At 44.6% G+C, this 60948-nt stretch overlaps 1 protein-coding gene across 1 annotated transcript; it reads left to right on the forward strand.

Moving 5' to 3' along the window:
* The first annotated feature begins 27708 nt into the window (after nt 1–27708).
* On the forward strand, nt 27709–57063 carry nkx1.2lb (NK1 transcription factor related 2-like,b). The gene is made up of 3 exons (XM_061285776.1): nt 27709–28032; nt 29086–29305; nt 56045–57063. Exons 1-3 carry the CDS (start codon nt 27709–27711, stop codon nt 56785–56787), a joined length of 1287 nt encoding a protein of 428 aa, XP_061141760.1. The 3' UTR covers nt 56788–57063.
* The last annotated feature ends 3885 nt before the right edge of the window (nt 57064–60948 follow it).

The following is a 60948-nucleotide window of genomic DNA, read 5'->3' on the forward strand; positions in this document are numbered from 1 at the left end:
GGTGCATTGCAAGCTGGGCGGCGGCCAAAGGCAGGGACCTTGGCGGTCTGATCCCCGGCTGCAGAAGCTGGCTCTTGGGACATGGAATGTCACCTCTCTGGCTGGAAAGGAACCCGAGCTGGTGTGCGAGGCAGAAAAGTTCCGACTAGATATAGTCGGACTTGCCTCCACGCACAGTTTGGGTTCCGGTACAAGCCCTCTCGAGAGGAGCTGGACTCTCTTCCACTCTGGAGTTGCCCACGGTGAGAGGCGTCGAGCAGGTGTGGGTATACTTATTGCCCCCCGCTTGGGCGCCTGCACATTGGGGTTCACCCCGGTGAACGAGAGGGTAGCCTCCCTCCGCCTTTGGGTGGGGGGACGGGTCCTGACTTTTGTTTGTGTCTATGCACCAAACGGCAGTTCAGAGTACCCACCCTTTTTGGAGTCCCTGGAGGAAGTGCTGGAGAGCACTCCTTCTGGGGACTCCATCGTTCTACTGGGTGACTTCAATGCTCACGTGGGGGATGACAGTGAGACCGTGCTCGACACGGATTTTCTATAATGAACACCATGTTTGTTAGGGTTTGCAGAATATCTTCATCGTATGATTATGTTGGAATGTAACCTGTAATAATTTAATTAGTTTGTCCTGTCTAGACAAAATTAGTTTACCACTGATTGACTAGACGCAGAGGAAGCAATCACAGTTGCTTTGTTTACAGAAAGTCGTAAAAGGCCCCCTGCTATGCTTTGATCAGCAGGGGACCGGCTGCTTCACCCCAGCCTGTGTGTTCCCAAACCCCCACGTCCAACCCCACTCTGTTTCTCTCAATAAATAAGCACCTGACGAGGCCTGAGTCAGACTTCATTCGACCATCGCTGTAAGCACAGCGACGAGTGAACTCTCCGCCTGCAGGTGTCTAAAACGACTAACTTGTCTCCAGTGTGGTCCTTGCAAAATAAGTTAGAGTGAGCACCACCCTAACAATGTTCAAACATAAGGGTGTCCATGTGTGCACTTGGCACCAGGACACCCTAGGCCCCAGTTCGATGATCGACTTTGTAGTCGTGTCATCGGATTTGCGGCCGCATGTTTTGGACACTCGGGCGAAGAGAGGGGCGGAGCTGTCAACTGATCACCACCTGGTGGTGGGTTGGCTCCGATGGTGGGGGAAGATGCCGGTCCGACCTGGCAGACCCAAACGTTCTGTGAGGGACAGAGAGACAGAGACAGAGAGAGACAGACAGAGAGAGAGAGAGGGAGAGAGAGACACACACAGACAGACAGACAGACAGACAGACAGACAGACAGACAGACAGACAGACAGAGATGCACACTATAGCTAAAATCTGCAGACGTCCTCTTTTTCCCAGAGATGTCCTACTTTTGAGACCTAAAAAAATGTCCGAGGGGAATTCCAAAATCGTCCGGGATTTTGTTCGACTGCATCAAAGATAATACATGTACAGTACTTAGTCAATAAAATTGCCACTCCATTCCATTTGACTCAATTCGAGGTTTCTCTGTATTGTTCGCAAATAAGTCACGCCCTTCTCCTCAAATCTAGTCACTTTGCAAGCAATGCCGAAACGAAAATGCACGTTCATGGAGAAGTTGAATAAAACATTTCCGTGCTTTTGCCAGGGTCGTGAACCTTATGAAGCGGAGACATCTTGACATGTAAGGCAGGCACTTACAGAAATCCAATCTGTATTGAATTTCGAACACCCTCCATGTATGATTTGTGATCTGTCTTTCTAAAATCAGATTTCATGTGATCTTTGCAGTTCAGACTTGATAAAACAAGGAGGATGCAGCCTAGGTATGACAAAAATCTGATTTTAGGCAGGTAAAAATTATTCAGGTCGTGTACGTGTCTGTGGCAAATAAAGGTGCCAACGCACCCCGCAAGAGGACTGAAGAGGAGAACACTTTTTTTTCCAATGCTGCACCGATGGCCGTATTTCATATGTTCTTGTTAGTGTAAATATGTTTTTATTATTGTACATATGTTGTTTTGGGTTATTCGGTCCAATAAATGAAATCGCTATACAGACACCATGTCATTTGTGTCATAACATATACCAATGAAAACCTACCCCCCTCTTCCCCCCCAAAAAAGGTGTCCTCTTTTTCAGAAACGCAAATCTGGTCACCGTAGTAATTATAAAATAATAAAGCACTTTTGATAATGTGAAAGGTATGGCTAATAATGTGATAATATTCATAGGAAGATAGTAGTGATGATAACTGATAGTTAAAGTACCGTATTTTGCGCACCATAAGGCGCACTGGATTATAAGGCGCACCCTAATTGAATTTCTTATTTTAGAAATTATTTCATATATAGGGCGCACCGGATTAAAAGGCGCATAAAATAGAAGCTATACTGCAACAAACTGAGGTTGACTAGGGTTGCGGTATGCATCCACTAGCCAATAACCAATGAGGCCTCCGTAAACAATCGCGTTTCTCAAATTATCTCCTATGAAATGATTGGAACTGACTAAAGTTCGATCTAACCCGTTGGTACTGCTTTCTTATGTTTCCCTTCCATATGGAGCCGTAAATTTACTCGAAACTTTAAGGAGCAGCCTATTTTGAAATAAAATAGCCTCGTGCGTATAGCAGCTATTATTATAGCATTAGACACCCGCAAACTCCCATGAGCCTCAGCTCCCAGACTCCCATGAGCCTCAGTAAAGTGTCGTGGCAGCCCCCTGTAAACAATCACGTTTCTCACACTCTCTCCCATAAAAGTGATCGGAACCGACTAAAGACTGATTTAACACATTGGTGCTGCTTATTTATGATTCCGTTGGATATTGATCCGTAAACGTACTCAAACATTAACGGAACAGCCTATTTTGAAATGAAATAGCCTCGCGGGTACAACAGCTATTCAGTGACGCCCCCTGACCACGGTTGCCAAAATGCTAGGAAGCGATGCGACCTTGTAATTTACTAGTCGTACTAAAACATGCTGAAACATTTTGGCGGAGCGCTGTATACAACCAGTATGGATCAACAAATTCATCAATTGATCCATATATAAGGCGCTCTGCATTATAAGGCGCACTGTGTTTTTTTGAGTAAATTTTAAGTTTTTAAGTGCGCCTAATAGTGCGGAAAATACGGTATATATAAAAAAAGTGTTTTTGTGCTCTTCGAAAAGTTGACCATAGGCCACGTCTACATGCAAATAGAGGAGATACATTCACTAATGCAGTGAAATAGTATCGACAGAATACTAAAATAGATGGTGATAGTATTGTTTGTTCGCACTGTTTGTGACTTGTGTTTATTTGTGGGCACGTGTGCTGTCTGTTTGTCTTCGTGTAAAATTGTTAGACTGGGATGAAATTGACTAAAATGGTGCACAATTCCACCTCCGGCCCTCCCTGTGTGGAGTTTGCATGTTCTCCCCGGGCCGGCGTGGGTTTTCTCCGGGCACTCCGGTTTCCTCCCACATCCCAAAAACATGCTTGGTAGGCCGATTGAGCACTCCAAATTGTGAGTGCGAGTGCGTATGGTTGTTTGTCTCTGTGTGCCCTGCGATTGGCTGGCAACCGGTTCAGGGTGTCCCCCGCCTACTGCCCGATGACGGCTGGGATAGGCTCCAGCGCGCCCGCGACCCCCGTGGGGACTAAGCGGTACAGAAAATGGATGGATGGATGGTGCACAAAGAAGTTTGTAAGACTAAGGTCAATCAGTTATGCACCATGGGATTGGATAAAGCTAAATTGTGAATTAGGAGATTGCAAATGCTAAATTTAGGAGGTCAACTACCACTGGAGTGAGTGCAACACCAACATGGTGGCCCAGAAGGACAACTACGCGGGTCTGATGTGAGAGCTGGCGCTGCGGGAGAAAAAAATGGTCACCGTGCAGGTGACGAGAGACAAGCTTTTGAGAGACGAACACCCTGGTAGGAAGGCCATCAAGGCCTTCACTGCCGCTCTGCAGACTCAGTGGAGCTGAATTCTCCAGCTGTGATGCTGCATCAAAAGCCACTTGAAGGAGAACACCGAAGGTGCCATAGAATGTGAAGAGGAAGTACACGTGCGATGAGGATTGAGGAGTAGATACGCATCATTCGACTCCAGCTGGAGACCCCATCAACCAGAAGAGAACGACCGATGTGGAACTTCAGCAGCTGCCGATGCCGAGAAGCTGCATAAAGCTGCTCAGGAGGAGGCCGAGCAGATGTACAAAGCCGAGGCAGAGAAGAATGCCTCCAAGCAGAAGGCCCTGGATGACCTGCACAAGTTCAAGATGCAAGCAGAGGAGGGAGAGCACCACATGAAGCAGGCAGTGGACGAAAAGCTCCGGCAGGTCAAGGTGGAAGAGGAGGTCCAAGGGGAGGAGGCCGAGCGACGCATGAAGCAGGCAGAGGACGAGAAGCTCCGGCAGGTCAGGCTCCGCAGCTGATTCGCACAGCACCGCTCTCCTTGTCCAAATGAGCGTAAGCCCTGTGTGACAATTAGATGATGGCATCCTTCATGCCCACCTTCTCCTGGTATCCAAACTGCAGTACATGCAATGTCTAGTGGACCTGGGATTTGAGGATATGAAGCAGCAGCCGTTTAAAGGTCTTCATGTTGTGGGATGTTAGTGCCAAGGGTCGGAAGTCACACAGATCCCTGGGGTGTTTTGTTTTGGGAGTTTGGATGAGACATGATGCCTTCCAGAGCAGGATGACCCTCCCCAGTTGCAGGCTCTGGTTGGACTTTCATTGAAGTGGCTACCCCAGTTCAGCAGAGGAGGCCTTGTCCTGGCCCGCTGTTTTCCTTGGGCGCAGCCTCTTCAGCTCGCTGCTCCCTTGAGTGAGTTGGGAGTAGAAGGTTGAAGTGTCCATGGTGATGATTGAAAGGGAGGTTGGGATGTCCACTCTGGCAGGTATGGGGTTTAAACTGTCCATGGGTGTGATGGGTCTGGGGGCTCTGCAGTCAAAGGTGATGGGGGTGTAAAGGGTGGGAAGTCGGTTGTGTGTTGGAGTATTGAACCTATTAAAAAGCAGATTTAGCTGGTTGGTTCTCTCAGCATCAGCATCTCCCACTTCTGTCACCCTGCAGCGGATCAATACTCTGTTATGTCTATGTCTTGTCTCCACCGTGGGATAGTAGGAAACGCAATTTCGATCTCTTTGTATGTCTTGACATGTGAAGGAATTGACAATAAAGCAGACTTTGACTGTGACTTTCTTCCTGTAGCCTGTGATGTTTTGCACGCTATCCCAGACCTTCCGAATGTTGGTCCCCTGGAGATTTTCTTCCACTTCGTTTCTCTCAGCTGGACCTTGAGTCACCCCTGTACATCAGTTTTTCTCTGTCTCCATTTTTAAATGTCCTCTTCTTTCTGTTAAGCAAGTCCTTGACATCACTGGTGACCCAGAGCTTTTTGTTAGAGAAGTAGTATACAATTTTAATGGGGATCACAACATCTCTTCAGAAGTTTAGGTAGTCAGTAGTGCCCTGTATGACACCCTCAAAGTCTTCACCATGTGGTTCCTGCAGGACGTCCCTTTCAGTGGATTCAAAGCAGTCCCTCAGAGCCTCTATGTAACAGAACAGAGACAGGGCGACCAAGTGCAAGACGATCCTTTATTGAAAAAGTGGGAAAGGGGAAGTGGAACCCTGGGCTTGCGGTCTGGCGTGGCTGAGCAGCAGAGCACAGCGCGTAGTCGTAGTTGAGACAGGCGGTGATCAGAAGTGTGTTCAAAGGACGAGCAAGTAGTCGGGGCAGGTGGCGATCAAGGCGTGGTCGGTCAGTTTACAGAAGCAGTTGGCAACAGAGATCGTTCAGGGGACAAAAAGGCAGTGGTGTCACGGGCAGGGAAAGTAGACGAACTGACAACCACTGGCAGAATACACAGAGGTTTAGTAGGGGACCTAACGAGCTGTAGCAGGTGCTGGCAATTCCTTGATTGGGGCTTGGCTGGAAGTCAGGTGACGCAGGAACGTGACAGAACCCCCGCCCCAAGGGACGGCTCCCAACGTCCCAAAAACAGAACCCCGAGCCAGAGCAGGAGGACGGGCGGAGGGGGGCAACCCAAGACAGGCTTTAACAACAATCCGACAAGTCCGAGTCAGACGAACACGTCGACCAAGCACCGTCAGCAGGTGGCAGCACGGCCCAGTCCTCCTCCTCAGCAGTGGCATCGGGAGATGCCGACCTGGGGGCCGGCACGGGAACCAAATGGGTCTCTCCGGACGACTTCGAGCAGGATGCCGGTGAGATTGCAACGCCTCGCCCGCTGGAGTAGAACCAGGTTGCGGACGTTGCAACGGCAGCCGAGGAAGAGCCTGAGCCACAGGCTGCGGCTGACGACGAGACCGGGCCCGCGGCCGCTGCCTACGGGTTGAAGGAGCGGAGGGCCGAGAGGAAAGGGCACGGACTGGAGTTGAAGAGCAGGTCTGGAGCAGGGACTTGCGACATGTGGTAGAGGGCAAGCAAATCGTACCCAAACGGATCCCTGCTAGGCGGGTGCCCTTAGTACTCTTCTGGCAAGAGGCCACCCAGTGGCCCTCACCGCTGCAGTACAGGCAAAGCCTATCTCTGAGGTGTCTACTATGCTCCTTTGCCGAGAGAGAGGTGTGTCCTATCTCCATCAGCCGGGCTGGGTGGGAGTAGTAGTAAAGGTCCGCTGGATTACGTGGACGGGGTCCCTGGCGGACGACAGATCAGGCGGGAAAACAGGTGCCCTCCCTGACACCCGAGGTGTCGGGCTGGTGTCACGGGGAGCGGAGTCGCATTCCTCTTGTCGCGTCGCCTTGACTAGATCCACCATCCATCCGTGCAGCCATGTCCATGGCCTTTTCAAGGGTCTGAGGGCGCTCTTAGGACACCATCTTGTCCTTGATATACTCCGCGAGTCCGTGGAGGAAGGTGCCGACAAGAGCCGGGGTGTTCCAGTCGCTCCGACGCGCCACCGTCTGGAACTTGATGGCGTATTGGGCGACGGATCTGCTGCCTTGGTGCAGCGTGATGAGTTCCTTGGAGGCGTCTTCCCAGGTGGAGCACAAGTCAAACACGCGCAGGATCTCAGGTGCGAAGGCATCGAACGACAAACAGGCGGGTCCCTTCCGCTCATATTCTGCCATTCCCCACAGCCATGCCTCGCCCGTAAGGTGGGTGAGTACAAAACCCACCTTGGCTGGTTCCGTGGCGAACGTGACGGGCTGGAGGTTAAACAAGACGCGGCAGTTTGTCTTAAAGGCCTGGACGTACTTGGGATCACCGTCGAACCTCTCGAGGTTGCTGAGTCTGGGCTCGACGTCCACGAGCTGCCTGGGCGCTGGAGCAAGACGGGGCGTGGACGTAACGGTGGGCTGATCGGTGGGGCTGAGTGGAACGGTCGTGGACAGGGCTCGTGCAGATTGGCGGAGCCAAGTCTTTAAGGGCCTTAAGAGCTTCTACCAGTTCTTGGTGGAGCTGATGGTGCTGCAGGAGCCGCTGTTGTTGCTGCCTGACGACCTTCGTTAATGTCCTCTGTGATCTTGCTAAGGTCCCACTCCGTGTGGTTCAGGCGATCCAGGGCTGAGGGACCGTGCGCTGGTCGCATATTTGGTCAATTCGTTCTGTCACGGAACAGAGACAGGGCGACCAAGTGCAACACGATCCTTTATTGAAAAAGGGGGAAAGGGGAAGTGGAACGCTGGGCTTGCGGTCTGGCGTGGCTGAGCAGCAGAGCACAGCGCGTAGTCGTAGTCGGAGGCAGGCAGGTTGTCGAGACAGGCGGTGATCAGAAGTGTGGTCAAAGGACGAGCAAGTAGTCGGGGCAGGCGGCGATCAAGATCTAGATCTTTGGCTTGTAATGAGGTGTGAGCAGAACCAGGTTATTTCCAATGGGAGCAGATGAGTGGCAGTGTAGGTGTGCAGGAGGTCTTAAGTTTTGTTCTTCCTGGTGGGGCATTTTCCAAACTGGTTAAAGTTTGGTAATGTTGAGTCAACATTGACATGGTTAAAGTCCCCAGAGAAGGCGATGAAGGCGACCGGGTGTTGTGTTAGCAGCTTCAATTTGGTGGAGTGGATAATGTCACATGCGGTTTCAGCATATGCATGCAGAGGGATGTAAACACAAACAGAAATGGCGTGGGAAAACTCTCTGGTCATGTAGTACGGTCAGAGTCCTACCGTCATCAACTCGATGTCGCTGTTACACACAATCTCCTTCACAGTAGCATGCTCCGGGTTGCACTATCTTATGTTGATAAACAGTGGACGTGCCCCACCTTTGCCGCTGCGCCTGCAGTCTCTTCAGCATAGCTTTGACTTTAAAAGCTGTTGTAACATTACCCACACGTTCCTATCTTAAAAGTTGGCATATTTGATGACAGTCTAGGCCTGAATACATCTCCAAACTTGTTTTTCATTGTAGTGGCAGTGCCACCTACTGGTTACAGGAACTAAATGTATTATTCTTTGATGTTTTTCTCCTAGTGGGTCACCCAGATCTACTTAATATTTGCTAGAAAGAGATTTTAGGCCTTCATGTTGCTAAAACAGAGTCCTGGAGTTTTTTCAAAAAGCTGTTGCTGTGACAATGCAGAGTTTTCCGAGAAAATAACCGCTATGTTGAGGGTCTAGAAATGCACAAAAACGTTCCACACCCATCAAGGCTGACAAAATCATCAATTATTTATTAATTCAGCTCAGTAGCACCTTCTACAACATTTTAACAAAGCAGCCCTGGTTGAATGTTCCACAGATATGACATTCTGGTGGTATGGTGTAGTAGCCCTATAAACAGACTTATTGGCTAAACCTAACAGAAAGTCCAACATTATTATTGTTTTCTCAAATTGGCTCCATTTTCTGCTTTTGAAAGAAGTCCCCATAGAGGTTTTATCACTTAGTCTTGAAACTCATTCTTTGATGTTTTTCTTCAAGCGGGTTTACCAGATCTGCTTATATTTGCTTGGAAGATAGTTTAGGCCTTCATGATAATAAAACACAAAGTTGGTGAGTTTTTGCAAAACACTGTTGCCATGACAACACACACTTTGCCAAGAAAACAATGCTAACTTTGAAGGTCTAAACATCCATCCATCCATTTTCTGAACCGCTTAGTCCCCACGGGGGTCGCGAGTGTGCTGGAGCCTATCCCAGCCGTCATCGGGCAGTAGGCGGGGGACACCCTGAACCGGTTGCCAGCCAATCGCAGGGCACACAGACAACCATTTACACTCACACTCACACCTAAGGACAATTTGGAGTCTTCTATCGGCCTACCAAGCATGTTTTTGGGATGCGGGAAAAAAACTGAGTGCCCAGAGAAAACCCACGCGGGCCCAGGGAGAACATGCAAACTCCACACAGGGAGGGCTGGAGGTGGAATCGAACCCGCACCCTCCGCAACTGCGAGGTGGACGTGCTACCCAGTGCGCCACCGAGCCGCAATGTCTAAACAACCTGGGAAAATCAACAATATTTTATTAGTCTATATTGTGGTTGAGCCGAGTTATTTTGTGGCTCAGCAACATCCCCCAAAAAAATCATAGAAAAAGCCCTGGTTGTACATTTCGCCAAAATCTATGAAAAAAAAATTGAGGCATATATAACAGCCACAGACAGACAGACCAGCAAAAAAAGTCTCTCAAAGCCCCATGCCAAACCAAAGAGGAGGTCAGCCATTTTGCATTTTCTTTTGTTGCTTTTTTGGCCTTTTTCCAGAGGTCATAGTTTCTCTTCCGAGAGGTTTTTCTTTATTCTGATTGTTGGTATTTTATTTTAAGATGTTTTAAGATGCTCATTGACACTAGTTTTGTAAACTCATTTTGACCCTTTTGACAACTTCATTAATAAGTGTATAACCCAGGGGTGGGCAAACTACGGCCCGCGGGCCACATCCGGCCCACGGGACCGTTTAATCCGGCCCGCCAACCCTTTTGGCGTCCTGAACTCTCTTCCCCGTTGTTTACTTGTATGTTACTCGTGTACTGTGTCTCGTCACCGTGGGATGGAGGAAACGTAATTTCGATTTCTTTGTGTGTCTTGGCATGAAGGAATTGACAATAAAGCTGACTCTGACTCTGAATAAATTGTATTATTAAACTTTTTTTTTTTGGTAATTTTGCCTGCAATGACTGTGTTTCCCCAGTAGATGGGGGAAGGGGAAGCGCTCGCCTGCGCATTTACTACCGGAAGCCGTGTCAGAAAGCTCGGTGCACACTCACAAGTGCGTGTACGTACTCAGTAGTACGGACATGGCGCACTCGCACTCTATTTGTATCAGTCCCGAATTTAGAGCGTGGGCTGTGACAGCATTCTTGTAATTCGCGCGCTGAGCTTTCAGATACAGTTTTACGCTAAAGCCACCTACAAACCATCCATTTTCTGAACCGCTTAGTCCACACGGGGGTCGCGAACGTTCTGGAGCGTATCACAGCTGTCAACGGGGAGTAGGCGGGGGACACCCTGAACCGGTTGCCAGCCAATCGCAGGGCACACAGAGACAAACAACCATTTTCACTCTTACCTAGGGACAATTTGGAGTGCTCAATCGGCCTACCAAGCATGTTTATGGGATGTGGGAGGAAACCGGAGTGCCCGGAGAAAACCCACGCGGGCCCGGGGAGAGCATGCAAACTCCACACAGGGAGGGCCGGAGGTGGAATCGAACCCGCACCCTCCTAACTGTGAGGTGGACGTGCTACCCAGTGCGCCACCGAGCCGCCCCCCCCCTGGAAACCTTCCATTAAAATGAGTCGCCCAAGGAAAAGCAAGGTGGACACAGTGCCGAGTGTTTAAAAAAGAGTGGCCAATTTGGCTCGACGTGACGTTCAGCCACATCAACATCAACCCGTCACAGATCGAGGTAAACATACCAACACCTCGGATCTCTCCTAAGAATTGCCACAACAAATTTTACTCCAGACTATGACGCACTAGCAAAAAAGGGAGACCAACAACACTGTTCCCACTGAAAATGAAGGGGAGTCTCTCAGGTTTGTTGTAAAAAAATGCATTTTGAATAGGATTTGTACACATAGCAGGGATTGAAACTAGCAACCATTCTCATTTTCAAACAATGCAGGATGCTCAAGGACATTGATGCACCACCTGTTTGCGACTAATCTTAACCTGTAAAGTTCTCAAGGCTTACTTTAAGGAAGTGTTTCCCGTTTCCTCACCTCTGTTACCAGGTGTTTGTGAGTTAAAATTCTGCTCTGATTTTTAGATACCACTCACCGTGTTGCCGTTTTGATTACTTTATTTGGATGTATGCTTTCACCGATTCTTCAAGATGATATATTTGGTCAGAATGTTTGCCGTTTGATGTGATCTCATAAGATAAACATCTTTCATCTTTCATCTGACCTGCAGGCACTGAAGTGATGGAGACTGTTATTTATAATAACTGTGTTGTATTTTATGAGCAGCTGATAGCAGTTTTTTTGTGTTTTTTTTTTTTTTTTTTTTTTAAATGCTGTTAATAAATGCATTTGTTTTCAAAAAAACTACCTACTAAAGGCCAAAATCTTTTATGCAATGACCTTTCCAGGTCGCTTATATTACTTCACACAAACACTACGTCCATCTGCTCCTGGTTTGGCCCTCCGGTCCAAATTTAGAACCCAGTTCGGCCCGCGAGTCAAAAAGTTTGCCCACCCCTGGTATAACCCCTACATCTACCTATCAAATGATTTGTTCACTCAATTCAACCACACTCCATCATGGCCTGTGTTACGTTCCCTCTTCCCGAGTTTAGTGTATTTTTATTTAAGTCTCATGCAATGCATATTTCATTTCTAAGCTTAGAGGTTACTAGGTCACGCGCGCATGGGATTTTATGGGGCCTGGACCAGGAAGGCAGACTTCTTGGCACCAGTATTCAAGAATCGGCCATTTGGTTAGAATCAACAAGGCAGGCTGGGGGGTCAGAGAACATCCAGCAGCCCTCGTGTGCGTGCGCCCGAGTAAGGGGGGGGCACGGGGTATAAGACCCAAGGCGGGAGAAGACAGGGGAGCTTCTTTGTTTGGCTAGAGAGAGACACTTCAATTCTGACATCGGTTGAATAAAACTTTCCCCAATCAGCCGTGTGTCACTGAAGTTTTCCTTCCCTGAGCCAGCCACCTATCCACCGTTTGATCTTGGAGACCACCAGAACATCGAAGAGAATTCACCACACGAGCTTGAATTTACAAGAGAACTCTGATTTTTTTTCAAATTTGGTGAAAGGTTTCCTTATTTGTGTGACATGTTTTACAAAAATAGCGAATTATTACAAAAAATGTGCTTTAGGTTACTACAAAAAAAATTGGTCTCTTTATAAGTGTATATTGTTTTAACCATTTGTATTTACAGCAAGATGAAGATGCACTGTGCATGTGAATTGGCTCCATTATCCCGAAAGAGAATTATGAAGGGATGAAAAACACAGAGTGGAGACAACAATGATGCCAGTAGAGTCTCTGCCTCACAAAAGAATGAACAGGAATCAATAGTGAAACCATCTGTCTGAAGCAGATAAGCCAGATAAGGCAACAGACAAATGGTGATGAGGAAAGACAACAATTCGAGATCTCATTCTAATAGTTAAGCTATTATTTGAGATAGTACCATTGAATTGTTTTAATCGTAAAAGTTAATATCATCTGATGATCATGATTGCAGCGTCAATGTACTGGTTGAGGGTGTGTGTGTGTGTGTGTGTGTGTGTGTGTGTGTGTGTGTGTGTGTGCATGGCATCTTATTGACTATGTCATTGTCAGAGCCAGGGATCAGCGCGACGTGAGCATCACAAAAGCCATGATGGATTCAGATGCCTGCTGGACAGATCACCGCCTGATACGATCCATGATGTCCATCAGACTCAAGAGGAAGAGGAGACTGCAAAAGAATCTGAGCCGGCAGGGACTAAACCTTGAGACCCTGAACAAAACTGCCGCCCTGCTGCTGTTTCAGGCCTCTCTTGGAGAAAGCCTCAATCAGGAATACCCTGAGGACATTGAAGAACACTGGAACCTGCTCAAGTCTTCCATCCTCGACACCTGCAGTGCCACTCTCGGGTACAAGGCCAGAAAGGCATCAGGACTGGTTTGATGAGAACGACACAGAGATAGAACAGCTCACTCTTTGTTTGATCTTCTGCCCTCTGGGAGGAGGTACAGGAGCCTGCGCTCCATCACCACCAGACTCACCAAAAGCTTCATACTCCAGGCTGTTAGGATCCTGAACTCTCTCCCCCTTTCTGCGCAGCATCCTGTACTTTGCGCTATGCTAACTGTCTGCTGTATGCACACTTGCTCAGTTTTGCTCCTCTTATTTATTGTGTTATTTGTTTATTATTTATTCATCACTTACCGTTTTTTTCCGTGTATAGTGCGCAAAATTTAACTAATTTATTGTCCTAAAATCTGGGGTGCGCATTATACATGGGTACAAAAAAATTTTTAATTTTTTTTTTTTTTTTTTTTTTTTTTTAAGTCCCAATGATCGTCACACACGTAGGGAGGCAATGGGTCCCATTTTTATAGTCTTTGGTATGGTCTTAACTAGGCTGGATGTAATTTTTTTTGTTGGCGTGGATTTCTCCGACTGCCCGTAAACGCACCACCGCGCTCCGTGCGCGCACGGGACAGCAAACGAGCAGGTGATCAAGCAAGCGTCTGATACGAGAGCATTGCGGTCGCATGGAGCGTGTTTGAAGTGAACAGCAGAGAAGAAAGGCAAAGTGTTGTGAAATAAAATGCACAGAACGGATGCGCAAGACACGTCAGCTATATAAAGAGCGAGAGTTGTTTTCTTCCTATTAGTTTCAATTCACAGTTTAATTAGCAGTTTCAATCAGCAAATAACAAAATGCGTATTACAGGTAATATTTTATTTCACAACACTTTGCCTTGTTCCTTTGGTCTCTGCTGTTCATCCTAAAACACAAAGGCGCTCTTTAAATAATGCGACAGTGAGCGCCCGGCGCGCTGCGGTTGCGCGACCGTTTACGGGCAGTCGGAGAAATCGACGCCAACAAAAAAAATTACATCCAGCCTAGTTAAGACCATACCAAAGACTATAAAAATGGGACCCATTGCCTCCCTGCGTGTGTGACGATCATTGGGACTTAAAAAAAAAAAAAAAAAAAAAAAAATTAAAGATTTTTTTTTTAAAAATTCATAAAAATTGGGTGCGTATTATACATGGGTACAAGCTTTTTTCCAGCATCAGCATGCCATTTTTAGGGGTGCGTACTATACATGGGGGCGCACTATACACGGAAAAAAACGGTATATTATTTATATATTATTTATTGTTTGTGCCTTCTTGTTTTTATTTTGTGTCGTCTACTTGTATGTCTATCGTGTACTATGTCTCGTCACCGTGGGATAGAGGAAACGGAATTTCGGTTTCTTTGTGTGTCTTGACATATGAAGGGATTGACAATAAAGCAGACTTTAACTTTGATCTCCAAGAAAAGGGAAACCTTTCGTGTCTGGCAAAATGACATCACCTGCAAAGCAAAGAGACAGGCTCACACTAGAGCCAAGGCTGACGTCCAGAGCCGGGTGACACAGATTAAAAACTCCTGGTGGACAGAAAGAGCACTGGAAAGCCAGAGTTTTGCAGACTCTGGTGGCACTAGAGGCTTTTTCCAGCGCTACTAAGGCTGTCTACGGCCCAAGCCATGGCGGCCAAAAACCCAGACGCTTTAAAGACGGGCAGGAGCTGTTGAAGGACAATGAGTCCATAAACAACCGGTGGAGAGAGCACTTTCAGGAACTCCTCAACTGTGACAGCACAACTCAGTCAGATTTCCTCAGTCGCATCCCTCATTCCTAGGGCCTACATTATCATCGAGTCCACAGAAGAAGGCTCCAGCGAGTACCCCCTGTGGAAGGAGATCCTCTTCTTGGTCGACCTCATTTGCTGCGGCGCCATCCTGTTCCCGGTCGTCTGGTCCATCCGTCCACCCCATCAGGGAAGACATGGGTGAACCTCCCACTTTAGCAGAGGTCCAAGATGCCATCAGGAGCCTGAAGAACAACAAGGGCCAGATGGGATCCCAGCTGAGGTCCTAAAGGAAGGTGGACTAGAGCCCCAGCGCCACCTCCATTCCCTCTTTCTGAAGGTCTGGGAAAAAGAAGTACTCCCCTCGGAGCACAGGGATGCTCTGATAGTGACCATTTTCAAGAAAGGGGACAAAGCGGATTGCGTAAACTAAAGGGGCATCTCGCTCCTTTCAACAGTTGGCAAAGTACTCGCTCGTGTTCTAGCCGATCGCCTACTGCCACTGTCTGAGGAAGTTCTCCCAGAATCGCAGTGCTGTTTTTGCCCATATAGAGGCACTGCAGACAGGATTTTTACAGCACGCCAACTCCAGGAGAAATGCCGTGAGCATAAACAGTCTTTGTTCATGGCTTTCATAGACCTGACAAAGGCCTTTGACACGGTGGATCGCCAGGCCCATGGAGCATCCTTCTGAGGTATGGTTGCCCCGATAAATACGTCAGAATACTGCGATTATTACATGACGGAATGACAGCCACAGTGCGCAAAAACAGCTCCTTGGCTGAGCCTTTCACTGTAGAGACAGGGGTCAAACAGGGATGCATCGTTGCACCCACACTGTTCTCTGTCTTCGTTGCCGCCATACTCCACCTCATCGACGAAAAACTGCCACACGGAATCCCAATTTGGTACAGAACTGATGGCAGGCTCTTCAACCTTAACAGGTTCAATGCCAAAACCAAGATCAGAACCACCACGGTCGTGGAGCTCCAGTATGCCATTGCAGCACACTCTGCGGAAGACCTCCAGGGCATCCTGCACTCCTTCGCTAAGGCATACAGAGCCCTGGGTCTGACTGTGAACATCAAGAAGACCCAGGTGCTACATCAACCCACATCCAACCAGCCATCTACTCCGCCCATCATAAATGTGGACAACACTGCACTTGAATATGTTCACCACTTCCCCTTCCTCGGCTGCCTTCTCTCCTCCAAAACAGACATTGACTCTGAGGTCAACCATCGCCTGAGCTGTGCCAGTGGAGCGTATGCCAGACTCCGGAAAAGAGTCTTTGAAGACCGAGACCTCCAGGTTGACACCAAGCTCCTGGTTTACAAAGCTCTGGTTCTCCTCACCTTACTTTATGGGGCAGAATCATGGACAAGCTACAGCAGGCACCTAAGAGCTCTTGAACAACACCACCAGAGAACCTTGAGGAAAATACTCAGGATCAAATGGGACGACAGATGCACAAACATCAGCATTCTGGAGGAAGCCAGGATACTGAGCATCACCACCTTAATAATGCAGCACCAACTCCGATGGACAGGACATCTCATCCGCATGGCTGACACCCGCCTCCCCAAACAGATGTTATACTCCCAGCTGGAGAGAGGTCCGCGAGCCCCGGGCGGGCAAAAGAAACGTTTTAAGGACAACCTCAAGACCAATCTCAAAAAATTCCAAATAAAATCTCAGGACTGGGAGCGCATCGCCTTGAACAGGAACTGCTGGAGGGCAGCGGTGCAAGAAGGTGCAGCACATCATGAAAAGGAACTCCACCGTGTTGCAGAAACCAAACTCCAGTACGACCACAACCCACCACCACTTTCCCCTGCCCACACTGCACAAAAATATGTGGATCCCGATGATGATGACGGTGTGTGTGTGTGTGTGTGTGTGCGTGTGTGTGCGTGTATGTGTGTGTGTGTGCGTGTGTGTGCGTGCCTGTGTGTATATGCCACATGCTAAATATGCATGGGGCAGAATCATGGACAACCTACAGCAGGCACCTAAGAACTCTTGAACAACACCACCAGAGAACCTTGAGGAAAATACTCAGGATCAAATGGGACGACAGATGCACAAACATCAGCGTTCTGGAGGAAGCCAGGATACTGAGCATCACCCCCTTAATAATGCAGCACCAACTCCGATGGACAGGACATCTCATCCGCATGGCTGACACCCGCCTCCCCAAACAGATGTTATACTCCCAGCTGGAGAGAGGTCCGCGAGCCCCGGGCGGGCAAAAGAAACGTTTTAAGGACAACCTCAAGAGCAATCTCAAAAAATTCCAAATAAAATCTCAGGACTGGGAGCGCATCGCCTTGAACAGGAACTGCTGGAGGGCAGCGGTGCAAGAAGGTGCAGCACATCATGAAAAGGAACTCCACCGTGTTGCAGAAACCAAACTCCAGTACGACCACAACCCACCACCATTTTCCCTGCCCACACTGCACAAAAATATGTGGATCCCGATGATGATGATGGTGTGTGTGTGTGTGTGTGTGTGTGTGCGTGTGTGTGTGTGCGTGTGTGTGTGTGTGCGTGTGTGTGCGTGCGTGTGTGTATATGCCACATGCTAAATATGGAACGAAGTCTGAAAAAAAGAAGATATTATATTATCTCATCTGAATGAGAACCTTGACTAGCCACAGAGAAGGGAAATAAAAAAATTACAGTAGTACTGGAGTACTAATTTAAGTAGAAACCGGCAGCCAGAGATACAATTATTTTGTGTGATAATAAAACAGTATTTTGAAGATAATTGACGTAAAACTTTCGGAAGCTATTTAATTGATAAATATATCAAGTTCTTAATACATAAAAAAATAATATCTTAACAGAACTCACTGAATTGTAATCTACTATTTTTGAGTAGGGGTGTAAATCGCGGGTTTTGTCACGATACGATATAATATCCATACAAAGAACTACGATACGATATTTGCCGGCGCCCGGCGTTGTTGTGTTGTGAGCAGAGCACGCACGTGAAAGAGGAGGCGACAACTAGTACGCGGCTCCTGGGCTGGTGCTATGGCTAGTGTCCAAAAAGACGAGGAAATTTGCTCCCCTTTAGGCTTCAAGTCATTCGTTTGGAAGCACTTTGGATTCCAAAGAAAAGATGGCTCAACGGACAAGACACGTGCAGTTTGGGAGCACAAATCTCGCCGCACATTTAAAGAAAAAACACGACATCAAAGTTCAGTGTTAAAGTAAGCAATTTGTATACTACAATACACTTGTAATTTCCTAAATAAAGAGTTTGCAGTACCTTGTTGATTTTGCGTATGCATTGTTATAAATCAGGATATTGTTCTATTGTGGTGTGCAAGGACTGGAGTCGGAGGCGGAGTGATAAATGACGGTGCCAACGGCAGTTGTTTTAATGACATTTATAATTATCTTCTCTCAACCACGGGCCGACTCTTTTCCCCTCGAGATCCTAACACACACCAATACAAACAGGAAACTCCCACACGTGTAAACCATCCCACCGGAACTCGGCAACGTGAACTTAGGTTCCGGGTGAATTATGTCAACCCACTACACAAGCCCCCCCAGAATTCACCCATAGTCAAAATCTCCACGCCGGAAAGGAACGACAGCCCGACCACAGCGGGTGTAGGTGGCAGGGGCTGGCAGCGGGTCAAGGGCAGGGGGCGCCGCCGGAAAGACCGCTGGGCTGGACGGTCGCGTTGTCGGTCGGGCAGGCGAGAGCTCGGTCAGGTCGGAGGGGCGAGGCGCTGGGGGGCGTCCGCGGCGTGGGGCCTGCGCCAATTCCAACGTCCGGGAAACATCCACGTGGGCAGGCTTAATCCTATCAACCGAGATAGTCTCAGGCCTACCGCCGATGTCCACGACCATGCTCTTACCCCCGTGCTGCAAGACCTTAAAAGGCCCGTCGTAAGGCGGACGCAACGGTCTGCCGTGGGCGTCGTGGCGGATGAACACAAAACCCGCCGAGCGTAGGTTGGTGGGCACCCGGGAAACATGGGTGCAGTGCTGTGACGTGGGGACAGGTGCGAACGTCCTGGCAACTTCCAGCAGGGAGGACCGCTGCCCGGCCGCCGACCAAGGCGTTGTGGTGTCTGGAATGAAGTCCCCAGGAACTCGTAGTACCTGGCCGTAGACGAGCTCAGCAGACGAGGACTGCAGGTCCTCCTTAGGGGCCGTCCTGAGGCCCAGCATGACCCAGGGAAGTCTGTCCACCCAGTTGCCATCCACCAGACTGGCGCGTAGAGCAGCCTTCATGGAGCGGTGGAACCGCTCGCACAGCCCGTTAGCCTGGGGGTGATAAGCGGTGGTGCGGTGCAGCTTGACGCCCAAGCCTCTAGCAACCACATTCCAGATCTCGGAAGTAAACTGTGCACCCCGGTCCGAGGAGAGGTCTGAAGGTGTTCCAAAGCGTGCGACCCATGTGCCAATAAACGCCCGGGCCACGTCAGCAGCTGAGGTCGAGGAGAGGGGGACGGCCTCAGGCCAACGGGTCGTCCTGTCCACCATGGTGAGGAGGTAGGTGAAACCATGGGAAGGGGGGAGCGGGCCCACAAGGTCGATGTTGACGTGGTCGAACCTCCTCTCGGGGACAGTAAACCGCTCCAACGGGGCCTTGGTATGGCGGTGCACCTTCGCACGCTGACAAGCCACACATGAGTCGACCCAGGCCCGCACGTCTCTCTTCAGCCCTTTCCAGACGAACTTCTGAGCCACCAGCCTCACGGACGCTTTTCTGCCAGGATGGGACAGGCCGTGTATCGCCTCAAAGACAGCCCGCTGCCAGCCGGCAGGGACAAGTGGTCTAGGTTGGCCGGCGGAGAGGTCGCACCACAGCCTGACTCCTGAGTCGCCAACCGCGACCACCTCCAGACGCAGCCCAGTGTCCGAGTCTTTGAGCGACTGGATCCCAGGATCTGAGGCTTGGTCAGCACTCATACTTGAGTAGTCGAGCCCCAGCTGAACCGTGTGGATGACCGCTCTAGAGAGGCAATCGGCGACCACGTTGGACTTGCCGGCGATGTGTCGGATATCTGTGGTGTACTCAGAGATAAATGACAGCTGACGCTGCTGGCGGGCGGACCACGGCTCAGCCACCTTGGACATAGAGAACGTGAGGGGTTTGTGGTCGACGAAAACCGTAAACTCACGGCCTTCCAGGATGGAGCGGAAATGGCGGATCGCCAACCAGACGCCGAGTAGCTCCCTGTCGAATGTGCTGTATTTGCGCTCCCTAGGGACCAGCTGGCGGCTGAAAAAGGCAAACGGTTGCCAGGCGCCACCAACCCACTGCTCAAATACAGCACCAACTGCGTAGTCAGATGCGTCGGTTGTGAGGGCGACCGGGGCTCCAGGCGACGGGTGGACCAACATGGTGGCCTGGCACAGCGCAGGCTTAGTATCCTCGAAAGCTTTGATCCTCTCGGGGGTCCAGTCGATGTCCTGGTTGGGGGTTTTACCCTTAAGGGCCTCATACAGTGGGTGCATGATGTGGGCCGCCCGGCGTATGAATCGGTGGTAGAATGTAACCATCCCAAGGAACTCCCGGAGCCCCCGGGCCGAACGTGGGCGGGGAAAAGCGGAGACTGCTTCCACCTTTGTCGGGAGGGGGGTGGCCCCATTACTGCCGATGAGATGTCCAAGAAACTGGATCGACGGCACTCCGAAGACGCACTTCGCCGGGTTAATGATCAGGCCATGCTGGTCGAGCCTTGTGAAAAGGGCCCGCAGGTGTGCCGCATGCTCCTCCTCCGAGGAACTGGCGACGAGGACATCGTCCAAGTAGACGAAGATGAAAGGCATGTCCCTAAGCGCAGAGTCCATCAACCGCTGGAAGGACTGGGCCGCGTTTTTCAGGCCAAAGGGCATCCTAACAAACTCGAAAAGCCCGAAAGGAGTCACCACCGCCGTTTTAGGGATGTCAGCAAGGTGCACTGGGACTTGGTGATAACCCCGCACCAGGTCCACTTTGGAGAACAGGTGCTTCCCTGCTAGATGTATCGAAAAGTCCTGAACATGGGGGACCGGGTAGCGGTCGGGCGTGGTGGCATCATTGAGGCGGCGGTAGTCGCCACACGGGCGCCAACCACCGTCCGGCTTAGGCACCATGTGGAGTGGGGAGGCCCACGGGCTGTCAGAGCGGCGAATAATGCCAAGGCGTTCCATGTTGGCGAACTCGGCCCGAGCAGATGTCAGTCTCTCCGGGTTGAGCCGTCGGGCCCTAGCGTAGATGGGGGGGCCTTTGGTCTCGATGTGGTGCTCGACCCCATGTTTAGCTGTGGTGGCGGCAAAGGTGGGCCGTGTAAGGCTGGGTAACTCTCCGAGGAGTTTCTGGTACATGTCGCCCTCGGAGAGTGAACTGGAGAGACCCACATAATTCCCCTCATCGCGGACACATGCGAAGGAGGAGAAGGTTAACGCGTCCACCAGGCGGCCGTTCTTAACATCCACGAGCAGTCCGTGGGCGCACAAAAAATCTGCGCCGAGCAGGGGGAAGGAGATGTCGGCAGTGACAAAGTCCCATGTGAAACGCTGACCCCCGAAACATATGTCCACAGTCTTTGTGCCATACGTCCTGATGGGGGTGTCGTTGGCGGATGTTAAGGGCGGGCCGTGCAACCCTCCAGCGGCGTCGTCCACTGTAGCCGGCAGGACGCTTCTCTGGGCACCGGTGTCACAGAGGAATCTGCGACCAGAGAGGGAGTCCTCAACGAACAGCAGCCGGTTCTTTTTGCCTGCGGTCACGGCCACTACTGAGCGCAGGCTTTGGCGTTTCCCGTCGTGTTGAAGTTGCAAGGGGAGCGGCACCTTTTAGCCTTGGCGCCAAAACGTGCATGGAAGTAGCACAAACCTGTGCTGGTGCGGCTGTCAGTTGCAGCGTGTCCTCTGCCAGGGGAAACGCCAGCGCTTGGGGACGTGTAGCTGCGTGTTGGGGCCAGCACACCAGGGGCGAAACGCTGGGTGGCCAAGTAGAAACGGTCCGCTTCCTCCGCCAGAGCACGCGGCTCCGTAATGGTCATATTTGCGAGGGCCGTTTGGACGTGCGGCGGCATATGTCGCAGAAACAGTTCAATGAAAAGAAAATTCGGCTCTTCCCCACCCAGCAGGTTTAACATCATCTCCATGTGTTCAGAGGGTTTACTGTCCCCTATGCCCTGAATAGCAAGCAGGCGCCGGGCTCGTTCGGATCGTGACAGTTCAAAAATCCTGAGGGGATAAGCCTTGAGCCCTGCATATTTATCCTGGGCCGGAGGGGAAGTGATGAAACTTACGGCTCTGGCTGCGGTGGAGCTTCCGAGTGCTGAGACAACGTGGTAGTAGCGTGTGGCGTCATCCGTAATTCCCCGGAGGGCGAACTGAGCCTCCGCCTGTGCGAACCACGTTGCTGCAGAAGTCTCCCAAAACTCAGGCAGTCTGAGGACGGCGGAATGCGCCATGCCGTCTCGCTCGGTATTCTGTTCAGTCCCGGAATCCTCAGCGGGACTGACGTCAGGGTCACCAGAGTGGTGTGCAAGGACTGGAGTCGGAGGCGGAGTGATAAATGACGGTGCCAACGGCAGTTGTTTTAATGACATTTATAATTATCTTCTCTCAACCACGGGCCGACTCTTTTCCCCTCGAGATCCTAACACACACCAATACAAACAGGAAACTCCCACACGTGTAAACCATCCCACCGGAACTCGGCAACGTGAACTTAGGTTCCGGGTGAATTATGTCAACCCACTACACTATATTTTTTATTTAAAAAGAAAAAAAAAATCGATCATAGAGCACTATATCGCAATATATCGTGAATGAATCGCAGCAGGCTTTAAGATATCGGCAAATATCGTATCGTAGTTCTTTATATCGATATCATATCGTATCGGGACAAAACCCGCGATTTACACCCCTAATGTGTATGTCTCACGTCTCGTCTCCAGCCGTTCCACTATGTGTTTGTTGTCATAGTTTCTGTGTGTGTGCTCGCCCCTCCCCTCCTGTGTGCCCATGATTAGTTTGATTATTCTCACCTGCCTCTTGTTACCTGTCGTGTATATAACTCCTGTCTGCCCCTCACGCCCCGTCGGATCATTGTGTTGTTGTCTTGATGTCTTTTTGGTTCCTGTTGTCTTTTTGCTTCACGTCTTTTGTTTCACGTCACTGTCAGTCAGTCCTCTTGTTGTTTTGTTAATCCATGTCAGTTTGCCGATTCTGTTAGTTTGTTTTCTCCAATAAACCCTGGTCCAAGCTGCATTTGGTCGCCCTGTTCCGTTCCGATCCATGACAGAATGATCCAACCACTTCAGCGACCAGCGCCTGGACCAACCCCCTCCATCAGCTCCCGCTGCGACGCCCGATCCACGTGCCATCGGGCTTCACCCGAGTGTCGCAGGACCCGTGGGCGTCAGACTTCAAGCCAGCTGCGCCGGACCCGCGCTCGTCCCTGGCCCCGCTCCCACTGCTGCGGCGCGTGGTGACTCTTGCCGTTGCGCACTGCTCCGCCTTCCGAATGCTGCTGATCGCGGTCCAGACTTCCTAACGCCTACTAGAGTTGCCGCCGATTGCGGTTCGCGTCCCTAGAGTTGCCGCCGATTGCGGTTCGCGTCCCTAGAGTTGCCGCCGATTGTGGTTCGCGTCCCTAGAGTTGCCGCCGATTGCGGTTCGCGTCCCTAGAGTGGCCGCCGATTGCGGTTCGCGTCCCTAGAGTGGCCGCCGATTGCGGTTCGCGTCCCTAGAGTTGCCGCCGATTGCGGTTCGCGTCCCTAGAGTTGCCTCCGATTGCGGTTCGTGTCCCTAGAGTTGCCGCCGATTGGGGTTTGTGTCCCTAGAGTTGCCGCCGATTGCGGTTCGTGTCCCTAAAGTTTCCGCCGATTGCAGTTCGTGTCCCTAATGTTCCCGCCGATTGTGGTTCATGTCCCCAGAGTCGCCGCCGGCTGCGGTTAGGACTTTGTCATGGCCGGTGAGGCCATTTGGACTGGTGCGCATTGCTTTAAGAGCGTCTTCGTGTTGTAGGATAGCTTTACTGCTCCTATTTGCTTTCTTTGGAGGCATGTTTAGTGGTTAATACAATCCTCACAGTAACGAAAATACAATAACAATGTAGTCAGTCAGCATCCGGGCCGTGCGGTCGGGTTTTCTCTGGTCCTCTCGGCTCATCTCGCGAGGTTCGATCTCCTAAATTTGTTCGACAACTGAAGCAAAAAATCTTGAATTTTTCGTTCAAATTCCGCTATGTTCGAGAACTGGGACGTTCGAAAACCGAGGTTTGACTGTGTATCACAAAAGGGAGGTTGTCCTAACAGAAGGCCTTAATTAAGACAATGTATGCAAGTACAGTGATTCTTTTTTCACATTTTAAACACTTTGCTAGTGAATTTTTATGACTGTGACAAAGTCAAGAACAGAATCCCAAAGCCTGCCTGCCAGCAGTTTTTTTAGAAGCAAATTATTTTGCAAAACTTGCACCAGAGCTGAAATTGGTGTGTTGATTGATGACTTGTTGGCTCATGTCAGCCAGGTGACTGATGCCATCTTCCTACGATCATGAAAACCTAATGTTTAATTATGATTATGTACGTATTTCTGTCCACACATTACAACTATGAGCTGACAGGCAGAGAGTGCACACTTGAGGTAAGTAGTACAAATCTAAACGTGAGAGACTTGGTGAGGAGCTGAGCAATGCAGCACATCTATGTGTGCGCTGCGTAGGCTGGAAGTGTAGGGTGTCCCCCAAAGACTGCTCTGATAAGCTCCAGCACACCCGCGACCCTTGGAGGGAAAGCGATTCAGTAAAAAAAAAAAAATACTAGTAGCTTTTGTTTAAAATGTGTTACAAGATTGAGGTTACCTTGGTCGCTAACATTCTTTAAGTTTGACTCTTGGATTAAAATTGTAGAATGAGGTTTGCAGAAGGGAGCGTTTAAAATTTGCATTTTTGAATGGGTCCGGGCAGTAAATTATGGGAAAAATATATTCTTCCCTAGTTCGTCTCAGTAAAGAATTGTTACATTTGAAGGGAGGTGTAATAAAAGGCTCTTCATCTCACTGCAGTCACCAGTATTCGATTAGGCAGCTCAACCTGCAACTGTGATTGTAGTAATTAAGATTCTTTACAGTCTGCAATTAATTTAATAAAGAGGGTGCTACACTGAGCTCATTAACCTTAATGAGAATTATTACTCACTATAGAGACATTGGCTCTCGCTCGCTCTCTTGCTTGTGCATGTTCATTTTTGTCTTGGGTGGCAAAAGGAGGACAATTACTTGTAATTATGATTCACTTGCAACCGCCGCATACAAGTAGATATACACACAAACATTTAAAACGTTGAAGGTTGCGACAATCAGTTTACTTAGCTTGTGTAACAAGTCTTTGGTTTTAATGGTTGGAAATTATACAAACCAACCATTATTAATTTTTCCCCAAAGTTCTCTCAAAAGCAATCTATTGCACATAACGTATTGCATATTTGTGGTCATGTGTAACTTGAGAAAGTTGAGCGCAGTGTGTGGGGTCTGTATGCATGTGAGGCCCCTGGTGTGACGCACTTCAAAACAATATGGAAAGTCCTCCCTCAACACTGCAACAGCCCTGTGGATGTATAAACAGATTGATGAGATACACGTTGTGTATACACTTGTATGTACTGTATGTTTTTGCATGGTTATAGCCTATATTTTGTCGTAATAATAAATGCGGTGCGGGCTACATTGTTTTCATATGAAAGTATGTTTTACACTTTTCCAATGCATTCATTTTGCAGGATAGCATACTCGAGTGATTGTAGCCACAAGATAAATTTGCAAATAATTTATAGTTAACGTGTCACGGATGGATGGTGGAGATGGAGTGAGGCGACCAAGTGCAGCTTGGACCAGGGTTTATTGCAGCAAACTCAAAAGACATACTCGGCAACTAACATAACTTACTGACAAAATCAATAGCAGGAAGAGTGGCATTCCATGACAGCAGCAACAGCATGCATTGTCCACAATGCTCCGGCATCGAGTGGCACACAAACAGAACTTAAATACAACACAGGCAACAAGAGGCAAGTGAGTGTGATTACACTAATCAAGGGTACACAGGAAGGGAGGGGCGAGCACACACCTATACACATCACAAAACTGGGGACGAGACATGACATAACGTGATGGTGTGAAGGTGGGTGTGGCTGTTGTTTGTCTCCACATGTGCGACTGGCAGGATAAGCACCATCTCTCTCTCTCTCTCTCTCTCTCTCTCTCTCTCTCTCTCTCTCTCTCTCTCTCTCTCTCTCCTCTCTCTCTCTCTCTCTCTCTCTCTCTCTCTCTCTCCTTTTCTCTCTCTCCTTTTCTCTCTCTCTCTCTCTCTTTTTCTCTCTCTCTCTCTCTCTCTCTCTCTCTCTCTCTCTCTCTCTATCTATCTATCTATCTATCTATCTATCTATCTATCTATCTATCTGCCTGTAAAAAGTCATAAAACTCCCACGTCAAAGAAGCAGAATACATTATCAAAAAGCCCTCCGTGGTAGCTACAGCTATCGAACTGGCTAATCAGATCTCAGTGATCCATTCAATTATTTTGCCCAACTTTTAATTTCTTCCTCTTAAGGTTCATTGGGCAAGTCAATTACATAGTGACGGTGACGTGTAAGAGAAGCAGTGTAAGAGGAGAGATATTGCAACTTTTTTGCTTGTACAAGAGTACTGTATACAGTAAATGTGTGGTCATGTCCCTTGTCCCCTCTGTTCTGTGGTTAAAAGTCACTGGAATGTTAAGATCCCAGCATTAGAATAAACACGTCATGTGTTAAATCAAAATCCAATTCTGTGGTCTATTACTTTCAGGCATAATAATGACTGCCAAGGATTAGGAATCAATATTTCACTGCAGCAGGGACATTACCAGCTTTATTCGTCCGTAATTGAGTTTCAGGACGAGGCCTTGCTCTGGAATCAGCATTAAAGATAAGAGCTCTTCTCATGGGGATGCACAAATAAAACCTCAAGAGGCAACACATCAGCTGCACATCATTTTAAATTGCTCATCAATAAACATTGCTTGGCACTTGATAATTCCACTAGGCAACAACTAAAACAAATTCTAGCTGAGTGTGACTCTTGGAGCTGATCGCGATTTACAACCGCTGACTTTTCCATTTCTCCTCATTTTCTGACATTGTCCTTGTAGTATATGAACTTTGTATATGAAGTCTCGATTCTAGTTTAACTCCCTCATAACCTGAACCCTAAAATGATTTCATATTTCTCCATTCAGCTCACAACTGAAGACATATAATCTATTTTTTTAGGAATCTAATCGGAATTAATCCTTATATTGCAAAATGTGTTGTTGGTTCTGACTTAATAGCGTTTTAGTTTCTCAAGCATTTGTCGTGCCTAAATCGACACCAAAAGTGTATTGCATAGAGTACCTAAATAGGCTTAAGTGGCCGTTTGTGCTGAGCATATAGCTGGGGGCACGAAAGCCCGATTTCACTTAAACAGGAAGGTAGTGTCGGGGTTACGGGGGGGGGGGGGGGGGGGGGGGGCGGGACCCCCTACCTACCTCCCTCTCTCCCTCGAGTGTTGTCAGGCTCCTTGGAAAAGGGGCAGACAGCAACGGACCAATATCACAGAGCTTAGCTCTAAATCGAGATACAGATCGCTGTGGACAAATCTGAGTGCGATGTTTCGTTGTAAAATAACAGATAAGTAAAGACGCGGTGCTTCTGACCAACGGAGCACGGTAGGCGCGGGAGTCAAGGAGGCAAAACGCTGACGGAACGTCGCGTGCTAACCGAGTATTTAAAGCCACTCACATAAGCATATGGAAAACTTGAACAGTCCGAAAACTCTGGATATCGACTGGACTCACCAACAACATTTGGTGGAAGAGTAGCTGATTGGATACTTCGAAGTGAATAACCTCAGATTTATTTTGTCCTGTTTGGTCTGAGCGCCACTGTTTTTCAACGTTCTTTTTTTCATCTGGATTTTAATTACATGGCACGGAAATTCTAAAGTCATGAACCAGGGCATAGCGGTGCAGAGAACTGATGGAGGCGATGGTGTTCAGACGCTGATGAGTCGAGCAGGAGCCGCTGCATGTCCCGCTGCGTATCCCGCTGCGGTATTCCAGGCTCCAATGACAAGCGAAGAACCAGTACCGAGCTTTAACGAGGAAGGAGTCCAACCTAGGCCCAGCCCGGATAATTTGGACAAATCGAATGGAGCAGCTGTGGGTGAAAAACGGATGTTCTCCAGTTTCTTCTTCGGGATCAGAGACAGTCATGCACAAAACAACTCAGAATCTCCACCGACGAACCCGGTGTTGGCTCCACCACAACAGGTAGATACAGAGGAGCGCTTCATTTCTGAAAATATCTTGATGCACTTGCCACAGCATGGTGGAATGAATAACACCTAAACTAAACTAAACTAAACTAAACTAAACTAAACTAAACTAAACTAAACTAAACTAAACTAAACTAAACTAAACAACAATTATAAAAACACATTCGACTTTATCTAGGCCTACTAATTGTGGAAACAAATGCCAAGCCTGCATTTGCCAGACTTCATACATTCAAGAAGAAGATTATTTAGATTTGGCAGGACAGTTGTTAACTTCCTTACAGAAATGATAGTGAACCGCACTGGCTGTTTGCGTCGGTAATACGAAGGACTATAATTTATCCGTGGAGTCTGCTGATACAGACCACGAGTATTTATTGTTCATATTTGATGTAGTTAAGTCATTCATTCATGAACGGCCAAAATGCGAATCGTCCATTATTTTATACATCTTAATTAAAAGCATTCCTTAATGCGTTGACATATAGCGTTAATGAATGTTTATTTTGGGAAAAATCTGAACAATTTTTAAAAACGGTGACGATATTCGTCATAATTTGTCATTATTTCAGTTACTCATTCACATAGACACGCTGTCCAAATTGACATATTGTCCTTAATTATATGTTACGGTGGAAAACCTCGAAAGCCAATTCCAATTGTACCACTTTATTGACGGCCCGTGTGTGATTAATAATTTTTCTTTCTTTAGTCACACATAAAAATGATCAGTTTAATTAAATGTTTCTAATTATAAACGCAGATTTTAATGGGCAAAGTTGTTTATTAGATTTAATTTAAATGCCGTAAGGACTCGGAACACACGCACATAAATCAATTGTACAGCCTGACGGGAGAATTCTTGCTAAATACTTTATTTCCGTGATGTTCACGATCCATAGTCAATTTAGGTCTCTTGATGATTTGTGTATTAATTTAGTTATTTATTTAAAATTCAGTGTTGAAAAGCGTCAATGAGTTCTCATTCAAGTCTTGTTTCTCAATCAACTCGGCGTAAAGTTAGTTCATTTATTTTGTGCTTTTGCAGGGTCTCACCGGTCATCGGACTACCTCATTCTCCGTCTTGGACATTTTAGACCCCAACAAATTCACCAGCAGTCGGAGACTGCAGGTACAGCAGAGCAGGCACGCGGATGACCACAACGTCGTTGCACAAGGTGGAGACATCAGAAGTGGGGCCGCTGGTGAATGCGAAGCGGGCCTGGAGCCCAATAATGGCAGTTATGGCGGACAGGAATACCCAAGCAGTAAGACCAATTTATAATAGTCATCTTTATTATTCTATTATTTTACAAAGTTTAAATTTTATTTGCTCATTTCATTTTGCAAACATTACTACAGATGTATAGAGTAAAATGGCAATCAATCATTATCTATGCGTAATATTTAAAAAAATGATAAAACTTGCGTTTGTAGTTTTTACTATCTTAATCTTCCTAATTATTTATTTGATCAACATATGCGAATTACTTTAGAACCCCCCCCCCCACACACACACACACACACCACACACTTTTATCGATTTCTAGGAAAATATAGTGACAGAAACAATCCTTTGGATTAATTTAATTTGCACATGATCAAATGTGTTAAACAATGTGATTTAATTGTCTTTTCATTAAAATATAAAAGAATATGTAAATCAAACACATTTTAATCACGTGGAACTGAAAATTGAGTCTACTTTTTTTTTTTACTGTGTAATTGCTGATGTCGTTTGAAATATTGTATGACATTTCCAACTTTGTCCATCATAGTCTTCATTATATCGTTGACCCATTGTCTTAAATAGAAAATTGAATAAGTGGAATGACTACCACTATTTCCGTATTTTTATTATTTCCACTAATCCGCTAGTCATGGAGGCTTTAATTTTTATTTAATGTTATTCATCTTTATGTATCAAAAAGTAAAAATACCTTCAAATATGCCTATAGTTCTCATTCTTAAGAAAAAAATCCACGATACTTTACTTTTATATCATATTTGAACATCACAAATGATTTCTTTTGAAAATAGTCAATGCAGTTATTAGACCATTTTAATGAAGGCTGTGTCAGCATTTACTCTTTCATTTATTTGCAGAAAGATGGACAATTAAGATGGACAATTACAACGTACAATCGTACAACAGTTTTGTGTTGCCGGATGTTTTATTCAATTTTGAATAGGCCTGCAACGGATTCGAAAATACTATGATGAGGAATTGACATTTTGAAATACGTATTATTTCATTTATAACGAAAAAAAAAATAGCTTAATTTTAGGGCGTCGTTTGCGCCGCTGCTTTACAACAAGGTTTTGTCATAATATGTGTGTCATTAGGTGACTTTGTCAAGACAGGCCACAGTGTGGCCTTAAAGATAAATTTTATAACAGGTGTCGGAGTAGTTGCAATTATCTAGTGAAATATCAAGGCCTCTTGTTCTGAAGTTGTCACCCAGTAAACCTACTTGAGAAAAACGTCAGCTTGTTTGTGTGTGCGCGCGCGCACATGCGCGTTTTAGTGTGGCTGTGCGGGCGTGTTTTAATGTGGCCGTGTGCCCGTGCGGATATGTGTGATGTATTTTACTGTTTCACTACCAACATTTTTTAATCTAATTTCAGCGGATCTGACAAACATCATGACAATAATTAACGTATGTAATCTATATAAAAGTCTATGTAAGTAAGTAAATAAATAAATACTATTCATTCAAGTCTTGGCAAATAAATATACAGTCACGCCTCGGTTTTCGAACTTCCCGGTTCTCGAACAAATCGGAATTCGAACGAAAAATTCGAGATTTTTTTGCTTCGGTTGTCGAACAAATTTCGGAGGTCGAAGCTTGCGAGATGAGCCGAGAGGACCCGAGAAAACCCGACCGCGCGGCCCGGATGCTGACTGACTCTGTTGTTATTGTATTTTCGTTACTTTGAGGATTGTATTAACCCCTAATCATGCCTCCAAAGAAAGCAAGTGGGAGCAGTAAAGCCATCCTAAAACACAAAGACGCTCTTAAAGCTATGCGACAGTGAGCGCCCGGCGCGCTGCGGTTGCGCGATCGGACCAAATTAGGCTCCCTGCGCACTGAGGTCCACTTGAATTTTGGAAAGTACATCGGGACTTTAAAAATAATTTCCAAATTTCAGCGACGGCTATGTCACAATAATGCGAACAGCACGGTGCAGTTGCACGGTCGGCGGTGCGCTGCAGTTGCGCGATCGGACAAAAATTTAGCTCTCTCCGCACTGAGGTCCACTTAAATTTTGGAAAGTACATCAGGACTTTTAAAATATTTTTTTAATTTCAACGACGGCTCTGTCACCATAATGCACCTATTCCCTTTCGAACCGCCTCCTGCATGGAACGGATTGTAGTCTAAAACCGAGGTTTGACTGTATGTATATATATAATTCATAATTTGTTTGCAGGAGAGGAACGGGCTTGCATCACAATATAAGTGAAAGGCGCGTGTGTGTGTGTGTGTTTGTATATATGTGTATATATATATATATATATGTACACATACACACACGCGCCTTTCACTTATATATAGAGAGAGATATAATGTATGTGTATATATATATATATATATGTATGTATATATATAGAGAGAGAGAGAGAGAGAGAGAGAGAGAGAGAGAGAGAGAGAGAGAGAGAGAGAGAGAGAGAGAGAGAGAGAAGAGAGAGAGAGAGAGAGAGAGAGAGAGAGAGAGAGAGAGAGAGAGAGAGAGAGAGAGAGAGAGAGAGAGAGAGAGAGAGAGAGAGAGAGAGACTTTATTCCCAGGGGGAAATTCAGGTTCCAGCAGTTAAATACAGAAATACACAGATACAGTGGGGAGAACAAGTACCGTTTTTTCCCGTGTATAATGCGCCCCCATGTAAAATACGCACCCTAAAAATGGCACGTTGATGCTGGAAAAAAGCCTGTGCCCATGTATAATACGCACCCTATTTTATTTTATTTTTTTAAGTCCCAATGATCGTCACACACGCAGGGAGGCAATGGGTCCCACTTTTGTAGTCTTTGGTATGGTCTTAACTAGGCTGGATGTAATATTTTTTTGTTGGCGTTGATTTCTCCGACTGCCCGTAAAGGCACCACCGCGATCAGTGCGGACATGTAAAAAAGGCGTGCGGACGTGAAAAAGGCGGCTCTTGTATGGGAGAGACGTTGAAGAGAAATAAAAACACCCTTGGAAACCAAAACTTGCCCCTCGTCGTGACTCAGAGCCGCAACAAATGTTTCGGATTTGTGTAGGGTACATTGTGACAGCAAACGAGCAGGTGATCGAGCAAGCGTCTGATACGAGAGCATTGCGTTCGTATGGAGCGTGTTTGAAGTGAACCGCAGAGACGAAAGGAACAAGGCAAAGTGTTGTGAAATAAAATATTACCTGTAATACGCATTTTGTTATTTGCTGATTGTATTAAACTATCACATTCATTGTTAGTCAAGAAGAGAAGAGGACTATTCGCATCGGATCCATAGTGCGCATGCGTAGTGATACTGCCTCAGTATGACGTCCGGTCCGCGATGGAGATTAAAAAACAAACAATGTTTGACAATAACACACCATCAAGGATTGCACCATCGCATCAAACAATGTGTCGTCAATTATGAATTTTACTGACTAAGTGTGTTGGGCAGGATGGCTGAATGCGATGCGCGATTGACAACAAACAAGAAGAAAGGTGATTTCAAGTTTTATTTCGAGGGAGGTTTGTCATGTCTCGTCCCCAGTTTTGCTATGTGTCTAGGTTGCCATAGTTTCTGTTCGCGTCGCCCCTCCCTTCCTGTGTCACCTCAATCAATGTAATGTGTTTTGTATTTAAGTCCTGTCTGCCCCTTGCTCACCGTCGGATCATTGCATGTGTTACTGTCATGATGTCTGTTTGGTTTCTGTTCCTGTCTTTGGTAATGTCACCCTGTCTTTTTGTTCCACGTCTTTGTCGGTCAGTCCTGTTGTTGGTTTTGTTGTACCATGATCTTCTTAAAAAAAAAAGAAAAATTAAATAAATAAATTGTACCCATGTATAATGCGCACCCCAGATTTTAGGACAATAAATTAGTTAAATTTTGCGCATTATACACGGAAAAAAACGGTATCTGCCAAATGGTGTTATGAATGTGGTGTGGAGGACTGACTCTTTGGAAAGTGGTATTTGCTAAAAGCCCATATTTGCAATGAGCTTTGAAAAATACTGGGCCCCTGTGAGCATACCGAGTGTTTGGTCCACAGAAGGAAGAATGTATCTTTCACGAGACACTGACTCTTTTAGGTGTCATGTCCACACAGATACATACCTTGTTATTGTCCTTTTTGGAAGCTACAACTATTCCACAGCTTCAATCCATTGGCTCTTCCATACAACTCATTATCCCCAACTATTCCATCCTCTGCAGGTCCTCTTTCACTGCCTAAAAGAGCAGAAATGGCACACACCGTGGTACCTTCAGTGAAAAAAGTTTTGCGTCGAGCTTTAGTTATATCATGTATGGTTTCTGAACAAGTCCAAGTTCATCACACAACTTAGGATACACTGTTCTTACACTGTCGTGGTTGACAGTGTCAACTTGTGAGATAAGTTTCAGTCTCACAGAAGGTGTTCTCAGCGATGCCACACGGAGGTTTCTGACTACATACATCTTTCTAGTAGTGCCCATCACCATACCTCGCTGTCTCGCTGGAAGATTCCAACTCCTTACGCGTTTTTGTGCTTTCTCCAGCAGCTCGTGTTTTGTTTAGATTTTTTCAAATGTCTGTTATGACTACGTCTGCACCGGAATCTAACTTGAAAGTCACTTTATTTCCTCTCATGTTTATGTCCGCCTGCTATGGCTCTTCTTCACAATCCACTTTTATTACTTTCTGAAAGATATTGTAAAATTCACTTTAATAACAAACAACTTTGCATTACTTATAACTCCTGTTTAAAATGTTCATGAGGCAAAAATAATTTCAAACTCATGTAAATTTAAGGTTTTTCATACAGTTTGTTCAATGTTATCTGACTCTTCAGATATGAATGAAAGGCAGAATTTGTGATTTTAGAGGTGTTCACATCTGCCTGAGTGGCTTTTATTTGGTTATTTTGTCATTTGAAAAATAAAGACAATTCCGACAATGAACATTGTTTTATAACAGTTTGTATTTGGATGAACTTTTTCGAGTTACAAAATATCCGAAAAAACTATTGGCCCCCAGGCCCCTTCACACATTCAAATCTGGCCCTCCTTGCAAAATGTTTGGACACCCCTGGGCTACGACTTCTAAGAAAAGGAAAGCTGCATTTAAACGAAAATTTCAAAAGTCATACTTTAAATATGGATATATTGCCACAGGTGACTCTGACGCGCTAAGCCCACTGCACAATATGTGGCGACAGGCTAGCTAACGAGGCAATAATGCCTTCAGAAGTGCTTTGGCACATTGAGACCAAGCATCCTGCATTAAAAGACAAACCTTTGGAATTTTTTGAATGAAAAAAACGGGAACAAGAAGGACATTGTCTCAGATTACGCCTAGATAGGACCGGCTCATTTCTGTGCTCCCACTAATTCAACGTAATGGTGAGTTTTATTTTTATGTGGTCTATTTGGTTTTATGCCAGTCGTATCATTTCATTTCAGCGTGTTTATATATTTATTATAAATAAACATATATATATATATATGTATATATATGTATATATATATATATATGTGTATATATATATATATATATATATATCGAGTCCACAGCCCTGATATATATATATATATATATATATATATATATCAGGGCTGTGGACTCGGTTCGGACTCGGGGACTCAGACTCGGTGGACTCGGTCAAAATCAGCACCGAGTTCGACAATAAAAAGAAGAGGAAAGACGCAGCCAGAGAGTGTCAGGGTACAGTCAGCGCGGTAGGAGTTGGAAGAAGCAGTAAAAACTCCACCAAACTCGTCGTAATGACCCGTGATATATGTTATATCCTTACTATTTTCCAGGTTCTTAGATAGCAAGAATAGGTCGGACAACGACGTGAATGATAACTGCTTTATTCCTTACTCACAGTGCGTTCACAGGGCGTACCACAACAACACAGAATGCCCATCCCACTTCCGGGGTTTTTCTACTACGGAATTTGAGTTAGCCCAAAATAAACAACATCTCTTCCCCTCTTACAATGCACGTGCTATATGCATGAACAACATAGTCTTATGCACCTATAACTTGACATCTTCAAGATCTATCAATAACTACGATTAAACAATTATCATATATGGTCCAGACAATTATGACAATAATATTCCCATGAAACCTTAACTTTGGGTGAGGGTGGACTACCTCGAATTATACCGAATTATAGCGAAAAACCGATGTCGTACGGCGTCAGCACTATGTTGTTTTCAATAAAAACATGAAGAACTCACCTTTGCGTCAGTCAATTTTAATTTTTATAAAGGATTATTCTCATTTGATGTCTTTAAATTCATCCGCGTTCTGCCATTGAAGCGGGGTGCATTCAAAGACCAGTCGTACAGACGGAAACGTTTTGTGATCAAATCTTTCATAACGAGAATGATTTGAGTGAATTGATTTGAATTAATAATTGAGAAGAAATCTCAGTTCTGAAGGCTCCTTTTGTCCCAAGCAAAGTGACAGATGGTGGGGAGGGGGGATAAAAATGGTAAAATCAATTCACTCAAATCATTCTCGTTATAAAAGATTTGATCACAAAACGTGTGTGGCTTTTTCTTAAATGAACACGTTTGACATTGCTATCGTGTCAGCTTTTAATTATATTGCGCTGTCATGTTAAAGCAGATTAATAAATGCAACAATATTAATTTGCTTTGAAAATACCTGAGTAATAAAATAAAACGGATGGATGGATGAATGATGATCACAATTAAGTATAAAGTCTCCTTTGTAATATATACTCCTTGTAGCCTGTACCCAAAAAGAGGAGTTTCTTTGCATCGAGGTTTATGCAAAGAGCTCACGTAATTATATTGTTGCGTTTTGGTGAAGTGAATGAGTGTTCCGTCTGTACGACTGGTCTTTGAATGCAACCCACTTCAATTCCAGAACGCGGATGAATTTAAAGACATCAAACGAGAACAATCCTTTATAAAAATTAAAATTGACTGACGCAAACGTGAGTTCTTCATGTTTTTATTGAAAACAACATAGTGCTGACGCCGTACGACATGGGTTTTTCGCTTTCCAAATAAGGGGTCGTCACTAATTATTTGTGTTGAGATAAATGTCTGAGCCATAATGGTGTAATTAATGATTAAAACTTGAAAGTATCTGTTTATTGTATTCGTTTATATGTTTAATAAAGACAAAGCCATCACAAAACTGTTGTAATTATTTAGATTTTGATCTAAATTAGCCTTGAATAAAGACTAAGCAGTCACATGAATTAACAGAAAAAATGGACAGCCGGACTCGGACTCATGGTCAAGAGGCCGGACTCGGACTCGGTGCAAAAATCCGACCGAGTCCACAGCCCTGATATATATGTATATATATATATATGTACATATATATATATATATAATATGTATTGTTTATTTATTTAAGGCCGGTCCGCGAAAATATGGATTAGACCACAGATGCGATTGTTAAACTGTTCTTCCGAGTAATATCCACATCATTCATCATTACAATAGTCCCGTATTTTCCGCACTATTAGGCGCACTTAAAAACTTAAGATGTACTCAATAAACCACAGTGCGCCTTATAATGCAGAGCGCCTTATATATAGATCAATTGATGAATTGGTTGATCCATACTGGTTGTACACAGCGCTCTGCCAAAATGCTTTAGTACGTTTTAGTATGACTACTAAATCACAAGGTCCCATTGCTTCCTAGCATTACGGCAACCGTGGTCAGGGGGCGTCACTGAATATCTGTTGTACCCGCGAGGTTATTTCATTTCAAAATAGGCTGCTCCATTAATATTTTCTAGTACGTTTACGAATCAATATCCAACGGAATCATAAATAAGCAGCACCAATGTGTTAAATCAGTCTTTAGTTGGTTCCGATCACTTTTATGGGAGAGAGTTTGAGAAACGTGATTGTTTACAGGGGGCTGCCATGACACTTTGCTGAGGCTCATGGGAGTCTGCAAGCTGAGGCTCATGGGAGTTTGTACTAATGCTAGAATGATGGCTGCTATACGCACGAGGCTATTTCACTTCAAAATAGGCTGCTCCGTTAATGTTTTGAGTAAATTTACGGATCGATATGGAAGGGAAACATAAGTGAGCAGTACCAATGTGTCAGATCGAACTTTAGTCAGTTCCGATCATTTTATAGGAGATAGTTTGAGAAACGCGATTGTTTACAGGGGGCTGCCACGACACTTTGCTAAGGCTCATGGGAGCCTGCGAGCTGAGGCTCATAGGAGTGTGTGGGTAGCTAATGCTATAATGATAGTTGCTATACACACGAGACTATTTTAATTCAAAATAGGCTGCTCCGTTAATGTTTCGAGTAAATTTACGGATCGATATGGAAGGGAAACATAAGTAAGCAGTACCAATGTGTTTGCTCAAACTTTAGCCAGTTCCGATCATTTTATAAGAGATAGTTTGAGAATCGCGATTGTTTACAGAGGGCTCATTGGTTATTGGCTAGTGGATGCATACCGCAACCCTAATCAACCTCAGTTTGTTGCAGTATAGCTTCTATTTTATGCGCCTTTTAATGCGGTGCACCCTATATATGAAATAATTTCTAAAGTAAAAAATTCAATGTGCCAAAAATACGGTAATGATTGTCTGGATCAATAGCTTCATTTTCGTCATTTGATAATTTATTCCCAGGTTGATGTCATAACTCACCGTCAATTTCATCATAGCCATTGTATTCCTGTATTCAGACAAACTGAGCAGGTCTTACATAAAAAAAACTTTTCTGACAGTTTCGGCAGCAACTTTCGCCTTCTTCAGAGAGTGTCACGATGGTGCGTGTGACATCTTTTTCAGCTGTTGTTACTACGAGGGCGTGAGCCTCCTGTCAGATTTGACAGGTGGGTCACGCCCCCTGCTGTACTCTCGCTGCTCCAAAACACTGGTCCAGGTGTGTGAGAGCATGTATTCTCCCTCATCTCGGTTCATGGTGTGTTGTCCATTTTTTCTGATTTCTATTGCCTCCATAATCCAGCGGTGGTGTCGGTTTTCTTCAGTGCGAATGACTCTCGCTTTGTTCCAATTTATGATATGGTTCTCCCTTTTGCAGTGATCTGTTATGGCTGATTAGTGGGTCTCTTGCAGTTCCTTTTCCTTTGTCACTCTTGTGTGTATCTCGTCCGTCTTCTTCTCGCATTACTTTTGGTGTTCTTTCTTCCTTGTACTGAAGTTCCTTCCCGTTTCACCGATGTATATTTTATTGCATATTTGACAGGGTATTTCGTATATTGCATTGCACTTGTTGTCTTGTTTTATTTTGTCCTTGGGGTGTACTAACAACTGTCTCACTTTTCTGTGTGGTTTGACCGGTGTGCTGATGTGATAGTTTTGCATTACTGTCTGTATTTTTTATGTGACTCCTCTGATGTACAGTAGTGTTACCATTCCTCTGTTTTCCATCTTATTGGTGGTTTTCTTTTTTTTTTTGGTTCCGTTTCTTTTTTCTTCACTTGTGCTGCTCCTTTGTTTATTGCCCATTGTGGATATTGACATGTTCTGAGTGCTTGTTGAATGTGCTTCTCTCTTCTGGGTCCGTGATTATTGTTGCGCGTTCGTGCAGTGTTCTGATGACTGACATTTTGTGTGTTGTGGGGTGTTCTGATCTCCATAATAAATATTGATCAGTGTGGGTGGGTTTTCTGTGAATTTTTATTTTTATGTCTCCGCTGTCTGTGTGCTGTATTTTGATATCTAAAAATGCGATGGTATTATCTATTTCTTCTTCGTGGATGAATTGTATACTTCCAGTGGTTTCTATTGTGTTAAGGTGATCTGTGAGCTGCTGCGTATGGCCAGTTTTTATTTTTCTGTGATGCAGAGTTGAGTTTGTAAAGTTGGTCGCTGAAGATTGAAGCGTACTTTCCAGATTGTCAATATCCAATGCGCACACCTCCTACATCTGCATACATGGCATAGCTGCAGATTACACATTTAGTGTAGCTTTTTCATTCCTAAAATGTCTTCAGCTCCTCAAACGCTTTGATCTGTATAGGTCTGATAGTCATGGGTGGCGCACTGGTTACAGTCGCTTCACAGGAAGGTGTGGGTTCGATTCCGCTTCAAGCCCTCCCTGTGAGGAGTTTGCATGTTCTTCCCGTGGCGGCGTGGGTTTTCTCCAGGCACTCCAGTTTTCTCCCACATCCCCAAAACATGCATGGTAGGCTGATTGAGCACCCCAAATTGCCCATAGGTGTGAGTGCGAGTGCAAATAGTTGTTTGTTTCTGTGTGCCCTGCGATTGGCTGGTGTCCCCCGCCTACTGCACAATGACTGCCTGCGACCCCCGTGGGGACAAGCGGTATAGAAAATGCATGGATGGATGGATGGATGGATGGGTGTCTGATGTTCTCCGGCGATGAACCATTCGGTGTTATGTAGATTCTGCAGTTTGGATCTTTCCCTCCTTCTGCAGCTGCCGGGCTTTCCATGCTATGGTTGTGTTTTGCCTGCTGAGATGCTCATTGATGAAGACCTTTGACTCCTTCAGGTTTTTGCCCTGTTTCAACAGAGAAATCTTAGATCTCATGCTTGTAAATTTCAGCAGCCCAGCACGGGTTTCATTGCTTCAGCCCCTGGTAACAGCAGATGGCATGAGTCCACAATTCCAAGATCACTATGTTGATATTCATTATAGTCTTTTTTTAGGTTGAATTATGTAGCATGACTCACAAAAATGGGGGCAAATAGAAAGCCTATTGGTTTGTGGTGTTAAAAGTTGCAACTGCTAAGTGTTTGTATGTGCTTGGTACGTCATAAAAAAATACAGTATGGCAGTAATGTCAAGAAGGTGTTAACGCACCACCAGGCAGAAGAGAGACATAAAGCTGCCATATAATCACTTCAGTACACGTCCTTGCTGCCTGGTAAACCCTCAACAACAACCGAGGTATGCACATCTATGGCTAACCGCGTGTGCAACTTGAAAGTGCGGACGTGTGCTTTTATAGCGGAGCATAACTTGCCATTGACCATGTAACAGATACTAATCGAGTCTGTTTTTTGGTCGCTGAAGATTGAAGCGCACTTTCCAGATTGTCAATACCCAATGCACACACCTCCTACATCTGCACACATGGCATAGCTGCCCAGCTCAAACCAGAATTGTCAGCCAGACTGCAAGCAAAGATGTTCTCTTTTAATGTTGATGAGTCAACAAATGTGAACATGGACAGGATCCTCAGTGTTCTGGTTAGATATTTTAATGAGGATATGAGTAAAGGATATGGCCTCAAGAAAAGTCAATATTGCTGATGTCACGACACTCACACACACTTTGACCGATATGCTCAATTTAAACAGACTAAACTGGAATCAGGTTGTTTTGTCCTGTTGGGTACCTATAATGTCATGAGAGGAAAAAGGTCTGGTGTAGGGACACAAATAAGAAAAGAAAATCAATTTATTCTGCCTCTACTAGTGTTTAGGAACTTGCTTTTGAGATACTAGCTAACAGTTTCCTCCAATTAAGACCAGGAAGCCTCTTGCTGTTTTAGTACTTTACTAGATGTGACTGTAAAACCGTAACTGTAAGAAAGCATAATGATTCATTATAGACAATTACAATATAAAGTAGACCCATCCACCGACAGTATCTTTAGTTAGTTAGTTAGTTAGTTAGTTAGTTAGTTAGTTAGTTAGTTAGTTACCATAATATGATTATAAGCCTCACCAGCAAAATTTAGGGGAAAATCTTTTTTTATATTGCACCGTGCGAAAAGCCACATGTACCCGTGAGTTATTTACAAAGAAAGACGGTACAAAGGAAGAGAGGAACATACCTTAACTTTTCTGCCAAACAATGCCTGTGATGGGGCAGTAACGGGGCAGTAACACAGCAGCAACACGGAAGTAACACAGCACTAATAGGGCTGGATAATAGGGCTCTAATTTTTCAAGTGTCTGTGCAAACACACAATCTCCCTGTACACACTGTGGACCACTGTGTGCAACACTAGATGAAATAAATAAACAAAAAAAACAAAAAACAAACATACATACATACCGTATTTATTCTAATTATCGCCCATATTCTATTAATCGCCCAGTGTGTGTTAGCGATGACATAAATAAAAAACTTTGATACCTCATGCTGCTAAAAATTCCCCCCAAAACGTACGTTTTCCTCCGCGATCGCATGTCGACGTCATTGCGCAAGTGACTGATATGACTGATTTGACAGTACGTCGAATGTCCCTCTTAAATTGGTTTTCTGCATAAACTATAATACAATTACACTCGTCACTCCGCTACAATATCCTCACACAATTACGTTATCGGGGCGCGCGCTCGAACAAGACGATCGCGATAACATGACGTGCGCAACTGTCGCATCGATGGAGCGTCAATTGACGCACCCCGCTGTCAGAGGTAGATCAAAACAGCCGCTGTTCTAGTGTTAAGAACACCAGTGAGATGCAGGTATTGCATACTACATAAGGAAATATATACATATTAGCCCATTTCAGTGCCCCTTGGCGATCGGACAAAAAGTGTTCTCTATTACCGTTTTTTTCCGTGTATAATGTACGAAATTTAACTAATTTATCGTCCTAAAATCTGGGGTGCGCATTATACGTGCGTTTACATGGGTACAATTTTTTTTTAATTTTTTAAAAAGAATTTTTTTTCTTTTAAGAAAATCATGGTCCATACGACCGCAATGCTCTCGTATCAGACGCTTGCTCGATCACCTGCTCGTTTGCTGTCACAATATACTCTACACAAATCCGAAACATTTGTTGCGGCTCCGAGTCACGACGAGGGGCAAGTTTTGGTTTCCAAGGGTGTTTTTATTCCTCTTCAACATCTCTCCCATACAGAGCCGCCTTTTTCACGTCCGCACGCCTTTTTCACATGTCCGCACTGACCGCGGTGGTGCCTTTACGGGCAGTCGGAGAAATCAACGCCAACAAAAAAAATCACATCCAGCCTAGTTAAGACCATACCAAAGACTATAAAAATGAGACCCATTGCCTCCCTGCGTGTGTGACGATCATTGGGACTTAAAAAAAAATATATATTTTTTTTTTTAAACCATAAAAATTGGGTGCGTATTATACATGGGTACAGGCTTTTTTCCAGCATCAACATGCCATTTTTAGGGTGCGCATTATACATGGGGGCGCATTATACACGGAAAAAAAACGGTAATCCCCCACCCCCCTTGTTGGACCTGGGCGATAATTAGAATAAATACGGTACACACACAGACACACACACACAAAATATTGTCAATGAGAACAATATTGCTCGGGGTCGGATTTTGTATTGTGTGACAGCTCATTCCATTTCTGTCAGTCTTTTGTGCTTGGCCGCAATAGTTTACCGATCCCCTGTCCCATCTTGAGTCTTTGTACAATTCCAATAGCTTTCAAATGACATTTCCGCTGAATGTGACGCTTCAGGTAGCCAATCTTTGGTTCAGTCCATATTCTTTCCTCCGTAAACTCGCCCGGCACTTTGGCTTCACTGCATGTTTTGCATAGTAGAACATTCTCGGTCGGAAAAGAGAAAATCACACCCAGTTTCACCGTTTGCTCTTTTATTTGGACATACTCCGACAACCATTCCATCTTAAAAGGACCGCCGCATCTCTTATTTACTTTGGCTTGGTGAGTGGATGTGTTGCTGCTCGTTCGTTTCGCCATGATAAGGGGCTAGCTAACCTGCACGGCACGGATGGGCAGGACACATTTTCAGGCTCTGTCAATGCTATGATTGGCTATGTAGCGAAAGTGAACCATATCATATCATTGGCTGGACACCTGTCAATCATTGATTTACACTACAAAAAGAACAGAAAGAAAATCATTCGTCCGCTTGATTAGATTACGTCTAACATTAGATATTAATCAATCAGTTTATGCTCAATTCTATTTCGTGTGCAGCATGGAGTTTCTTGAGCGAAGAGACTGCACGAGCAGTGCACTGTTGCGCAGCTGCGAAGCTTAGAGGGAACACTGCATACCGGTAAAAGTCACTGAGATGCAGCAGCACGGTCATCTTCCTCCTGTGCACTGAAACCATCGAAGTCTTCCTTCTCAGTGTCGGATTGGAATAGCGTCAGATATACTTTGCCACATACTTTCTTAGTCTCTCTTTTGGTGTAGCATTTATGCATTTCTTCTAGCATTTCCATGATGAGGGTCTATGCTAATTGTATTCATTCACAAAGCACTAAGTCACATTAAACTGGCGAGCTACAGGTATAGCTCCAGAGTAGACGTGACCGGGAAATAAATAAAGAAAAGGGTGACGCAACAAAATGTCATCAAAAATAGCCCAGTCCCCCCTAGTGATCGGAAGAAACCTCTAAATGCATGCATGAGCAGCTGTAGTTCTTTTACGTTAAGAGCCAAATCGACTGCCTAAGTTTAACTTTGTCCCCCATAATGAGGGTTTGTGTATAAAAGCTTCCTTTCTTCATTAATGTCCGTCTTGATCTCGTTCTGTCTCTTCTTTGTGTCAATTATATGGCACTATTTGCCTGGCGGATGGACATGTGATCAACACACCACTCTTCTCCCCAGTGACCATGTCACATATCCCTCCACCCAGCAAAGCGGTGCCGCACAACAGCAGTCCACAGCCTTTTGACGAGTGTATAAGTGTACTAGTCATCACAAAAATAAAAATAAAATTCATAGATTGGCCGCACCGGACGACAAGCCGCAGGGTTCAAAACCTGAGCAAAAAGTAGCGGCATAATCCAGAAATAACGTTTGAGCAAAAAGTAGCTCCAGAACGTTTAGTTAGTTAGTTAGTTAGTTAGTTAGTTAGTTAGTTAGTTAGTTCCTATTGGAACATTGGGCGACGAGTTCTCTCCGTTTGCTTCACTGACGATCCATGCCAGCTGACTCCCATCTCTCCCAGGTCTTCCTTGGCTGTTTGTCTCCATGTCTTCTCTCTCTCTTCCTCTTTACCGCTTTTGTGTATACTTGCTGGTCTCTCTCTTGGCAGTTGGAGTACGTGCCCGGGCATTCTACTTCTCCTGTTCGAGACTGTCAGGCAGTAGCGCAACCCCTGCTCTTCTCATCACCTCTTCATTGGTGATGTGGTCGCTCCAAGAGATCCTCAAGATGTATGTGGAGCACCGTCAGTGGAAGACATCCAGCTTGTTGGTGATGCTTGATGTCTTCATCCACGTCTCGCAGGCGTAGGTGAATGTAGGGATGACCACTGACATGTAGAGGGACAGCTTTGTGAACGTACCAGATACTCCGAAGGCATTGGAACACTGCTGCGGCTTTGCCGATTCTGGTCTGCACCTCCTTCTCTACATCTCGGATGTTTGGGATTTTGCTCCCAAAATATATGAAGTTCTCAACGTAATCTATGCCCTGTTCGCCTATGATGAGTGGTGGAAGATTTTGGTCTTGTATGACGGTCATGGCCTTGGGTCTTCTCTTGGTTAATACGTAGGCTGACCTTTTCCCCCCTGCTCAGGCAGATTGTTGGTTAGTTCTTGGAGTGCAAGGTGGGTATGGCTAAGTAGAGCCAAGTTGTCTGCAAAGTCCAGATCTGCAAGCCCTAAAAATAAAAGGAAAGTTTGTCACGTTTGCATTATGCTAATTTACATAGGAGTTGTCATACGGAGGCTAGTTAGCACTTAGAATTTTATTCCAATTCAGAACTTAATCACGATTCAAAGAACAATTTGGTAACCTGATGCAAGCAAATGTTTTGCACAGTAGTTTACTTACAGATATCTTTGGAACCAAATTACGATCTACAGGGTTCAAACGCAGGATTGGCTGTGTAGAAAGAAGCATTACCTGAACTACAATGCACTTATGGCAGAGCGGAGGGCCAAAACATACAGAACTAAAAAACACAACTTTCTCCACAAGAGGGCAGTACAAACCCACAAGAAGACAGTACACCGTCACTCTCGGAAATCAGTAGGGACACAGTCCACATGGTCTCAAATGCAGCAAAGGCCCTTTTGATTTCATTCTCGAGATACGTGGAGGAATTTTGTGCTGATGTCTACTATGACAGAAAAATCCCCGAAACAGTGACATTTTTGGAGAGTTTCAGTCCTTGTTTCATTTTGAGAACAACAGGAGCCTATCGGGTCCCATCATCAGCAGGTTCCTGCAAATCCTCACAGTGTGCAACAGAATCTGGGACCTTATAGATCCACTGATTCTGCACTTATACAGCAGGTAAATAAAAGCATTAAGACTCTTTATATACTATGACATGTGGTTCAGAAAAATTATTCACATGATGCCGCCAAGACTACAAATATTTTATTCTTGCTTTCGTCCTCATTTTAAATCATGGTGACAATTTCTTTTAAGAAATGGACTGGGAAAGTCCATATTTATTTATATAAGAGATTTTTGTGGAGGATAGTTTAGTTGAGAATAGAATGCTGTGGAATGTCTAAATCCATTTTTCTAAATTTTTATTTTTTAAACAACAATATTCATCACCTTTACATAAGACTGCTATCACTGTCACTCATAACACTATACATAGGAAAATTTATTATATATGAAAATTTATTAAAAAAAAAAAAAAAAGCTATTCCTCAATGTGAATGGTTTGCTCAGATTACCACGTATTTTCTCTTCATTAAACTCACTTTCTAAAATCTCAAGGAGGCCAGGAAATATATAGCAATATCTGTTGTCCCTCTCAAATCTTATTTGTATATGCCTGAATGATTTTTGTGTTACAGATAACTCCTGAATCAAATGCAAAATATGAATGCAGTTACATCTGATGAGAAGGCCAGAATCAGTGTTTTGCAACAGGAAATGGCTAAATCTGCAGAGATCGTAACGGATGTCATCAAAAACTGAAAGGCACGCATCTGCATGCTTTTCTCAAACTTAGACAAGCTCAAAGCCTTGATTGATTTATACAGAGGTATGCTCACTTTAACTGAAAATAAATATACTCAAACAATTTTTTTCCCTTTTAATATTTTGACGTATATTTCTCTCTAGGATCTGAGTAAATAAAATAGGAGCAAAAATAATCATTCTTTGATTAACTGAATTGATAAGGATTTCAGTATACCTTCAAGATTCAAAATTACTATGTGATCAGGAAGTGATGGTTCAAAATAATCATCTACTTTTAAATTAAGTTTTGTGTTTTTTTTCAGTTTATTTTCAGGTGTTCCTGAAGAAGTTGCAGCATGATCAACTCATGGTCTATGACAGGGGTGGCCAACCCGCGGCTCGCGAGCCGCATGCGGCTCTTTGCCGGGTTTCATCCGACTCCTTTACGTTCGCTTCGCTTCACGGGGGGGGGGGGGTTGTTAATGGGACGTCCAACGCTGCATGTTCGCTTCGGGGGGGGGGGGGTAATAGGACGTCAAACGCTGCGTGTTCGCTTCGGGGGGGGTGGTAATGGGACGTCAAACGCTGCGTGTTCGCTTCACTTTGGGGGGGGGGATGTGGCTCTTTGCGGTACACAGTAAAAAAATGTGGCTCTTAGTCTCTGACTGGTTGGCCACCCCTGGTCTATGAGTTGCATGCTGAGGTAGTGCTACTGTTCAGGAAACTCCCCTCCGAGTTTATGAAGCCTGCTCGCAATCCCTCGAGTGTGAAGGACTTGTTGAAGATTGATACTTCGAACAGATCTCTGCCGTAACCTGACAAGAAGTTGTCCGTGGGAGGATTCAGCTTTTGTGACTTGACCATAGTAAAAGTGGCGAAGAAGCCCCGGGTCTAGAATATGTAAACCGTAATTTTCGGACTATAAGTCGCGTTTTTTTTCATAGTTTGGGTGGGGGGGCGACTTATAATAAGGAATGACTTATATGTGGGTTTTTTTCAAAAAACAAACCGCAATGTAGCAAGGGATTACTGTAATTTGAATTTCAAGTGACGTCAGCAGCGCGACGTCTCGTCAGCAGCGCGACGGACAAAGATTGACTCGACGGAGCTCTCTTTCACTTCTGTGGATTGAAGTCGGGGGCCGGCGCTCGAACGGGTGGCTGTCCAGGGACGGTGGATGGGGCTCGGACAATGCTTTTACGCACGCCCGGTCCTACTCTACCGAGCTGTCTTTCACCTCCGTGGATGGAAGTCGAGGGCCGGCGCTCGGCCGGGTGGCTGTCCGGGGACGGTGGATGGGGCTCGGTCGTGGCTTTTACGCACGCCCGTCCTATTCTATGGAGCTCTCTTCCACTTCCGTGGCTGGAAGTCCACGCCGCCACACGCCTGGAAATTTGTTTTGTTAAATAAAGAGCCGTTTACCAAACCCACGTCTTTCCTTGAACTTTGTTAACGCTACAATATAGTTATGCGTTTGCCAGCTCAGTGGCCTAGTGGTAGAGTGTCCGCCCTGAGACTGGAAGGTTGTGGGTTCAAACCCCGGCCGGTTCATACCAAAGACTATAAAAATGGGACCCATTTCCTCCCTGCTTGGCACTCAGCATTAAGGGTTGGAATTGGGGGGTTAGATCACCAACTGATTCCCGAGCGCGGCATCGCTGCTGCTCACTGCTCCCCTCTCCCCCAGGGGATGGATTAAAATCACATGGGGATGGGTTAAATGCAGAGGACAAGTTTCACCACACCCAGATGTGTGTGTGACGATCATTGGGACTTTAACTTTAACTTAATTTATATAGTAGATCTGTGGAATAACGACGAGGCTGACGTCAGGGCGCACGCGCGGCGTTGTTGACAAAGGACGAGGAATTTGATCTATGGATTTAATGATTTCGAGTGCACAGATGGTTTGATAACATTATTATATAATAGTTATTTGATATATAATTTATATATCGTTATAAGGGCCTGTGGAATATTTTGAAGTGCAAGAGCCGTCAGCGGCGCGCACGCATTGTTGACAAAGGACGATTGATGGATTTAATGAATTGGAGTGACACAGATGGTTTTATCAACGTGTTATTTATGTAATAGTTTTTTTAATAACTCTGAATTTTACGTCAGGGCCGTTCTCAGCTCTTAGTTTGTGTTTATGTCACGTTAGCATACCTATCGTTTAGCCTGTTGTTGCTCGTTCATGACTGTTCTTGGTGTTGGATTTTGTCGAATAAATTGCCCCCCAAAATGCAATTTATACTCTGGAGCGACTTGTATATGTTTTTTTTTCACTTTTTTGGGCGTTTTATGGCTGATGCGACTTATACTCCGGAGCGACTTATAGTCTGAAAATTACGGTAGTTTGCTCAGAGAGGGCTACATCAAGGCAGCAATTTTTCTTTAGAAAAACATTCCATTCAAAAATAAGATCATCACCTCTTTGTCTGTTAGCACCATCATCGATTCTTCATAAAACAGTCCTGGAGGCATATATAACCTTGCCAAATGTAGTGAAGTCAGAAGAGCTGGGTCAGCTGGATGGTGCGAGTTTACCAGGTTGACTCAGATATAGGAGAGCAGGCAAAAGTCTTTAATGCTGCAAGAATTTATGTTGACTGGTGGAGTGGTATCCTTGTCATGAAAACACCAGAGGGAGGGCTGATGTTCCCCATCTTAGATTGGTGAAGTCTTTTTGGTCACTGTTCACTGGCTGTCTTGTCAAAGGATAATTTAATATCATGGATGACATAGTTAAAAAATAAAGGGTCGACGTATGAAGCCATTATCAGGTCCCACATTAAAGCAGTAGGGGAAAAAAGCTTCCAATATGGAAATCAGCCTTGCAAAGACGAGCAAGATTTGTATAAAGCCCATTCAAAGAAGAAGAAGAATATCGAACAAACAAAAGAAGAAAAACTAAAAGAAGCTGTAAAGGTCATCTTAGCCATTAGAAAGGCAACAAAAGCTTCCATCTTTTCTTCTACTAGATCCTGCTCCACTACTGGAATTAGAGCACCAGGATATTCTGCAGCCTCCTCCTCCTCCACTGCTGGAGTCAGTGCTCTTGCACCTGCAGCTCCATTGTCAAGTACTGGCATGCTCAAGGTATTTGGGTTTACTGCCAAAAAGCAGAAAAGGTTAAAGACATTAGGGACATTTACAAATTATTTCAGTGCACTTTTGTGGTTTTAAAAGTTAACATAATTTTACTTTTATGTTCTTCAGTGCTTGCAGAGCTTCAGTTAGTATTTGTTCCTTAATGCTTAATGCTAATGTTTTTCTCTGTTATAACAGGCTCATGTAATGTCTGAAAAATAAAAACATTGAATAGAAATTTATGTGGATGATTGATTATTTGTATGACCATAATACACTCAAGGCTTGCCAAGAAATCATTTTATTGACTCGAGTGAAAACACTGAAATTACTGTAATTTCCGGACTATAAACGCACCTGAAAATAAGCCGCACCTAAGAATAAGACGCACCAGCTAAAATTAGGGGGAAATCCTGTTTTGTCCATATATAAACCACACTGGACTAAGCCCAGGTGTTTTATTGTTTAATTTCCATAAATAAGAGATTATGCACAAATCATACAATACATAGATAAACTGCACCGGTCGGTCTAAAAGCTGCACGCAAGAAGTAGCGGTTTATAGTCTGTAAAATACAATACAGAAGCAAACTGCAATAGAAATCTGTCCAACATTGTCCTCTTCTTTTAATAATGGTCTGGGATGTTATTATTGGTTAGATTTAAACTTTAGTATTTGAATGCTATGTTAAAAAACTAGATCTATTTTGGATAATGGCATGCACACACTATACTCCTTTTTACATTAAAACTTTTGAGAAGCAAAACAAGAAAAAAAATAACTGCTGTCAATGTGTTTGATTGCACTTACATGAGCTGGGGAATAGGATTTGGCCTGAAAAAACTTTCAGCCAATTTTTTTTTTTTTTTTGGTCATTTTTCTTTTTACCCATTTCCTTATTTTACTATTTCTTGTTTTCATTTGTGTGCAATAAAGCTCATTAAACAGACATGTAGTCGAATACACTTTTGACCAGGGGTGTCAAATGTACGGCCCGCGGGCCGGATCTGGCCCGCCAGTGGGTTCAATCTGACCCGCGGAATAAATCTGCATTATCAAAGAAGAATGAACTTAATTTTCTTTAAAATATGCAGTTCCTATATTGTTAGTCAGTTCTATCGCTTTACCCGCTTTTTCTGTTGACCCTGGCACCCTCTTCAGTGAAATGTCTTTTTCAAAAAAGAGAAAAGTGGACACTGAGTGTCGGATTTTTCAAGAAAAATTGACCTCTTCCTATATGTTCATGGAGGTGAATGGGAAACCCGTGTGCCTGGTGTGCATGCAGCAAGTTTCGGTGCTTAAGGAATACCACTATGAAACTCAGCATGGAGAAAAATACAACAGCTTGCACGGAGAACTGAGAAAACAGAAGGTAAATGGTGGGTCTAAGGCAGGGGTGGGCAAACTACGGCCCGCGGGCCACATCCGGCCCACGGGACCGTTTAATCCGGCCCGCCAACCCTGAATAAATTGTATTATTAAGCATTTTCTTGGGTCATTTTGCCTGCAATGACTGCGTTTCCCCAGTAGATGGGGAACCGCTCGCCTGCGTATTTACTACCGGAAGCCGTGTCAGAAAGCTCGGTGCACACTCACAAGTGCGTGTACGTACTCAGTAGTACGGACATGGCGCACTCGCGCTCTATTTGTATCAGTCCCGAATTTAGAGCGCGGGCTGCGACGACAGCATTCTTGTAATTCGCGCGCTGAGCTTTCAGATACAGTTTTACGCTAAAGCCACCCACAAACCTTCCCCTGGAATCCTTCTATTAAAATGAGTCGCCCAAGGAAAAGCAAGGTGGACATAGTCCCGGGTGTTTAAAAAAAGAGTGGCCAATTTGGCTCGACGTATGCGACGTGACGTTCAGCCACATCAACATCAACCCGTCACAGATCGAGGTAAATTTTACTCCAGACTATGACGCACTAGCAGAAAAGGGAGACCAACAACACTGTTGAAGGGGAGGCTCTCAAGTTCGTTGTAAAAATATGCATTTTGAATATGCTGAAGCGCTTCTTTGATCTACGTGGGGAAATCGGACAATTCATGGAGAAAAAAAGTAAACCTGTTAAGGAATAACAGTGCCCACTTTGGCTGCAGGACATTGCATTTATGGTTGATTACAGAGCACTTGAATAATCTGAACAAAATGTTGCAAGGAGGCAAAAAAATGGTAACAGTATTTTGACAGCATACGTGCATTCAAGTTAAAACTCACGTTATGGGAGACGCAGATGGCAAGCGGTGACCCTGCTCATTTTCCCTGTCTCAGATATGTGTGCGCAGCGAGCGTTAATCCCGAAGTGACACAGTACAAAGACAAGATTACAGAGTTGCTGAGGGAGTTTGAGAAGCGATTTCAGGTCTTTAGCGAACTTGAGACAGAATTTGCAGTCTTTCGCTCACCATTCACAGTCAGAGCTCCTGATGTGCCCGTTGAAATGCAACTTGAAATCATTGATTTGCAGTGTGATGTAGAATTGAAGGACAAATTTGCTTCTGTGGGCTTGGACACATTTTACAAGTATGTCCTACCAGGCTATCCTAAATTGACAGCACTGGCTGCAAGAATGTTGTCCGTGTTTGGGACTACCTACCTTTGTGAGCAGGTCTTCTCAGTAATGAACATTAATAAAACAAAGCTTCGCTCAAAGCTCACACATAAGCACTTAAATGAGATTCTGAAACTGGCTGCTTCTCAGGACATGATGCCTGATGTTGATGCACTTGTGCAGGCTAAAAGATGCCAAATTTCAGGGGCAAATACTGAGCAAGACAAAATCCTATGGAATGTTGCTTTCAACATTGCTCTATAAAAATAAACAGCTCTGAATATTTGCTATTGTAATTGCTGGGAAAGTCAGTGCTAATCAGTTTTCTTGTCAGTTTTCTTTGCATTATTTCTTATGTATGCCATATATGTTATGTGAGTTTTCCACTTGAATAAATGTTAAAGTGAGTGAAAGTGTTGTTGAAATTGCACATACCGTAATTCTCGGACTATAAATCGCTCCGGAGTATAAGTCGCACCAGCCATAAAATGCCCTAAAAAGTAAAGAAAATCATCTATAAGTCGCTCCGGAGTATAAGTCGCATTTTGGGGGGCAATTTATTGGACAAAATCCAACACCAAGAACAGACATGAACGAGCAACAACAGGCTACACGATACGGTATGCTAATGTGGCAAACACAAACAAGGACCTGAGAAAGGGCCTGACGTAACATTCAGTTATTTTTAAAAAAACTTTTACATAAATAACACGTTTAGAAAACCATCTGTGTCACTCCAATTCATTAAATCCATCGATCGTCCTTTGTCAACAATGCTGTGTGCCGCGCTGCAGTTCAAAGTATTCCACAGGCCCATACAACGATATATAAACTACCGTTTTTTTCCGTGTATAGTGCGCAAAATTTAACGAATTTATTGTCCTAAAATCTGGGGTGCGCATTATACATGGGTACAAAATTTTTTTAATTTTATTTTTTTTAATTTTTTTTTTTTTTTTTTTAGAAAACAAAACCAACAACAGGACTGACCGACAAAGTCGTGGAACAAAAAGACAGGGTGACATTACCAAAGACAGGAACAGAAAGCAAACAGACATCATGACAGTAACACATGCAATGATCCGACGGTGAGCGAGGGGCAGACAGGACTTAAATACAAAACACGTTACATCGATTGAGGTGACACAGGAAGAGAGGGGCGACGCGAACATAAACTATGGCAACCAAGACACATAGCAAAACTGGGGACGAGACGTGACAAATGTCCCTCGAAATGAAACTTGAAATCACCAAGTTTTGGTTTCCAAGGGTGTTTTTATTCCTCTTCAACGTCTCTCCCATACAGAGCCGCCTTTTTCACGTCCGCACGCCTCTTTCCCGTGCGCGCACGGAGCGCGGTGGTGCGTTTATGGGCAGTCGGAGAAATCAACGCCAACAAAAAAAATTACATCCAGCCTAGTTAAGACCATACCAAAGACTATAAAAATGGGACCCATTGCCTCCCTGCGTGTGTGACGATCATTGGGACTTAAAAAAAAATAAATAAATAAATTTAAAAAAAATCATAAAAAAAATTCATAAAGATTGGGTGCGTATTATATATGGGTACAGGCTTTTTTCCAGCATCAGCATGCCATTTTTAGGGTGCGTATTATACATGGGGGCGCACTATACACGGAAAAAAACGGTATATTTTAAATAACTATCACAACAATATTATCAAACCATTTGTGTCACTCCAAATCATTAAATCCATCGATCAAATTTCTCGTCTTTTATCGATCGTCCTTTGTCAACAATGGCCGCCACACGCCTGGAAGTTTGATCGATGGATTTAATGGTTTAGAGTGCACAGATGGTTTGATAACATTATTGCTTATATAATAGTTATTTGATATATAATTTATATATCGTTATATGGGCCTGTGGAATATTTTGAAGTGCAAGAGTCGTCAGCGGCGCGCACGCATTGTTGACAAAAGACGATTGATGGATTTAATGAATTGGAGTAACGCAGATGGTTTTATTAACGTGTTATTTATGTAATAGTTTTTTGAATAACTCTGAATTTTACGTCAGGGCCGTTCTCAGCTCTTAGTTTGTGTTTATGTCACGTTAGCATACCTATCGTTTAGCCTGTTGTTGCTCGTTCATGACTGTTCTTGGTGTTGGATTTTGTCGAATAAATTGCCCCCCAAAATGCTACTTATACTCCGGAGCGACTTATATATGTTTTTTTTCGCTTTTTGGGGCATTTTATGGCTGGTGCGACTTATACTCCAGTGCGACTTTCAGTCCGAAAATTACGGTACCGTTTTTTTCCGTGTATAGTGCGCAAAATTTAACTAATTTATTGTCCTAAAATCTGGGGTGCGCATTATACATGGGTACAAAAAAAATTTAATTTTTTTATTTTTTATTTTTTATTTTATTTTTTTTTAAGTCCCAATGATCGTCACACACGTAGGGAGGCAATGGGTCCCATTTTTATAGTCTTTGGTATGGTCTTAACTACGCTGGATGTAATTTTTTTTGTTGGCATTGATTTCTCCGACTGCCCGTAAACGCACCACCGCGCTCCGTGCGCGCACGGGACAGCAAACGAGCAGGTGATCGAGCAAGCGTCTGATACGAGAGCATTGCGGTCGCATAGAGCGTGTTTGAAGTGAACAGCAGAGAAGAAAGGAACAAGGCAAAGTGTTGTGAAATAAAATGCACAGAACGGATGCGCAAGACACGTCAGCTATATAAAGAGCGAGAGTTGTTTTCTTCCTATTAGTTTCAATTCACAGTTTAATTAGCAGTTTCAATCAGCAAATAACAAAATGCGTATTACAGGTAATATTTTATTTCACAACACTTTGCCTTGTTCCTTTGGTCTCTGCTGTTCATCCTAAAACACAAAGGCGCTCTTTAAGCAATGCGACAGTGAGCGCCCGGCGCGCTGCGGTTGCGCGACCGCATCAAATTAAGCTCCCTGCGCAGTGCGCACTGAGGTCCACTTAAATTTTAGAAAGTACATCAGGACTTTAAAAATATCTTCTAAATTTCAGCGACGGCTCTGTCACACTAATGCGACCAGCGCGGTGCAGTTGGGCGGTCGGCGGCGCGCTACGGTTGAGCGTTCTCTCTCGCACTCTCTCTCTCGCTCTCGCACACACGCACACGCGCACACACGCAAACCGGATATCATACGGAGGCCGCCATTACAGATGCGCAGAACGGATGCGCAAGACACGTCAGCTATATAAAGAGCGAGAGTTCAGTTCTCTACCTAAATCCGTATTACAGGTAATATTTTATTTCACAACACTTTGCCTTGTTCCTTTCTTCTCTGCTGTTCACTTCAAACACGCTCCATGCGACCGCAATGCTCTCGTATCAGACAAGGCTTGCTCGATCACCTGCTCGTTTGCTGTCCCGTGCGCGCACGGAGCGCGGTGGTGCGTTTACGGGCAGTCGGAGAAATCGACGCCAACAAAAAAAATTACATCCAGCCTAGTTAAGACCATACCAAAGACTATAAAAATGGGACCCATTGCCTCCCTGCGTGTGTGACGATCATTGGGACTTAAAAAAAAAAAAAAAATAAATAATAAAAAAAAAATCATAAAAATTGGGTGCGTATTATACATGGGTACAAGCTTTTTTCCAGCATCAGCATGCCATTTTTAGGGGTGCGTACTATACATGGGGGCGCACTATACACGGAAAAAAACGGTAATTTATATATCGTTATATGGGCCTGTGGAATATTTTGAAGTGCAAGCGCCGTCAGCGGTGCGCACCCATTGTTGACAAAGGACGATCGATGGATTTAATGAATTGGAGTGACACAGATGGTTTTATAAACGTGTTATTTATGTAATAGTTTTTTTAAAATAACTGAATGTTACGTCAGGGCCGTTCTCAGCTCTTCGTTTGTGTTTATATCACGTTAGCATACCTATCGTTTAGCCTGTTGTTGCTCGTTCATGACTGTTCTTGGTGTTGGATTTTGTCGAATAAATTGCCCCCCAAAATGCGACTTATACTCCGGAGCGACTTATATATGTTTTTTTTCACTTTTTTGGGCATTTAATGGCTTATGCGACTTGTACTCCGGAGCGACTTATAGTCCGAAAATTACGGTAATTATTTTCAAGCAATAAATAGCTTGTCACTCTGCAACACTGTTAAAAAATGGTCAAATTAAAAATTAAAATCTACTAAAAATAATATACGTGAAAAATATAAATAAATATAAATTAAATATGTGAATAAACTTAAGCTTCCCTTGTCCCTTTAAATTATTCTGTATATACGTAACATCCAATATATATAACTATTATTACTAATACTATATACTACATTTTTGTGAAGAAGATGTCTAATAATGTAAAATATGTAATCTTCATGTTTCAGAAAACTTTGGGAATAGAAGTCCAGATGAGGATGACCGCAACAGAAATTGTACTCCAGATTCAGAGGCTCCAGATGTTTCCTGTAGCAGTGAGGAGAGCAGTTTGACGCTGCACTTTAGTGGGGACAGAGATGTCAACCAGCAAAGCCTCCAGGACCCGACCAAACAGGCAAAGAGTCCCAGAAGAGGGCCCACAGGCCAGATCACCAATGTACAGCCCAATGGGGGCCAAGGCCCACAAGGAAAGCCTAAGAGAAAACGTACAGGCTCAGACTCAAAGTCAGGGAAACCCCGCAGAGCTCGTACTGCCTTCACCTATGAGCAGTTGGTTGCACTGGAGAACAAGTTCAAGTCGACAAGGTACCTATCTGTCTGTGAGCGGCTCAACCTTGCACTGTCACTCTCCCTTACTGAGACACAGGTCAAGATCTGGTTCCAGAACCGCCGGACCAAGTGGAAGAAACAGAACCCTGGTGCAGACACTTCAGCTCCCTCTGGTGCAGGAGGTACATCTGGTACTGCGGGAGGAATAGGAGGCGCTCTTGGGAATCTCAGTCCACTCAGCCCATCACCTCCAATCAGTGGACATCTAGCCATGCACACAGGCTATGCATCAGGTCACCATCACCCTTCAGCGGGCAGCCTGGTCCAGCTGCCTTTTCTCACTACAAGCCATGTTCTATCTCCATTCATGTTGGGGACACAGAGCTATGCTGCACCTACCTTTTACAGCTCGCACCTGTAAACAGATAGAGAATACACATGCACACACTGAGCCAAGAGATTGACATATTTTAACATCCTGAATGATTATATACGTATATCATTAATTCAACTAAGCTTGGGTGTTCAATTGCTGTAATGTCAAAGTTTGATTTTGATAGATAATTTTGACTGACAATGTCAATCTCTACGTAAAAGTGTACATAATTTTATGATCTAACTTTACATTCTGAATGCTAAGGTAAATAAATAGCTGATTCATCCATAAAACTTTTTGGAACCTGAATGTTAGAAATCACTCAATGAATAGCCCGATCTACTAGTACTGTGAAGATTCAGCAGTGAGTGTTTTTGTTTGGCCGTTTTGGCCATGAAGCCACAGACGAACCAATACACGACTCATATGGTTGTTTTTGATAATAAACAGTGACTAATAAAAAAAGATAGTCAGTGTATAAACTGTATATACATTTTTAATTTTCAGAACATTCTGAATTAAGTGCATATTTTCAATAAAATGATTTTGATGATTGAACTACTTGTGTACAAATAGTTGGATCACTGGGAACTTTCTCACTCACCATGTGTAAAAATTTTTTGTCATTTGACTATTTCTGAAAATGTTCTAAATTTTAGCCCCACTGTTACATCAAGTCAGAGTTTGATAATGTGTCTGCTGCATGCGCCACAAACATGGATATGCACACAGATTTACACCTACAGTGAAGTATTTCAGCGCCCTAGTAATGAGGTCCCACCACCATGATCGAAACTATTAGGGGTGTAACGATTCATCGATACTAGAGATGCACCGATCTGACTTTTTCAGTTCCGATACCGATACCGATGCCGTGGCTTTGCGTATCGGTCGATACCCGATACCGATCCGATATTATGGTTGACTTAACAAGCTACATAACTCTACATGTGGAACAGAAAAGACCAAAGGCAATGGCATCAGGCAGACTACACAGTTCTTTGCTCTAAATTAGGGGTGTCCAAACTAACGGTCCAGTTTTTATTGGCCCGCAGCAAATTCTGAAAACATAATTGAATATGGCCCGCACAAGAAGCTTGAGCTCAGCTTCTCAGTTTCCACACTAGATGGAGCCCGCCACACAAAGCGTTTGACGTCCCATTAACACCCCCCCGGAAGAGAAGCGAACACGCAGCGTTTGACATCCGATTAGCCTCCCCCCCCCCCCCCCCCCCATTCGGGAGAGAAGCGAACGCGCAGTCTTTGACGTCCCATTAGCAACCCGAAGAGAAGCGAAGGCGCAGGGTTTGACGTCCGCTTAGCAACCCGGGGAAGAGAAGCGAACGTTCGCTCCATGTTTGCGTTTGTTTAGAAAACTCTCGTGGCATGCGGCACACGTGCTGCTGGCGTATGACGTAGCCCGCGTCCCAATAGATTAAGGAAAGTATCGGCTCACAGATCGGCTGTATTTTCCGATACCCGATCCATCTATTTTGTTGATATCGGGGCCGATATCCGATCCAGATATCGGATCGGTGCATCTCTAATCGATACACATCGATTAATCGATATAATGCTCTACGATTTATTGGCATCGATGCTAAACGTAAACATCGATTTATATCGCCGTGTTTGACTTCGGACATTAGACGCGACTTTATTTTGAAATCCAGTTCATTGTTGCTTGCTTCCTCTTTCCGGGAGCAGTGCGCGGCGTTGTGTTGTGAGCAGAGCAGGCACGTGAAAGGGGAGTGGACAACTAGTACGGGGCTCCTGGGCTGGTGCTATGGCTAGTGTCCAAAAAGACGAGAAAATTTGCTCCCCTTTAGGCTTCAAGTCATTCGTTTGGAAGCACTTTGGATTCCAAAGAAAAGATGGCTCAACGGACAAGACACGTGCAGTTTGTAAATCCTGCCATGCGGTGATCAAATATTCAGGGACCACAAATCTCGCCGCACATTTAAAGAAAAAACACGACATCAAAGTTCAGTGTTAAAGTAAGCACTTTGTATACTACAATACTCTTGTAATTTTCCTAAATAAGGAGTTTGCAGTACCTTGTTGATTTTGCGTATGAATTGTTATAAATCAGGATATTGTTCTATATTTTTTATTTAAGAAAAAAAAATCGATCGTAGAGCACTATATCGTGATATATCGTGAATGAATCGCAGCAGGCTTTAAGATATCGGCAAATATCGTATCGTAGTTATTTGTATCGATATGATATCGTATCGTGACAAAACCCGCGATTTACACCCCTAGAAACTGTCCATGGTGTTTTTGGATCTGCAGTTGTACGCCTCTCTAACACTATAGTGCACATATGTCAGAGTCAAGGCCCGCGGGCCACATCCGGCCCGCGGGAAGGTTTTTTACGGCCCCTGGGATGATCTTGATTTATTATTAGAACCGGCCCGCAGACCGCAGCAAGCCGGCAGCCTGCAGATCTTTTACACGCACCAATACTACATTTCCCACAATGCAACGGTGACGCACCGAGCAGTAGGCTGCTTCATTTCAATATTTATTGGCACAGCAGTCGTCAGCATCACAGTAAAATTAACTTTCTGATACCCATCAAAAATGGCAAAACGGAAGGTGTACACTGAGAACCGGGGGTTTCAAACAAGGTGGGAGTCGGAGTATATGTTCACGGAGGTAGCTGGAAAACCTGTGTGTCTTTTGTGTGGAGAAAGTGTGGCGGTACTGAAAGAGTATAATCTGAGACGACATTATGAAACGAAACACGCGGACAAAAACAAGAATATGGACATGGAACAAAGGCTACAAAAGGAAGAGGAATTAAAACGAGAGTTTTTACTCAGTTCAAGTTTAAAAGTTAAAGTTTAATATTTGTTTTCACTGCATGTTACTTCTCCTTAAACAAAGTGTTGTTTTTGATTAATAGATTTTTGCACTTTATTCTTTTGTATTTCAATCCAATTATATTTTAAAAATATTTCAGTTGAGTGGATGATAGAAAATTGCTATTATTGTTTTTTTCTTTGAAGTAAATTTAGCCCACTTTTGCTAAAATAGAAAATATAGGCTACTGATGGTGCCTTGAATACCGGTTTCTTTCATTTAATGTTCATGTTATGGGGATTTTTATATAAAGGAAATTTGTCTTTTGTGTCTGTTGAAAATTAAAGATTACTGACAGAGCCATAAGAAAATATTGCTTTATTTATCTGATCATATTGGAATATATTTGTTAGGTTTTCAGTAGGTTCAATTAGGTTCACTAGACTATATGCGTCATTTAAAAATGTTTCAATGAACATTCGAACAGTCCGGCCCTCGGCTTGTAGCTAAATTTTTTATTTGGCCCTCCGTCCATTTGACTTTGACACCCCTGCTATAGTGGGAATGAAGACAGTAGAAAGTGCATGTGAGTATGAGATATCCATCCATCCATTATTTGAAACGCTTATTCTCACGAGGGTCATGGGCGTGCTGGAGTCTATCCCGGCTGACTTTAACCAGTAGGCATGATACACCCTGAACTGGTTACCAGCCAATTGCAAGGCACATACCGTAATTTTCGGACTATAAGTCGCTCCGGAGTATAAGTCGCACCAGCCATAAAATGCCCAAAAATGTGGAAAAAAAACCCATAGATAAGTCGCTCCGGAGTATAAGTCGCATTTTGGGGGGCAATCTATTCGCCAAAATCCAACACCAAGAACAGACATGAACGAGCAACTACAGGCTAAACCAGGGGTGGGCAAACTTTTTGACTCGCGGGCCGAACTGGGTTCTAAATTTGGACCGGAGGGCCGGACCAGGAGCAGATGGACGTAGGCGTTGTGTGAAGTCATATAAGCGACCTGTAAAGGTCATTGCATAAAAGATCTTGGCCTTTAGTAGGTAGTAAAGCATGGATATTCCAAACAAGTTTTTTGAAAACAAATGCATTTATTAACAGCATTAAAAAAAAATAATTCACTAAAAAACTGCTATCAGTGATTCTCATAGAATACGACACTGTTATTATGAATAACAATCTCCATCACTTCAATGCCTGCAGGTCAGATTAATGAAAGATGTTTATCTCATGAGATCACATCAAACGGCAAACATTCTGACCAAATATATCATCTTGAAGAATCGGTGAAAGCATACATCCAAATAAACTAATCAAAACAGCAACACGGTGAGGGGTATCTGAAAATCAGAGCAGAGTTTTAACTCGCAAACACC

Source organism: Syngnathus typhle, linkage group LG1 (assembly GCF_033458585.1).
Source record: "Syngnathus typhle isolate RoL2023-S1 ecotype Sweden linkage group LG1, RoL_Styp_1.0, whole genome shotgun sequence".
NCBI lineage: Eukaryota > Metazoa > Chordata > Actinopteri > Syngnathiformes > Syngnathidae > Syngnathus > Syngnathus typhle.

What these genes read in the sequence shown, in the direction of transcription:
- nkx1.2lb (XM_061285776.1), top strand. Translation starts at nt 27,709, where the DNA reads ATGAACCAGGGCATAGCGGTGCAGAGAACTGATGGAGGCGATGGTGTT. An exon ending in TGTTGGCTCCACCACAACAG is followed by an intron (nt 28,033 to 29,085) that starts GTAGATACAGAG and finishes GTGCTTTTGCAG; the next exon opens with GGTCTCACCGGTCATCGGAC. An exon ending in CGGACAGGAATACCCAAGCA is followed by an intron (nt 29,306 to 56,044) that starts GTAAGACCAATT and finishes TTCATGTTTCAG; the next exon opens with AAAACTTTGGGAATAGAAGT.